Below are 63,131 nucleotides of genomic sequence, written 5' to 3'. Positions count from 1 at the left end.
GTCCCACTGACATTACAACTTTAAGATCTAAATAGCCCATTTAAACAGGGCTAAATGAAAGTAATGACAATTTGATAGGCTGCTGTAGGATAGCCTGCCTGTCTAGGCTATAAGATCAAAAACATATACGCCAAATTGCATAATCGTACACTTACTCGACCACCAGTGGTCGTCGAAATTGTCACGTTTTTCCACAATAACCCATATCAACATTCAAAAACGTGTTAAAATTGCTGTAGTCTTCTAGCTTCTTTACCAACATTTTCAGTTCCATTTGAGTCACGCTTCATGAATGCTCTCTAGGCGCGCGCGCACGACATCCTCACGCAATATTCACGCTAAACTCCACCTGACTCCACCCATGGAGACCCAGAATCTCAGAAACCGTATATCTGGTAACACCGGTAGTCATTGAAACAAACAGACACTTTCAGAGTCATTGCAACCGATTACGTTTATTAAAATGCAATGCATTCACTCACATTTTAATGCTTCTTACACACGCCAGAGTATAGAAGTAGGCTACTTCAATACTCTTTGCCTACATACTGAATATTTATTAAGTTGAATATACCATTCATCATCACGTTACCTGTTGTTGTGGGGCCCCACCCCCACCTCCACAATAGTGGATGAACTGGTCACAGAAAAATAGGTGTGGCACAGTGACATATGGAAAGAGTGAGCAATTTTCCCTGATGTTATGGTTATGGGATTTGGCAGACACCTTTGTCCAAAGCCACACATAAATACAAAAACAACATAGGCCTAATATTTAAAATTTAACAGGGAACAGATTAGAATGTTGGTCAAACTATAATAAAGAGAATAGCAATAATAAACAACAAAGTCAATTAAATCAATAGCCTAAAAAAATAAGCAATGAAAATGAGGGAGAAAAGCAATAATAAACAATAATGTCCATTCAATCAATAATATAAAAACAATGACATGGTAATACTACATTAAGGAGAATATCAATAATAAACAATAATGTCAAATTAATCAACAGCCTAATGGAAATAAAACAATATTATTCAATAACGCATAAGAAGCGCTTAAAGAACTAATTGCACGTTGAACAGGAATGTCTTTAGACCCCTCTTAAACGACCCAAAACTACCACAGGAATGGAGAGCACTGGGCAACTCATTCCACCAACATGGAACCACTGAGGAAGAGTCTTGAATTAGACCTAGTGTTTATGACTGGTCGACATAACAGACGCTCAGCAGAAGAGCGCAGTGGGCGGTTGGGGATGCTAATAGTGAATTACAATAGTCCAGCTTGGAGATGACCATGGTCTGAACAAGAATATTGTGTCAGATAAGGTCTGATCTTCCTAATATTGTAAAGCATAAACCAACATGATTTTGCAATAGAAGCTACATGCTCAGAGAAGTTAAGTCGGTCATCAATTACAACGCCCAAGTTACGTGCCAATCTAGTTGGGGTCAGTGAGGTTGAGTCAAGCTGGATGTTAATATGTTGGGGAATAGCCGTTTTAGCTGGTGACACCAAAAACTCAGTTTGAGAGATTAAGCTGAAGGTGCCGATCTTTCATCCAGGCTGAAATATCCTTAAGGCATGCAGAAATCCGGTGGGAAACGCTAGAGTCATCAGGTGGGAAAGACAGGTAAAGTTGAGTATCGTCTGCATAACAGTGATAAGTATATATACTCTTTTGATCCCGTGAGGGAAATTTGGTCTCTGCATTTATCCCAATCTGTGAATTAGTGAAACACACTCAGCACACAGTGAACACACAGTGAGGTGAAGCACACACTAATCCCAGAGCAGTGAGCTGCCTGCAACAACAGCGGCGGGGAGCAGTGAGGGGTTAGGGGCCTTGCTCAAGGGCACTTCAGCCATGCCTACTGGTCGGGGTTCGAACTGGCAACCCTTCGGTTACAAGACCGAAGCGCTAACCAGTGGGCCACGGCTGCCCACGTGTGACAATAAACTTCCTTGTATCCCATCCTTGTATATCCCTTACAACATTCCCAAAAGCTCAGGGTAATCTTTATTAATCTCCCCAGAGGGTTTCCAATGCAATGTGAAATAATGTATGGAAAAGATAAACTGCTATTGTAAATATAGTTGAATATAGTTAAATTAATCTGATGCCAGTGGTGTCATGATGGATATATAGTCAAGAGACTTGTTGAAATTAACTTGAAAACTAATGCATAGAAGCAGAGCAAGTTTGGCAACCAGGCATGAGGTTTTGGTTGCCAAAGCCAACCAAATCTGGTTGCCACTTGTAACAATTTGGAAGCCAAGGGCAACCAGGCAACCATTAATATGGAGCCCTGCATAGAAGGTTATACCAATAGGCTATTTTCCATCCCAAACTTCTGCCTGTCTGTGCATGTTTAACTTCCACCTCCTCCGTTTGGACATTTCAAATGCTGTTAAGGCTGTGACAAATATGGTCACATTCCCATGGTTATCTCCAACCATAGGCCTACAGCATTGTGTATATGTGTCTTCTCAGTATTATGTTGTAGCCAGGTGCAAACAGACAAACATTATTGCCTATGGTAGCAAACAGTTCACTGCCAATGCAGTGGATAGATATCAAGTTTTGATCTAGTAGTGATTTGCCTGAGAAAAGTTCCCCCCACTAGAGGGAGTATTCAGTAGGTAAGGAGGCTATTCTGTTGGCAGCACAGTGTGCAGTCAGTCGAGCATCGGGGTCATGGTCCCAGCAGTCCTCCAGTATTTCTTGCAAGGAAAAGTTCTTGGTCTGCAACAGATCAGAATGTGTCTGTTTTCCATCTCTCATTAGGAGACAGTATGTTTGCAACTAAATAAAGATGCCAATACAGTTAGACTTTAGACCATGGGTGTAATGAGTGGAATACCTGAGGAACTTTAGACCATGTTGATGGTATGGCAGGTCTCCCTCTCTTTTCAAACACAAAGACAAACAGTTGCTCCAGAGTGGGTCTGGGTCCTAGCTCTGCTTCATAAGGCAGGTGGTGCTCTGGAACAGCTTGGTCTGGAAAGTTGTGTCAAGTAAATAATGGAACTATTTTTTCACTTTTCACTTTTTTTTTAGGTCTATATAGATACTAATTGAAAGCCTGTCTAAAATCATTCCACTTCCTCTATGTTTTAACTGAAATAGAAAGTAAGTATTTTTTTTATTAGCCTTCAAAATGTTAATCTAATAAATGTAGGGAACAGTACCAAAATAAAACCATAGTTAATAAAATAAGCAAAGCTCTTGAAGAAAATCTATAAGAAAGAGACGTGGTGGCAAAATATATACTCCACACACACTCCATATGCTCATGGTGCGTGTGCGTGTGAGTGTACTATGCCTTTGCATACCAAAAAACAGGTCCGAGCAGCGCATCCACATCTCCCATAGCAACAGTCCCAGGGCATACACATCTCCCTGCAGCAAGCAGCGGCCACTGCTCAGATCCACAGATCGGTCCAGGATCTCTGGGCACATGTAGCACAGAGTCCCCAATTGAACAGGGTCCTACAGTGGAGACATGGAGGGAGAGAGAGTAGATATATAGCCAAGGGACACATTCAATGGTCATGAGTAACCTTTACACTGTAAATTAAAATTTAAATACAGATTATGATAATATATTTTTGCCACGTGTGTGTGTATGTGTGTGTATGTGTGTGTGTGTGTGTGTGTGTGTGTGTGTGTGTGCGCGCACGCGTGTGTCTGAGAGAATGTGAGTTAGAGAAAGAATAAGAAAGAGTATTATAAAACATACAGTATGCATTTAAATACTGTGTGGTTTCTGTATGCATGGTTAGTAAGAAACAAATCATCGCTTATAAGTCAGCAGCAATCATCCATCACCTGAGAGGTGCTTGACTGGCACTGCCACTGTTCAGGGCTGCCACAGGAGTGCAGGACTGTGGCACAGCCGAAGTCACACAGGGCACAGGTGGCATCAGCGTGCACCAGCACATTGTTACTGCTGAGGTCTCTGTGAGCCACCGGTGGTTTGTGCATCCCTACCACAGGCACAGGGAGATCACAAACAGCTGCATTTGTTACTCCCCCTCTGAAGTTCTACCTTTCCTCTAACAGAAGACTTAAAGGTGCAGTCAGGGATTTTTCCTGCCCATAATTGCCTTTCCTGCCCCTGCAATTTCAAGGCCATAACATTTTTTTTTGTCACATTCAGCAATCATCTCCTCATAACTGCTAAAAAAACTGGAAAACTGGAAACAAACAAAGTGGGGGCAGCCTGTCCCCAGACAAAAAACGAAACCCTGCGTGGAATTTCCCTGGGAATACTGAAGGTAGGGGTGAGCTACCTCTCTGGCGTGTTTCGTTTGGTACTTAATCAAAATATAATGTACGTAGTGTCTACTAATAAATTTAAACATGAACACAAACAAACGTGACATCCTGTGAAATCCCTGACAGCAGCTTTAATACTACCTTTAATGGGGCAGCCGTGGCCTACTGGTTAGAGCTTCGGACTTGTAACCGAAGGGTTGCCAGTTCGAACCCCGACCAGTAGGCACGGCTGAAGTGCCCTTGAGCAAGGCACCTAACCCCTCACTGCTCCCCGAGCACCACTGTTGTTGCAGGCAGCTCACTGCGCCGGGATTAGTGTGTGCTTCACCTCACTGTGTGTTCACTGTGTGCTGAGTGTGTTTTACTAATTCACGGATTGGGAGAAATGCAGAGACCAAATTTCCCTCACGGGATCAAGAGTATATATACTTATATATACTTATACTTAATGCTGTGCCAATGCAGTATTCAGTAAATTCAAATGAAACGACTTCTGTTAATTTGACCTAGTATCTATTATTATTTGTGTATATTAATGACAATGTACACAGGCATTAGCACATACCATTAGAATACAAGTCAGAATGAAGATAGACAAGTCCTTCCACCAAAGACTTTGAGAGTGTCACAGCATCCCTCCAGGTAATCACAGTTTTGGAAAGGTAAGAATTTAGTGAACCCTGAGAACATAGTAAGATGAGATTAATAGTTTTCACATACATCATAAGCATTGCAAAACTCTTTATTCATATAAAACTCTTCCTCAAATGTTATTTCAACAACTGAACATCAGTTAAAATGTAGTAGTAGATTCATATCTGAATCTACTGATCAATGTAATCAATACACTGCTTATCATCCAATAAATATGTGACACAAACCTGTCAAAAACACATAAATAACTCACATGTGAAGCCAGCTTCAACACTAGCACAGGTTCCCCACTCACTGCTCTGCCTGCACCAAGGAAGTGTGCAATTCCAGCATGCAGCATGAGAGGAAGAGCATATATTGCTCTCTCTCTGGTGAACTCATGATGGTTTTTCACAGGAAAGAGTTTTAAGGCAACCACATTTCCCTGGTAACTACCTTGCCACACGATGCCGTAACGCCCACAAGCTACAATCTGAAAAGTAAAGAAAAAAAATACATCAATTAAAAGAAGTATAGGTTCAATGCATCTCATTACAGTACATTATATATAACGATACTATTATTCACCCTGCATGAAATTCTTCCTCTGCATTAGACCCATCTGTAGTTACTGAACACACAATCAGACACACTAGGAGCAGTGAACACACCTTGGCCCATACTCACAAAGAATTTTAAGGCTAAAAGTAGCTCCTAACTGTCGAATTTAGGAGAAACTCCTAAAAATAATGGGAGTGTCAATCGTAACACTAGGACTTTACTAAGAGTAATTCACAAAGCATTTTAGCCCTACAAGTAGTTCTGGGACAGCTTATAAGTCGAGAGGACTCCTAACTCACTAACACCTATTTACAAACCGCTTTTTGTGGCATTTCATGTCGCAATGTTTTGAAATGCACATGCGGCTATACAGGAGCTCTCACTTTTAGCCTTTTCACTACTTTTAGCCTCACAATTCTTTGTGAATACGGGCCCAGGAGAGTAAGGAGAACAGACTAACACCCGGAGCAGAGGGCAGCTGCGCCTGTTAGGCATCTCAGCCGTGGATGTGGATGTCGACATGGAGAGATGTCTCAATTGTGTGGCTAGACATCAGAGAGGCATATCATTGAAAATGCACAAAAATGGTAATCCATAAATGAAATTCAACAGGTAATGAAAATCACTCCCCCCACCCACATTTTCCTACCAGCAGAGGCCTAACCGGCCACTCTACGGTAACTGGTCTGATTCCCCAACCGGTAGGCAACGGTTGCCCCTATTGTAAATAGCAAATTCTAAATAATCTGTATCCTGTAAACCCAATCTTTACTGTATACATTATCTAATGACCAACTATTCTGTCCCTACCTACGTACCTTTTGTAACTTTATGTTTTCCATATCAATGTCTGACATTGTTGAGATATAACAGGAACAGTGAGAGGTCCATCCTTTATTTGAAGAAGCTGCCTTCTCTCCTTTAACACAAAGTAAAGAATCATGTGGGTATCTGCAGGTCGGATTTCTTTGTTCAGTTAATGAGGTTTGATAGTTTGCATCATTGTCTGCAGCTGAGAGATCTGGTTTGGTGAATGAGTGAAGTCAGTGCACCAGCTACTGTACATGCATTTCATCTGTTCAGAACAAGTCTAAATATGCAGGCAAGTGTGTCAATTGTGTGGCATATCCATTCATTGAAAATGCACAAAAAGGGTAATCCATAAATGAGGTAATGGAAATATTTTAGCTAAAAATCTAGCATCTTAACATCATCTCTGAAATCAGTCCCCACCTCTGAATCAGCTGAATAGCTACTAAAGCATAATGAACTTTTAAGAATGACCGATGATCCTGCCTCTTTGAGAGCAGAGAGATTTGGCACTGATTTGGAGTTTTTACATGAATGACTAACACAGTTGCAAAGAACAGACATGCATGGGAGTGAAGAGGAAAGATGTGTGGGGAGGAGGAGGAGGAGTGGGAGTGACAGCATTCCACGCCATGCCAAGGTCACTCCATAAAGGAGGAGGACAGAACACAAACACACCTGGCTTCGCATCAGCAAAATAAAGGGTGGGAATGAAGAAAGGACACTAATGTTACTTTAAGATCTTACCACAGTGCCTGAGATGAGGTATCAGTTTGTGTCCCATAACAATAAAGACCAAAATCATCAAGATGCCAATGACGAGTATGATCGCACTGTCACTTAACCCAACTGCAGATAGGGGGAAAAAGGATCAGAAAGAATGACAATACCAACAAAACATGTTGAGGACATTCTCATTTCCACATCTTCTATCATTCAAGTTAACAAGAAAACGAGAATGTGTTCTTCTGAATTGAAGCCAAAGCTGATACTCTGTATTTGTTTATGTATCCAAGGTTGAAGGGCTGAGTGAAAAGAGAGACTGAGATATAGAGAGGGAACCGTGGAAGTGCTGGATTAGATAGACAAAGTCATCTCGAAAGATGAAAGGCAAATAATCTTTGTGCTTTTCACTGCTCTTGAAACCAAACGGTAATTCCTATTAAACCATTTGATAGTTTGTATAACTGTTGATGAGTTAACCAAGTGTTTCTGAAATATGACAACAGATGTTAGGAAATCTCTAGATATCAAAATAATAATATAATTTTATGATGAGATGATTTATGAAGTAGTAAGGACCTTTCCCACTACCCTGCGGGTTGAGCGCTTGTGTCTGTTTCGTCTCTGGGCTCCACGTAATGTTAGTGTTGCAGAAGTCCGAGCTGCACAAACATTTCGTGTAGTTATCAACATTTGTAGATGCAGAGCACGTGGTGTCAGGACAGGGCGTCTCACCCAGGCTGCATCCTGCAACTCAGAAAAACACAATCTAACACAACTGTTGCGCAACATTAGTAAACAATGATTTCTTATTTTATGAATTTTTTTTTTTTTTGTTGTTTTTATTTCTTAGACAAAGTTTCTTAAGACAAAAGACAGTCCCTTACCAAGCAGATCAGGTCTGAAGTGACCATCAATTAGCTCAAAGAAGCCTATACAGCATTGTGTTTTTGCACAGAATTGTACGGTCCCATTCACATCTCCAGACTGCATGGCCTTGTCTATATTTCGGGAACTGGCAAAAAACGTACATCTCCTCAGCTGCATCTTATTTGGTCCCAGGGAACCAGCAATGACTGAACCTATTTCCAACACACATTACAGTATATACAACATCAGTGCCCTATATGTAATTCTGTAATTCAGCAGATAGGGTCCATTGTAGGACTGATGCTATATATATATATATATATATATATATATATATATATATATATATATATATATATATATATATATATATATATATATATATATATATATATATATATATATATATATAAGGTTATATGACTTAGCAGACGCTTTTGTCCAACAGAGAAAAGTTTCAAAATGTTGGTAATTATTTAAACAATTAAACAATAATGTCAATGCAATATCGATGATTAATAGCCTAATGAAAATAAACAAATACCAATGATTTTCTTTTCTTTTGATTTTTAAATTCGAAACGAAAATTTAAAATCGACCTTATTTCTGTATTTTTTAAAAACGAAATAGGAAATGTCCTCTTGTTTTTGTATTGAATATTAAACTTTGTATCCCCACGACCGAAATCCAAAATCCGCACAACAATAATGTCAAATCGGCTTTCACTTTTTCATTTAGCCTATTCCCGCTAGGCTGTCCTACATTGAAACCTATGACATTTTAATTAGAGACATGTTTGTAAACAAGCTAACTTAGTCAGACATCTGTTGCCTCAACTAGGAGCAAGAGGAGGGGAGGCTTAGAACGCAGAGTTCACTGGCCTAGCATGAGGCACGAACATAATGTAGCCTACCCTAGGCCTATTTGGGCTCCTCTGTTCTGTATGCGCGACTATAGCCTACCGTTGCCTGTATTATGTTGGTAAAAGAGAATTGTAATGGAGAAAGAATCGAGAATGAGCTGTCCTTGCATTGGGGGGGGGGGGGGGCTTAGTAGCCAGCTCTATGACCAAGTAGGCTACTTATTTGCTTATGGTTATGGTAATAGTATTTCGCAGACGCTTCTGTTCAAAGTGACATACGACTAATTTATATTTATATTCATATTGTAGGCCTAACAACTGAGGCGACAAGGTTCAAATCAGTAGGCCTACATTTATTGGGTCAGGAGCGGGGAACACAGACAGGTCGAAAAATCATTATAGAACACACAAGGCTATAGTCACTAACACATGCACAAGTGTTAAGCTAAGCCTGTCTACAAAACATAGCCTAATAAATGCATGATGTCGATTGTCCTTTCAGTGACATTTACCCTCTTTCTTCGAAGGGTGCACGCAACCTTAATCCCACTCCCTACTATGCAGCACACCTGGGACATAAATTACTTATCGATCAAAACGAGAAGCTTGGAATGTTCTGGCGATTTTTTTCTATGTGCAGATCACTCTCCTTCAACATCACAATCTTGCTCCCTTTGGTGAACATAGGCTAGCAATTATCCATTCGGACAGTGGCAAAAAATTGCTGTCAGCATGCAGTAGGCCTAGTGAATGTGGCGTGCGTGGTGCGGTAGCCTCGCGTGCCTGGGTTTTCATTTTTAACATGAATAATGACTAATTGAAATTACAATATTGAAATTCAAACCCTCATTGTATATTGGATTATTTTTTCAACAAAATGCTTCAATATTTGTATTTTATTTTTCTCTGGGAAGTACTGTTTTAGGTAAAGGTCTTCAAATCCGTTTTTTGATCACTGTTTCAACCTTGAAAATTAAATGAATAGAAGGTACACGGACCTTAGTAGCCAACATAAACATTCAAATAGTATTAAAACACAGTTTCAATGCAGATAGTCTCTCATGTTTTCATTCTCACTGGTTTAATTAGTGCGATCACTGGCACCAACACCAAATCTTAAATGTAGGTCTACCTATACCTATAAAATAACCTACTGATGAAATTGGGACACGCACACTCACCAGCAAAGAGGGCTGCGCAAATCAAAAAACGCATAGCCGTGAAAATCCAAGTCCTCTCTGTTGCTGCAGATACGATTTTGATCGCAACACTGAACAAGTGAAGTGATTCAAAAAGACAAACAATTCAACCACCCGCGTTCAAAGAGATGGGAATGACCTCGGAGTTTCCCACCCATAACTCCTCCAGCCACGCACCTGCAGTCTGAAACCACACATGCTCGCGGGCCGGACCATAGCCTACTGATAAAATGGACACAACTGTTCAAAGGCACAGACTGCTTGCAGATGTATTTACCGTAAATGGGAACGGTTCAATTGCCAATTCCAATACGCGTACGCTCTCTTTGATAGGCCAAGGCGCTGATCCAATTAAAGGGCTTCATAAGCATGTGCGCCGAGTTGGCGGATACTCACTTTCGCTGAGCAGTGGTAAAGCCACATACCTGGAGCGGCAGTATGGAAAATGTAAACCTCATATTTCGTAGGCCATTTGACTGCCGTTTGTTATTAGGTTTGCACTGTCTGTTATCTCACATTTGTTTGTTCCTTTGCAGAATGAACCTCTGGGAATGTCCTCCCTCTCTAAAGGGATTGCCGATATCTTTGCTGAAGAATCCGAAAACGACAAAACATTTCATGGCTTTTCAGACAGTGAAATTGGTGAATTTTGTGATGTTAAGGTTGGTAGTTGATGTTTTTGCAGTCTTTGTTGCTGTTGCAAAGTGAATGATTGATTTGTAAGCAATATCAGATGCGTAGGCTATCAAATTATCAAATTGCCAGTAGGCCTATACTCTGCTTTATGGTGTGGTAGCCAAATGAGGACGTTGTAGAATGAAGACCAGTTAATTCATTGGTAGCCTAGGTGCCATTCCGACTACGTCAGGCTAATTAATTGGTATTTTAACAATTTGTTTAGTTTTTTTTCTAGCTCCATGATCTCACCTCTTAGTGTAAATTGTATTCTGGCTTATATGTCTTTGACTTTGCAACATTTTTCATTGAAAAAGTTGCTAAAATAAGTGTTCAGTTTGGTGAACCTATAGGAGGGCTTTACCTTGTGTTGGCATGATGGCATTGTTGGACTCTTTCTCTCCACTGTCCCATCTACTACAGTCTATCGCACCTGCTGTTCAACACTTCTCTCGGTTCTAGTTCTTTCTTTTAAACAGGCAAGGGTTACACACCTTTGCTAAAAAAAGTAGGCCTATACCTAATCCAACTGATGTGAAGAACTACAGACCTGTCTCCCTTCCTCCTTTCTTGTCAAAGGTTTTGGAGAAGGTGGTCTTCAAGCAAGTATGTGACTTCCTTTATCAGAATAACCTACTAGACCCTATGCAGTCTGGTTTCAAGAGTGGTCAGACAGGGGCAGCCGTGGCCTACTGGTTAACACTTCGGACCTGAAACCGGAGGGTTGCCAGTTTGAACCCCGACCAGTAGGCACGGCTGAAGTGCCCTTGAGCAAGGCACCTAACCCCTCACTGCTCCCCGAGCGCCGCTGTTGATGCAGGCAGCTCACTGCACCGGGATTAGTGTGTGCTTCACCTCACTGTGTGTACACTGTGTGCTGTGTGTGTTTCACTAATTCACAGATTGGGATAAATGCAGACACCAAATTTCCCTCATGGGATCAAAAGAGTATATACTTATACTTCTACTGAAACTGCTTATCTGTCTGTGACTGAAGCATTTAGAGTAGCTAAGTCCTCTGCTCAGTCATCAGTATTAATTCTACTAGATGTATCTGCCTTTGATAGTGTTAACCATGACATTCTCCTTTCTACACTATCTGAACTGGGAATTTCTGGGAAAGCTCTTGACTGGTTTGAATTTTACCTTAAAGGCCGTTCTTGGCAAGGACTGATATCAAAGTCTTATGACCTCACCACAGGTGTGCCCCAGGGATCAGTATTAGGGCCCCTGCTTTTCTCTATTTACATCATTTCCTTAGGTCAGACCATTCACTCCATTAGATTTGACTATCATTGTGGATGACACTCAACTTTACTTATCTTTCCCACCTGAGGACTCAAGAGTTTCACATCGGATTTCTGCATGCCTTAAAGATATTTCAGTCCGGATGAAATATGGTCACCTTCAGCTTAATCTCTCAAAAACTGAGCTTTTGGAAACAGTCATGTGATCCATTGCTAGCACTCTGATTAGATGATCTCAAAACGTTGCCCATAAGTGTCCAAATCATTCAGATAGAAATTCTGTTGCCCAACCTCAATGGGAGAGTGTCGCTCAGCAACATTGGCCAAGATGCATCACCTTACGGTAGAAAAATGTGTGCGTGTTTGCACAGGCTTTTGGGGTGGGGGAGGTGCTCAGTGTTTGTCTCAGCCAAGGGGTCCTTGGGCTGAAAAAGGTTAAAGACCCCTGGCCTAATCTAAAGCAGTGACCCATGCACACTAAATGTGTTAATATTGGGCAAACAAATTCACTACTAGGCTAGCAGCAAGTGACTGCAGTCAGGTTAGGTGCTAGTCATACTTAGATTAGCTTAGCCTACAAAGTCATCTAAAGTCTAAATGATGCTGGAGGTGTCACTCAATTTAATAACAATATACAACATTGTTCAAATTTATTCACAATTTATATAAATATAATGTGTTATTTATTACACATTATATTTAAAATGTTTCCTATTACCTGATGTGGAATATATCTAAGGAACATTTATGGCATTTACATCGACTTTACCGTTACATGTCTGTGCTGGCCTGGTGTTGCCAGACTTATGCCTCAGCTTTGACTGGATCAACATTACATTAAATAATTCATGATTAAAGGAACATGGATGGAAGAAAAAAAATATTGTGTTGCCAATGTATTACTACAACATTTAAGTTGTTGGTTCATGCTGTTGCCAGTTGATTAGGTAATTATATTGCTTTTCCGTGCTCTGACCTTGGAGAGGCTGAAACTATATAGCAGTTAGGTTCCCATTTTCATTTGTCTTGAAGAATGAATGTATATCAGACAAGACCTAGTCACAAAATTGCATTGTGGGTAGAGCTCGAACAGTTAGTTATTGCATCAATTATTGCCGTTTTCGTGTACCTGTCTCCTGGCAGATGCATTATGGGTAGGTTAAAGTTACTGTTGTAACATGGTTCCATTTGCTGCTTGTGGCTGATGCTCTTGTAAAACAGTTTATTTATTTATTTATTTATTTATTTATTATTATTATTATTATTATTATTATTATTATTATTATTATGTGTGATGGAGAGCCATTGTACTGCCATTGCAGTGTAATAATTTATCTCTTCTACAGGGCTCTGACAGTGATGAGCCAGACTCCGAGAGGTTCTCTCCCAAGAAACCCCCCGGTCAGCGTTTCACCCTGAGGGTGGCCTTGCGCCCACGTGGACCCTCTCCTCCCAATCGTGAAGTGGAGGAGGAAGAGGAGTGGGAGGAGAAGGAAGAAGATAGGGAGGCCAAGAAAAGAGGAAGGCGTAGGATCAAGCCTTTGAAGCCTGTGAAGACTGAAAAAAGTGTCACATTTGAGGTGAAGGAGGAGAAACCTGTTGTCCAGCAGCCGAAATCTCCCCATTCATCTGAATCTGAATCAGAGGGCACCTCTTTCCTCGAGAAAAGAGCTAAGAACATAAAAGCAAACAAAGCAATGGTAATCACACAAGTTACACAGGCCAAATGCAGAATAAAATAAGAATATCTTGTACATATTTCAGTGTGATGTCGCTACATTTTGAAACGGTTAAGTTGTGCGCAAAGTGTGATGGAAGTGTTTTTTTTCCCCCTCCCCTCTCTAGTTGGCCCAGCTGTTTGCAGATTTACAAAAGATGCCTGGAGAGCTTCTGAAAGCTAAACCGAGCCGCAAGAAGGAACCCCGTTCTGTAAGTAGGGTGTGCATAGGTTGAGATATGAGCTTGCATGCAGTAGCCTGAAAAGTTGTTGGTTCAATTCCTGGCTTCCACCGTTGAGCAAGGCACTTCACCCCAAGTTGCTTTGGGGAGAATGGCCCTTGTTATTTAATTGACATATGAAAGTCACTTTGGATAAAAGCATCTGCAAAAAGAATAAATGCAAATGTATGATACTGTAAACATAATATAGGAGCCATTATGCACTGCTGCTGATACTAGTTTTCTCTTGGGAGGATGTGAACCCTAGCCTAACCTTGAGCTTGGCTGTGCAGCGGGCTCCTCGCTCCTCCACGGCTGGGACCCTGGAGCGGCGGAACCCAGAACGCACCTCCCGCCGGCAGACCCGCTCTATGGGTGGACCCACGGAAGTCACAGAGTCTGAGGAAGGCCTGGAGCGGAGTCTAGAAGAGGAGCTAATCAAGGTTATTAGCATTTCCCCAACACTTTAAACTAGGAGCTAATCAAGGTTATTAGCATTTCCCCAACACTTTAAACATGTTGCATGTAAGACAGTGCTGAATAGTTTTTCTGTGTAGAATTATGTAAAGAAGCTATGACCTTGCAGTTAATATGTTAATAAGGTACTTCCAAGATATGCCATACTGTGCGTGTTGGGGGCTAAAAACTGGTGTGTGTGATGTGAGAACTTTTGAGACTGTTTGAGGGCTGCAGGTGTTTAGTCCATGGTGGTCATGTGTTAGGTGCGGGGCACCCCACGCGCTAGAGGTACCCCACGACCCAGCCAGGGCAAACCTCATGTCATTCGCAGAGTGGAAGAGATCACCGAAGATGAGCTTGAGCTTGTGGCAACCAGCTTGACCGAGAAGATCTATAACCGCGAGACGGTGAGTTGCGACTGATGAATAAATGGTCTTGGGTTTGGTTGGACAAATCCTGTTTCAAGCTCTCCTTTCCTCTGCTTCTATAGGGTAGCACGTGTCATCAGTGCCGACAGAAAACTGTGGACACAAAAACGTGCTGTCGCAGCGAGGACTGCCGTGGAATCCAGGGACAGTTCTGCGGCCCATGTCTTCGTAACCGCTATGGAGAGGATATCCGCACTGCTCTGCTTGACCCGGTGTGGACCACTTTATTTATTTATATATTTATTTATTTATGTATGTATTTATTTATTTATTTAATTTTATTTACACCCCCCCCCACACACACACACAACTCATTGATAAAGTGGTTGACCTTAAGTAAAATGTCAAAGCCACTTGATGCACTGAGCTGATAGACCCAGCCATCATGACACTTTGGCAAAGTGTTGTAGTAGATTCCACTAGTGTCCTCAAAGCCTCAGTTTACACAATTGGCTGATTCTATATAAATGGCATCACAGGCTCACCCTAATGGCATTTTATGCAGACCTCATCCATAGTTCATTTTTATCATTTTATCAATCTGGTATTCCTTCAAGTATTCAGCGTTCATGGCCACAGGCCCTTTGCCATTCTGAGAACTTTGGCATTGAATGACCACAGATACTATCACTTAAGGCTCAATTAAAAATCCTAGTTGCTGGTGACATAATAAACTAATGGTTTTCTTTTTGTTACAAAGATTCTAGGCACGTTTGAACTTGCAGTTAAAGTGGCCATTTGATGGCTGATGGATCTTGTGTCTTTGTTTACACAGGAATGGAAGTGTCCACCGTGTCGTGGCATTTGTAACTGCAGCTTCTGTCGTCAGCGAGATGGGCGCTGCCCCACTGGCATTCTGTTTCCACTGGCACAGTACCACGGCTTCTCCGATGTGCACTCGTATCTCACCAGGTGGGACTCCAATCGATTACTTCCATTTGTTGGCTTGTTTTCTACATGCATTGCGTATAGTTTAAAGCAGGCTTAGATTCTATTGACCTAACAGTTACTTTCTATTCCATTGCAGCCTTCGTAACAAAATAAAGGCTGGAGAAGACTCTGCTGATGATGTGTAGGGAGTCACTGACCACCAGAGGGTACCCTTATTCAGTGCACATTTTACAGTAGGAAACTGTTCCACAAGTAACCTTAAACCAGTCACTTCATGTTCATGTTGGCAGGTTGTTGAAGCGTTTTAACCAGTAATGGTATTTTTGTTTTTGTGTTTTGAAATAAACTATTTGAATTCTCAACTCGGCCTGATTAATTTGAATAATTAATGTAAGAAATAATGAAAATTCTATAATTATCTTATTATTTTAGTATTTCTCATTGTGGCTTCTCACTAAGACATTGGCGTGGGGATGTTAAAGCTTGGGCCAATGCTAATTGCTTCCAATGAAGCTTCCCTGGTGTCCCACTGATTTTGGCACTCCTTGCAGCTTCTTGGTGCGCTGTACTGTTCCAAACAAAATCCACCTCCCACTCAACTATGGGACCTAGCTACTTGTGTCGGTAGTTTATATCAGGAATGTTCGTTTTTAAATTATGGACATGAGCCAGAAGGTGATTTTTCTTATACAATACTTCAAATGACCCTAACAAAAGCCTAAAGTGTCATCACAGGGAAACATCAGTGCCTTCTAGGCGTGAGACTGACTACTTCTGATGTTGTAATATTTATTATTGCAGATGTTTTGCATTACTGTTTTAAGCTCCATTTCCTGTGAACATAATGTAGCATTGATCATTTCAGGACAAACCCCATAGCAATGATTGCAACATCACACTAAGAATGCTGCAATTGCACCATAAGCCCCAAGAAACTTGTGCGTGTGGATGTATCAAATCATTGGATGTAGCTTAAATGTTATTCTGTTGCTTTAAGTGGCTTTGGATAAATGCATCTCTCAAGTGAGTAAATGTATCAGTTATGGTTACATCAGATAGTTAGATTATAATACATGTCAGGGATATGTGTGTGTATTCAAAACAAATCCTGAAGTTTTGCAGTTAGCCTCCATATACTGTGTAGAGATGAATGCAGTAACAGCATCAGGGCACTGGACAAGACCATAATAAGGATGTTAACAAAAACAAATAAAGCCCTTGGAATTCATTATTTTAATCCAGACATTGGCATTTGTAGCAGTAATATTCACAAGGTACAAAAACCAAATCCCTTGCATAAAAAAAGTTCATACATGTGGTTGTCCTTTGGGGAGGGGGAGGGAAACTGCCCTTGTAGCAAAAACACTGATTTTACTGTTTTACAAACTATCCAAGAACAGTGTATTCCAGCTGCAAACAGACCAACCCAATACAAAAATACAAAGAAATGAAGAGATAAGATGGAAAACCGAAAAACACATCTCCTTACAGTGAACCTTAGTCAGAGCTTGAGAAACACTTCAAGGGCTACTGACTAATGTGATGCTGACAGGCACCTCCTTACTACTTAGGGATGAATCGCCATGACGATAGAAAAACGTGCATGGTCTTCCTTCACTGCTAGTGTTGAAAAGTTTGATTTAGTAGAGACACAGTGTAAGACAGCATTTTAGGCTGGACAAAAAAGGCCCATCCTTGTCTGTAGCAAATATAAAAGCAAAAAAATATATAAAATACGGGCACAGACAAGGGTGATGTAACATTGCTGACACTTAGCACCGATATAGAATGAGGTCTCAGCAAATTATTGCTATTGTTCTACTCCATGATGGTACATTCTATATCAGGGTGAGCATGTCGGACACGGTGAAGCAGCTGTTTGAAATACGAACTAAAGATGACTCACTAGAAGCAGGAAGCCACTTCGTCCCCTCTATAGAGGTCCGGGTGATTTCGGTTGCGACAAAACTCTGGACAACAGACACGGATGTGGGTTTCTTTGAAAATTAAGGAAAGTCATGGTGTTCAAATTCTTGCCCCTGAGAATCCATCTACCACCTGATAGAAAACGGACCTTTGGTTTGTATATGTCACAAAAATCTGAACAGACTTCTTAAGAAAAACAAATGTTTGTCTTTGTGCTCTTTTGATTCTTGTGATTTGAGTGAAGATGATGTTAGGAAAACACACATAGTAATACATTTTACCACAGAAATGGAAACTCTTCATGAGGTTCTACATTATTACAAAGTAAAAGTGGGTTAGGCAGATCTGGACTGTACTGAATGCAATACATAGTTCTATTTAGAACACTCTGTTTAGTTTACAAATGTATTCTCAGAAAGAAGAAAAAAAAAAAACTACATTTATATAAAAATGATAATAATTAAGGTTAAGATCTGATTGTATGAGACAGACAACACACAACAAAAGGCAATTTCAGGTGATCATACAAGTTGATCCTTCCTATGGTAATTTGTAGTCTTCAGAGTTTAGAAAAAATATAATTTATGTACAAAAACACTATCAAAAGTATTTTTTGCTATGATAAGTTATCAAAGCATGATGGCTTGTGAGTGTACCTATCATTCATGTAAAAAAAAAAAACATACATATAATCCCCACAAGGATTTTAGTGTCCTTCCACCCTGCGTAGATAGATTAGTTCTCCTGAAAATGGGGCTTCTGAAGTCACTAGTGACCTAATTCTCCTTCTGTCTGGTGCATAAACTGGCCTTCCAGTGAGAGTGGTCAGACTGGACGCTCAGAAACAGGCCCTCGCAGTGCTGCACTGGGGTCAAGAGATATACTGGACATGGGGCTGGCGGCCCGGTCCAAGCGGGACACATCGCGCCCAGACAGTCGGCAGCCGTAACCTGAGAGAGAAAGGGAGAGCACTGCCAACTCTGGAGGCTGGCGTAGTGTGTGCATATGTACACGTGTGTGTGTGTGTATGTCTGTCTGTCTCTGTGTTTGTGTGTGTGTGTGTGTGTGTTTAAGGGCACCACACCTTCCCACAAACACCAGTTACAAAGTGTTCGGAGTTCTGGCGAGTCAGAACATTGTGCTACGGAGAAGCATTTTCTTCCCTTGACGCAAAAAAGTGTGTTGCAGTCTCTTCCCGAGCCCAATCACTTCCACTGTGACCCTCTGTCCCTTGCTGACCTCATCCATATCATTGCATGGTTCTACAAGAACACCTGTGCCTATTGCTATTCCAAGACATCGTTCCTTACTGAAAAATCCCTCCTACCTACCCACCCACCCCGCCCACCTCCATGCCCAGCTCAGTCTCCTTTGCCCTCTTGATTCAGTCCGTTGCCCCGTCCCCCTGTGGCTCAGTAGCCGTTACTGTTCATGTTCAGCGAGTGGATGTCCGTCACCTGCATGACGTTAATGCCGCTGCTCGCTAGCCTGGCGATGCCCTCAGGCGACAGAGTCTCCATGGTGATGAGTGTGGGTTGGTCGGCTTGCGCGCCGTTGTCCGAGGCGACAGGGGCGGGAGAGGCGGAGTCGGACGTGGGCTGGCCGCCTGCTGGGGCGCCCTTCTTATTCAAGTGGGTCTTGATGTGCTTGGAGAGGTGGTCACTGCGCATGAAGCGCTTGGGACATTCTGGACAGGAGAACTTCTTCTCACCTGCCAAGGAAATGCACAGGTACTGAGGTTAACAACAGAGACGAAGGGGTCTAGACATCACACATGTCAGAAGCGTATTTTACATATACATCGAGATGAGCTATGAGACAAAAGTTCACACTCGGTATCATGTTTCAACACACTTTAGGTCAAGATCACACCGAAATTCTCCTTTAAGTAAGAAATTGTACCCGCGTAGTTTGGTGTGAAAATGCGTAGTTGCTACGCAAAATGCGTACAGGTTGGCAGGTCTGTGTGTGTATAGAACACTCCAATGAAAATATGGCCCATTTGAATATGTTCCACTGCTCTAGTATACAAGTGTAGCTGCTGCACATCTAGAGACACTCACCAGTGTGGGTGCGCTTGTGTCGTTGCAGCTCATCCGAGCGGGTGAAGCGCTTGCCACAGAAGGACCAGGAGCAGACAAACGGCCTCTCGCCCGTGTGCCAGCGCAGATGGGCGCGCAGGTGTGACGTCTTGCCGTACACCTTGTTGCAGCCAGGGATGTGGCAGATGTGCTGCTTCTTCTTGGTGGGGTCGCTACTGCTGGACCACGACAGATGGAGAAAGATCAGAAGAAGTGAGTCTGACAGACAGAATGTGCAGACTTGCAGAAAGAAAACTTGCAGGCCTTAGCTAGAGTTAAGCCCATTGTTATTTATAACCATGCCAATTTTGATGTACTAGAAAACACTTTTTTTATTCTTTCCTTTTTATCTCAAACACAATGAATCACCATTTATTTTGTATTTTACTTGTCATTTCCATACAGAAGACATTTATTTGTTAAATAAAAATCACTATAAATCAATATTTGGCATGAGTATGAATCATTCAGAGCTTATCTACACATGATATGGAGTACATGGAGTCTTTTCCGTATGTTCATGACGTACCGGCCCTCCCCATCCTTGCAGTAGGGACAAGTGCAGGCTTCTCGGCGTGTGCGTCTGTTGGGGGTGGGGCTGGTCTCCAGGCTCTCTTCCAGAGCCGCGTCATCCATGCTGTCGTTGCCAGTTGCAGTCTGCATAATCTGCTCTCCTGCACAACAGAAGGGAACATCAGATCCATGCTTTTCAGGAGGGTTTGAGCGCTGACTCTTAAAGGTACACTATGCAAGTTTAGGTATTTTTGGCTTCCTCTAGAGTCACATTATATTTATATTTTACTCTGCTGTTGTAAATAGCAAACTTCTCGTGATTGTCCCCCAAGTACACAATAAAAATATGCTTTTGTTGTGGAGGTGAAGGATTAACAACAGGGACAAACTATCTCCAAAGAGCTATATCTACTGACAAGGTAATGTTTCACGATTCTCGTGAGATTTGTCAGGCCTCCATTCTTGTAGTTGCATGGCTGGTTTTCTCGGTAGCTACTCGCTACGTCTATTCTGTATACGTCTATGCTGCATAACAAGTTCATTTACTATCAAATTGGCTTCGTAAAGGTTATATTAAGATGAAAATCTTGCATAGTGTACCTTTAAGTTTAGATTTAACACAACAACAAAGTTTCAAATATCGAGAATGCAGTGAGGCAAGTGGACTTCCACTTTCTTAACTGTTACTTTTTTAATAGCATAAAACAAGATAAAAATCACCAGAACACAATATGGTAAGCAAGGAAGTTGAGAAATGACTCACAGCTTACCCTGGCTTTGAGTGCAACATACCTCGCTAACCCACTAATCGAGATTCGTAGTATACCCCACAGATCACAAAAAAAGTGAAACCAAACTTGTCAATCTACCTTGGGATTTGGATTAGCTCCAACATTTTAATAGACTCTTGGCCAATAGTAGACCGCTCTACCACACTTCATGCAAATTAAGCTGACAGCATGGTACTTTCTAACTGCAATTTCACTACCACGGGGAAAAAAAAAAAAAAAAAAAGTCATCTGAAATGTAAAAACCAACTGGTTCAAAGACTCAAAGTAAACCACAAACGAGTAATACACTGGAGCTTTCAGTTTCCATCATAGAAACTATTAATAGTCCATTATCTACTATATTCCTTTTCAGTAGCATTTCTGTCACTCGCAGGAAGTGGCCTCCTTTCCCCTGGACCGTGCAGGAAGGAACTCTGTGACGCAGCGTCACACATGAATAAGCACCACTAATCAGGCTAACAACTCGGCTGTCCTTTATATGTGCTTGCTTGTTTGGCTTCTCAAGGAGGAAATAACCAAACAACAGATAAACATGGGTGGCATAGCACAGGCGTGGTCACACCCATCAGCCCGCGTCCAGTACGCAGCCGTGGAGACGGTTGTGGACAGGCCTTGCCTGATAAGCCCTGTTCTGGGTGGGTGGGGTGGAGTTGCATTTTCCTTACAGAATAAACGAGTCAAAACACAGACATATGACCAAAAAAGCCAACACACAATTGGTGCTTGAGACACAGATACACCCTCTCTCCCCCTTTTCCTCGTATGAAAAACACAAAGGTCATGCTGACACTTGCACAAGCAAACCTCCGCTTCAACTAGCCAAACCAGTATGGTAAGCAACACCAAACAGGAAGTAGGTTCCTTTCTTTTCAACAGATTGCAATTTTAGAAGGTTCAGCTCAACTCCCTGTCATTGCCAAACTAACCACATCTAACGTATTAAATGCTGTGTAGTATGAGGAATGTTAGGAGGGTAGTACAGCCACACATGAACATTACCTTCATATTATCCATCAGATTAGCCAGTTTTACAACTTCCAGTGCAAGTAGCACAACTATGTTCCAATGATTAATATGATTAACACATGGTATCCATTACGTAAGAAGGGCATCTTACAGGCTAAAACATTTAAAAAAGTTAAAACCTATTGATCATTGAATTTACAAGCAGCAGAAAAAAACTCTTTTACCTCGACAAATAAAACAAACACTTTTCTAGATAGAATTTGCTTGGATATAAATATAGGCCAGCAAACAAAAGTGACCTAACTGTCCAGTAACTAATGACTAACTGAAAAACACACGGCAAGCATTTATTAACCACTCTCCCAGGACTGACCTGCTGTGTTGGCGATGGCGATAGGAACCCCTTGCAACTGGTGCATCTGCAGCCCTGTGTTGCCCAGTGGGTTCAGGTTAATGGTCTGCAGGCCCTGCAAGCCCTGCAGGCTCTGCAGCTGCACCGTGTTGCCCGTCTGCGTCTGTGCCAGCTGCGGGATGGACTGCACGGGCGCCAGTGTGATCTGAGCCCCTCCCGGGTTCTGGAGCTGGATGGTCTGCCAGCTGACTTGGCCGTTGGGCCCCACCGTGCGCAACAGGATGGGCCCACTGTTGGGGATGGCCTGGATCTGCAGGTTCTGGAGGCCGTCCTGAGTGATGGTCGGTGTGGCAAACATCTGGCCCCCTGCTGTTGTCATCGTGCCTGGATGGATGGCCTGGAGCGTCTGGGCTCCCTGGAGGATCTGCTGGGGCTGGATGAGGATCTGCTGCTGCTGGGGCTGTTGTTGTTGTTGTTGCTGCTGTTGTTGTTGCTGTTGTTGCTGCTGCTGCTGCTGTTGTTGACCATCTCTGTTATCAGGCTGGATGGGTACACCTCCTGTTGCATTCTGGAAGGTTCCAGTGACTACTGTGTTAGTGCTCTGAGCCTGCGTTGCTATCCCATACGAGATGGTAGGCTGGGCAGAGGTGGTGGTGCTGGAGGTGGTATAGTATGTTGACCCGACGGACGACACTGTGGGTTGCTGCTGCATCAACTGTTGGTTGCTGCCTCCGGCTCCACCTCCCCCATCTCCCCCGCCTGTAGAGGACATTCCAGTACTCACTGGCAGGAGGGTAATGTTGCCGTTGAGCGACAATGGCATGTTGGCCAGAAACTGTGTCTGATTGGGCAGTACCGAGTTGCCCAGGCCCAGGTTCTGGAGGGGTATAGCTTGCTGAATGAGCCCTGGCATAGTGAGGATGTTACCTGCAGCCCCAGGTCTGTTGGTGGCGGCAATGAGCTGCTGACCACCATTGGGAGAGGACACCAGCTGAAACTGGCCAGCCCCCAACGCCGAAGGGTCCTGCTGGGTCTGAGCAAGCTGCAGCTGCTGGCCATCCACAGTCTGAAACTGGGGTATGACTTGGTACTGGATGTTGGGCATCATACCAGAGAGGGTGGTAAGCACCTGTTGGCCCTGCACAGACGGGGCCATGACATACTGATGCTGAGGCTGCTGCTGCTGTACTGTGGCTCCTGAGGACACCACCAGTCTATTCTTCTGATCCTCGGACATGACGCCAGAGACGACTTGCCAGCCGTTGGCAGTGTGTGTGATCTGAGACTGGCTGAGGTCTAACTGCTGGCTTTGCTGCTGGTTTTGCTGGTCAGATGTGGCATCATTCTCATCCATGCGACTGCAGGTAGCTGCTAACAGAGCAAGGGGAGATGGCTGCTGGGAGTCCTGTTAAATGAGAAAAGAAAGAAAAAACGTGGTTGTTGTTTGTTACACTAAGATTAAATGTTTCTTGGAAGAAGAAACACAAAAAGAAGTCACTTAGTAATTTGCAGCATTCAAATTCTACAGGAGATTATTCAGTCACACAGCTCTGATACCGTTGACATTTCTGTTGAATACTTGTGGTAATGGGAGGAGGGACAGAGAAGGAAAGGAGGGAACAAGGCTATTTGGAAATGGGTGGGATCGCAGATTCTTTCTGTCCTCCCAAGCTCCTGCGCCTAACCACACATCCCCTCCCCCACCCCACCCATCTCCCTCCCACCCTTTATTCTACCCTATAAACTCGCTCAGGCGCATGTAGCCACCCCTCCGTGGGCAGCTAGAATGGGCCGCGCAACCCGCATTCAAAGTGCGGGGCTTGACAGGAACACCCCGCATTGCCTCTTTTACCTCCATCGCCGTCCTAACTCCCACCCAAAGACATGTGCGCTAGCAAAACCGACAACAAATGTCATCCGTCACACACCACTTCCAAAAGCTTTCAATTCTAGCTGGAAGCTACCTAGCCGACTCAGTTCTGTTCATTTGAGTATGATTGGCCGCCACCACATCGATCAAACCATTTGAATCACTGATAACGTTAGCTAAAGCACTTTAAGATGATCTAAAAAGTTTGTTTAAAGTGCTACCGAACTCACCTGTCCGGTATTTCTGTTTCGTTTTTGAAGGAAGTCTCCGTCACTTTCCACCAGCGCGGCCATTTCATCTTGCTGTTGCTCTGCGTGAAAACGTAACTTAGCTAGCTAGTAGTAAAAAGGGTCCCTTCGTAAAGACTTTTGTCAAACTTCAACGTGACTAACAAGCATTGGCAGACATTAACACACAGTTGGCTCATTTTTACACAAGGCGTACATGAAAACAGTTTCCTTTAACTCCACTAACTACGAACCAAGTTCAATAAAGTAGTTAGCCCGCTAATTTGGCTGGCAAAATAGTCCATCAATCTGCCTAGATGGCTCCGAACAGCTTGCTAAGGCTAACCGAATATCCTAGCATTGCTAGCTACCAAAGCTGACACGAGCCAAGAATGTCACTCAATCTTGTTGCTTGTAGTTTACCATGGCTTTTCAAACAACTTACCGGGTTCAACCCAGCAAATACTTTATATCAGACTTACTTTCCCAATGTCACGACATTTTTAGTCGACCATAAAATATTTAAATCAAGAAATGAACCATCTTAAAGTGTCTGTCTAACGTTGGCTAACTTAACTTACCTGGTCATTGAACAGTTTGCTAACCAGACCTAACGTTAGCTGTTAAACCAGCACTCCATGTCATCTGTTGCTATTTCAACAACTAACGTTACTTCTGATCCTAGAGCTTAACACAGAGAGGAGTTGTTTGTCATTATATCGCAATCTAAAGTTAAGGTTACAGTAGCATTATCCCACAAGCCATTCCGTAGTAAGGGAAACATTGTAACGTCACTAGTTAAATTAGCCATGTAGCTGCTACAAGCTAAAGGAAATAGCTAACATTACTCATCTCGTTGCAAAACCATTTACTTCACTAAATTAGCGTTATAGCTTAAAAGCTAGCTATTTGGGATTAAGTCCACATCTATACTCACGTACGGTTCATGTATGTATAATCCACAAACACATCAATGGCAAATCTGTAATGTGACAAATGCAGTTCCACAGAAGCTACTAAACTTTTCCAAAATTCACTCACCACCACTCATAGCTTTGAGATGTGGAGTTTCTCGGGCTTCTTCTAGACTGACATCAACTTGCAAACCGCGCAACCGAACTTGACGGCGGCGCGGCGAAGTAGATAGAAGGAAAAGTAAATTCTCCAATAGAAATGCCAATAGTTTAGTTTAGAGCCAATGGAAATCTCTTGTAAGAGATTGTTTTGCTTAAGTACGCTCCGTTGAAGTAGAAGTTCACCTAGAAGTTATATAGAATGTTGGGCGTGAACAAACTACGTGAGGCACAGTAAGCATTTGTACATTCATGCCAAGGCGAACGAAACACCCAATGGTAGCCAAATTCAGAGGCGGATATTTGGGTGGGGTCATCTAAAAGTAGGTTGTGCCATCGTACGTTTGACTAATGTGACGTCGGCGGGAGGGATTTTTGGCGCAAAAGGCGCCATTGATGAATTCATCTCAATTTGAATGTAACATAATATGCCTATAACTAGGTTCTAAAAATAATCTGCTGTTTTTTGTTCCACAGACATAGGTAACAATGTTTCATAGAGCACATTCTATGGTGCATTGCAAGCAAATAGACTAAGGAACATTAACTAGGCAATACTTTGTTTATCTTAAATTGTAGATTGGTAAACCTTATACAAAACTGTAAATTATTCTTTGGGATACTTTATGTTTCATTTGATTGACTGAACCTCAAAATGTTATAGACAACATGATCTCACCAAAATATTCCACCTGTTTGAATGCCTGTTTCTGGGTAGTAGTTAGGACCTATTATTTGAAAACTGGCTTTGGCCAAAAGCATCTGCTAAATACAATAACCATAACTACAACTACAACAATGGATAAAAGAAGAAATATTTAATATTTTAAATGCTCATACTGCATAGTGCTGAATAGTGCTATTATACTAGCAGTGTTTATAGTTTATTCATTCTAATCACATTAAATTATATATCATCCTTTTAGTTAATTGAAAGAAAAAACTTATCCACAACCTTTATTTTTCACAGAAGGCTGACAGGATTGACAGAAGTAACCCTTCTCGGTTAGCTTAATTCTCAAAGAGTGCAGTGTCTGGTGTCTGCAACGTTTACCTGACCCACTTGGGAGTCTCTCATTTTTCTTTTCCTCTCAGTTAAATGTGAAGAACTAGCAGCTGTGAGAAGGGGAGGATGACAGAGCAGTCACATTCATACCAGGGCTGAGACTGTGGACTGGCCACTCCCTATGGTCTGGGGGGCTGGTAGAGGGCTTGACAAACACGGAGGTGGGAGGACTACAGGGCCGTAACTGCCCGGTAAAGGGGTGGGGGGCTGGGTGGGGACAGAATTTTTCGTGTGTGTGTGAGAGAACAGAGAAGGGGGTGCCCGAGGAGCACATGCCGTTTGCATGTAAACACTGAGAGCCACGGCCCAGTTAGGGTGGAGTTCTAGAGCCTCATGCACACCCACCTCTCCCACAGCCCTCCTCTTGGCCACACGCTGCTTGGCTCACAAGAAGACCATAATACTGCTTTTGCAGTGCAAAGAACCCGGGACTGAGAGTGCAGAGATAAAAGCATGACATCTAGCTGCAAAGCAGATAAAATAAAAGTTCTATTAAGGTGCATTCTGCACAGGACAGTATTCACATGGTTATCTGATGAATGTAAAGAGGAACTTGACGTTTTGGGCCAGAATATTTATTTTGTCTAATCTTTCAAGTCTTCATAAAACTACAGGTCAAACATAAAAAATAGGCCTAAGTGAAACAAAGAGTACTAAACTCATTAATAACAAAAAAAGTATACAAAAATATACTTACAACCATTAGCATAACTGAATGACTAAAAATAAAACTTTTGTTTTGATTGAATTAAAAGTTATTAATTCAAATTATTTTTAACTATACTATACTATACTTAATTTTACTATAAATTAGTAAATTACTTCAGTTATTATTTGATCTGATGATATGCTACTCTTGTTTGAAGGAAACAAATAGGTCAAATGTAACAAGAAAATTGAAAGCTTGTCTCCAAGAATTACATTATTTATAACAGGAACATAATACACAGGCCTATATGAGAAGAACATTCACTATGTGTTATGTACCGCTGTTATGTAAGGTTTCTAACATACTATATGATGGAAGTTATAATATACGCAGAGACGGTTGATCTTTGGTATAAGTATAAGTATACTCCTTTGATCCCGTGAGGGAAATTTGGTCACTGCATTTACAATCCGTGAATTAGTGAAACACACTCAGCACCCACACAGTGAACACACAGTGAGGTGAAGCACACACTAATCCCGGCGCAGTGAGATGCCTGCAACAACAGCGACGCTCGGGGAGCAGTGAGGGGTTAGGTGCCTTGCTCAAGGGCACTTTACTTGGACTAGGCCACGGCTAACCAGTAGGTCTTCAGCTGTGTTCGCATCGGCAGTCCAGACATAAAACACTTAAAAGATTCGGTTTAGGGAGGTCAGTGGCCCCAGTGTACCATCCTCAAGGTTTTGGGACCATAAAGGTTGTGAATTATATTATGGAAAGTCTGACACCTAGTGGTGACTAAAGAGCATTTAAAATAATTACTTGAGAAAAATGTATTAGGCTAATAAGCACCATAATAATAGGCCTACATTATTGACTTGTTTCATTTTCATAGGATACCAGAATACAAGGAAGTTTACTGTCACATGCATATAGTTACTGGATGTAAGAAATGCAGTGAAATTATGTCTGGTGTCAGCCTATTTGTGCATAGTTGAACAAACTAACTTTAATCACCCATCAAGACTCATCCACTCTATTCACTGTCAGCGCAAAAGGCTATTTGAAACTGTATGGACAAAATATAGGCTACGTTCACGTCCACATAACACTTGACTATCACCTCCTCCGAATGCTCATGATGACTGTTTGCAAGCGAATATCAACCACGTAGGCTATTACTTTTTTCTTCCGACAACAGGTGTAATTTTTCCTAAGTGAACTATAGGCAGGGCCAGCCATTGCGCTGCTAATACTGAGGAGGCGTCACATCTCTCCAACAAGACCTAAAATGATAACCGACACTGGAACATCACTACGCCATGGGCTGCACAGGTTCAGGATATTACACGCTAGGTGCTAGTGCTGTTTCAGTTCTGTCTTCTGATCGCAGCATCATTTCCTCCTTGGTTCTTCATGTAGCCTAACGACAATAGCACGCAGTCTGTCAAAAGCGCGGACACGAAACTTTGCGTTGGCGGCGAACAATGCTCTAAAATGGGGATCCTCGGGAGCGTACATGTAAAGATAGAGGGAAAACTCAAGGATGCCTCGTTGCATAATCAATATCGGATACCTGAGCGGTGAATAGAGTGCTTAATTTGAATGATAGGCAAACCGGCATAGTGAAGGTATGTTATGGACGTGAATCTCGCATCAGTTCGTGACTGGTTAGGCTTATAAATAAGTTGGTCTTTTCGTATGTCTCAACAGTGTTTGGCTTTTCATATGTATGATTATCGATCATAAAAAACGGATTTTCACTGTTTGAAGTTAATAGCCTTCGACTGTGAAGTCGATGTAAATTGCTGCTGAACACCAGCCTAACATTCTTCCTGAACTTAAAAATTTTTTAGCATATGGGTCGAGGTTATTTATTCATTTATTTCAAATATATCATTCCATTCATACGAGCAGTGAGGTTCTTAAAGGTTGGCCAGAACGTGTAAAGGTATCAACTTTTTCTTCAGTTCGCTATTATCTGGACCCAATGGAGACGCCGTCCCCAAATGTCAGGCGTCATGCCTGGGTGCACAGCAGCTGGCTTACCCTGGAGGAGACGGAACATCAGGCCCCGTACCCAGCAACCACAGACCTGCACCTGTCCACCCAGGAGGATGATGTTTTTCTGGGAGGTCAGTGACATTTTCGAACCAAATCTCCAGTGTGGCCGTGCCGACCACAGAGAGGTAGCAGGAACTACAATAAACGGATTATTATGTCGTTTTGAGGAAGGGAATATGAGCTTATCTTCTTACACACCTGCGGAATGCTTTGCTTTGATAAAATGAATTTCCTCATTCATTTTCTTTGGGAAATCTTTGAGTGAGAGCGAGAAGTCTAAAGTTAGACAACAGCAATAGGCTACAGGCCAATAAACCAAGAAATGAAACATAAATAGCCTAGACCACGCAGCCTCAAAGACAGCACAAATGTTATGTAACTAGTGCAGATTGACGCTGCAGCATAGCAGAAACCACCTTAGGGAAAAAGCTGACAATAATAAGTGTTTAGTATGTAAGCAGAGGTACACATCTTGCACGTTCACTCTCTTTGTCTCTGCATGGTGTGTCTTTTGAGTTTCCACAGGATGTGCTACAGGAAAGATTGAAAACTGGCTTCAAGGTTGTGGGTAAGTATAATTGTGTATTGTATTGTGTATATTTGTGTGTGTGTGTGTATGTGTGTGTTTGTGTGTGTGTGTGTTTGTGTGTAGAGACATCTGCTCTGTCTGTGTAGACTTGAGGAGTGGCATAATGTGTTTGTTGGCGGCAGAGCATTAAAAACAGATGAATGGAAAACAACAAGACTAGAGATTTGAATCTAGCATTACATTATTACACAGGATTAGATGTTAAAATCCCTTGTGCCAAAATCCAAGGTAAAAACACATTCAGAAGCCCCTGCTCAAGTTTAACTTTAAAAAGCACACTACCCACAAATCCGCCAACAAATGGTCACATGGATGGATTCAGTTACAGTTAAATAATACAATGTTTTCTCTACTCAGGACATTTCTTTTGTATTGCCTGAAGATATATTATGATATAATAAGCTTGGGAAAGCCATGTAAAAATAGCATGTTACTTTCTTGCTGTAATATTTATGTAGTCCAAATATGAGTGCACTCACATAATGACCATTTGATAGAGTGGCTATAAGGATATTCTTATTCTAAGTGAGTCTTGCAATTATCCATTAGAAGATTTAACATTGTACAAATACAATTTCTGTCATATTGCTGTGTCTAATGGAGGGCCATGGTATGGTATGATGTCACTGACTAAAATGCTATTGCCCCTGCTATAACAATATGTCAACCCCAAGACAGCAGGCAAACGGCAGCAAATATGTTTATTTTTCGCCTTCAGAAATCAAAGTCATTCAAAACTATTTTGTGATGATACCCAGAGTTGTCATGTGCTGAGATAGGATAGCAGTATTTATGTAAAGATGGGAGGCTGGAGCAGAACACTGCAGTGTCTGACATGTGGTGCTTTGTGGGTATTTTTATCCCAGTGACTGGCCCTATGCCCACTGTCTACCCACAGGCACACGCAACAATTCAGAGCTGATAATGTGTACTTAGTGGTTGATGACTTAATGGTAGCTAATTTTTATCACAAACACATTAACCCTTCACAGGCCAGCCACTGGACTAGAGGAGGCGAGAGCTGACCCTGCTCACTTAACTTTGGGTAAGTCCTCCTAAAGCAAACAGAAAACCGTTGCAACCCCGTTGCTTTGTTAGGCTTGAGAGCAAGGGTGTAAGGTTTTGGCTGAATGCATCTCTGATCATGGAAAGTGCTGACCTTTGCTACATTTGCCTTTGTTATCTCACCCTTGTTGTCAAGTTAGTCTAGATTCTCACCCATGTTTAGTGATAATGCTCCTCTTACCTCCCCCAGAGTCTTTACTGAAAACATGTAACAGTTTTGAAGATGACCTGAGTCTAGGAGCTGAGGGTAAGTGAAGGAAAGTAAACTTAGACAGAGGAAACAAAACAGGAAAGACTGTCATGGGAAGAGGTGGGACTGTGTGTGACCAGCACACTTATTTCTCTGTTTACGTGTGGGAATTTGTCCAGGTTCCAGTCAACAAAATGTCATTTTTTTTAATACAAAATTATTCAGAAATATGAGTGCTTAAGAGAATAACCACATAAAGGATGCAATGATAAAGCCTTTCAACAATTGTCACTTCATATTGCCAGGGCATGAAGCCAAAGCAGGAGACTGTACATGGTGGCTACAGCCCTTCTCCCAGCCTATTTCCATTGCAGCACACAGTTCTATTGCATTAAAAACAATGGCCTCTTTGTAGCATCAAAAGCCTACACCTCTTCCTTGAGTGACATCCTTGTGGATTTAAATCAGATAAAACTTATCTGTAAAACCATGTGTCTGAAAAGATGGATCCGTTGCCACTGACAGCATATGTTTGACATGAGTATTAGAAGGGCGGAATGAATTGTAATGGAAATGCAAATGATTGTTAAGCTGGGTGAAGGTGTGTCTCAGACTAGTCTTTCTTTCTGCCTAGCCACTGTGTTGCATGATGTGGCCAGACCATCAGTGGGGTGAGAGGAAATGTTGCTTGTCTTATACAAAATTCAGATGTTTTGCATGTGCACACTGTCCCTCACTCACATGGCTTTGTTGTTGGCTGTGTGTTGCATCACCAGGTGCCGTCCTGTGCTCCTGCCCCCTCCAAAATCACGTCAGAAAAAATTTACCACAAGGTTATTATCAGTGTCCTTTGGCGTCCTTTCAATATCTGCTTCAAATGCATTTTGCAAATCCACACTAATGATTAAATGCTGTAATTGTTGTGCAATAGCATGTAACTTTGCTGTGGCAACCTAGGAGACAACCTAGTTTTGAGAATGTGAATGTGTTCACAGCACACCGCAGCAGAGGCTTAGTCTTCCACTCTTTAATATGGGCCAGAGCATGGCCTCCAGCTGCCTGTCCTCCACCACCAGTAAAACGGCCTCAAGGTAAACACATACCTAACATACCTGACTCCTCCTGCCTGTGTCTGTCCTAATAATGTCACTGTTGACATAAATCTCTCCATCTTCTCCACTCCCTCCACCCCCACCTCTCACACACACATTCTCTCTCTCTCTCTCTCACACACACACACACACACACACATTAGTATCTCGGAGGTTCTTCAGATGTGCACAGAGGATGCGGAGGAAACGCTGTACCAGCTGGGCTTTGGCTGTGATGAGCCCCAGGTCACGGCGCGGATCCCTTCCCGTTTCTTCAACTTCCCCTCCCAACTGCGCGGCATCAATTTCCGCCTCTTCTTGGAGTCACAGCTCCGTCGGGTCAGTCAAGAGGACCCAAACCTGTCACTTGCTAGTGAGTGGAATATCATACAATGTCTTTTGTATTCTGCCCTTATATCGTGTCTGGCAAGCCTTATGGTTTGTGCCTTTATGTTCTGGCTATTGGTATGTATTTTAGTTATGAAACACTGAGCGGTCTTTCTTCCTCTCTCTCTCTCTCTCTCTCCGGTGCAGGTCGTTTCAGGCAAGTGGAGGTGCTGACAGCGATGGCCAATGCCTTTTACTCCCTTTATTCCCATGTGTCCAGGACTCCCCTCCAGAAACTCGCGCCCCCCGAATTCAGCTTTTCCCCTGCGGCTGAAAAGCGGATCGGGGTGCGCTTCTTCGGCAGTGTCCGCAGCGAGCCTCGCTCACCCGTGGAGAGGCTCAAGGACACCGTTTCGAAAATGTGCCTCTTTGCTGGCTCTCGTACCTCCGACTCCACATCACCACACAACTCACCCAGGAAGCGGGGCAGTATCCCCGAAATACCGACCCAGTTGATAAACACAGACACAAAGGCTTCAGGACATTCAGAACTTGAAGGGGGAAACTGTGCAGGGCTTGCAGAAAACAATATGGGACATGTCACTAAAGTAAACCCTAATATAGAAAGAGCAGGCAAGGGATCAGAAAGGAGGACTTCTGAGGATATGACTCATCAAACAGGTCTTGACAGCACTGAGCACTCAAGCACATTGTTATCAGGTTCAAGGAAGATCTCTCAAGACTCGGTTAATAACTGCAGGGTGAGGCTCACATTTTCTGATCCTGGCCAAATCCAGAGTGCTGTTGATGACGCAAACATTCCAGAAAATTCCAAAAGGCCAGTAACCCTCAACCTCCAGTCGCATGCCTTGTTTCAGGCTCCCATGGCCCTTGTGCCTAAGGTGACTCATGACTTTATCTGCCCTCCGATTGTAGAGGAGGTGCACCAAGCACCTTACTGCAGTCCACTGGACTTCAAAACCTCAGTGCCCCATAAGTGCTTTGGAGGACAGCCAATTTCAGACATCTCCATCACAACTTCACCCTCAGAACTGAACGAACAGACAGTTCATTGTAACTTACAAGAAGGTGAACCCACAAATATCCCTAAAACCTGTTCTGAACGTCATTCGGTGGATGGCGAGCCGTCTGCACCATCATCTCATCCCAGCAGGAGCAGCCGTGTGTCCCCATGTCAGATACTGGTGACAGGCTGGGAAGGTGAAGCCATGCACGGGGACACAGCAGAAGATCCTCCCTTCAGTGCCGTCTCTGCTCAATCTCAGACACCGCTCTCAAACCGGAGGTACCTAAGCCCCCTCAAGGGTGCAGAGCAGGCCCGACTCATCCACGAACCCAAGCACGCCAATTCCTTTGAACTAGAAGAGGTATGTACCATGCTCCTTCATCTACAGTTGAGTCATCCAGCTCAACAACTGCACGCCTCCACAGAGGCAACGAATGCCCACTCACGTCACCCTATTAGCTCCTGTGCTGTTGCCTTGTTCTGATGGAAGTGATAACTGTGAAGACAAGCGCTAGTTTTGCTATCCGCCCCCTCTCAGTGTTCTCAATAGTTCCCATCCATGACTCATGATGAATAAATGGATTGAAGTATAAGTAGAAAGTTGTTGTTTTTGAACAGGTTCACAGTGCTGGGGAAGATGATGTTGGACAATCCGACCTCGGGACACGTGCCTCGTTATCCCTCTCGGCTATTGGTCAGCACAATAGTGAGTTGATTTGATTCCAAAAGTGAGTTGATTTTAGCTAGAGCTTGCTTTTATCTGAAGCCAAGTATGGAACCATTCTTTTAAAAAAGAAATGAAACAATTATAATAGTTCAGGCTGTGTTAAGAGGCCACAACACCTCGTCAGAAGAACTTTGCTCTTAAACTTTCTCAGCATTACCACAGCGTAGCATAAGCAGTGGCTTCCCAGAAGTTTCAAAGCAACAGTAAAAGATGAAGTGAATGTTGGGTGGTGCTGTGCTGTGCGATCATCACTTTTTGAGCTGCTAAGGCGTTGGTGTGAACAGGCTTCTCATCTTTATTATCTCTCTGTCAGTGGTGGGAAACCTCACGACAGGAAGGGAGATAAGCTGGCGCAGCATTTGGCCTATCTGCAAACGGCACAGGCAGTCACAACGACAAAGTGCTAGAAATGCATTTGCTATGCTGTACACTCATGTAACCACCACTGTGTCTTGACTTTCCTGTGTCTGTACTCTAGGCTTGCCGAGGGGGGAGAGTTTCCAGTCAGACAGCAGTGGCTACGCCGAGGATGACTTGCACCTTCTGGCTTAGGAATCCTCTCAACCAGATTGTCACTCTGTTTCATGATTGGGCCTATGTGTACTGTAACACGTTGTGCAAAACAGTTTTACTAGCTTTTAAGTGTACTTCAAACCTTGACCTCTGCAGAGAATTTACATGTAAGCGTAATTTATTTGTAAAGTATACAAATTAGGCCACAATGGGCATTGTTTATGCACTGTTTATCAAGCAGAGGACTAGGATACTGTAATATTTGCATTGCCATTGTCTTGACCTTTACAAGTAAAAGAGGATCAGGATGATGAATTTTTTGATTGCTTAAACACAAAAATGTGAAGAAACCCAGCTTGTGAATTTTTAAACTCAAACCACTACACAGTTGTTTGTGAAACATTAAACACACGTCCCTACTTTAGATACAGAAATCTAACAAAATGCAACGTCTTTGCCATTTCAAGATACTGCCTTTCAGAACTCACCTTTCAGAGCTAAGCACTGTCTTAAACAGAAATGGAAAGTAGCCAACATTGCAGTGAGAGGAAGAATTGGGATGACAGGGGGCGTCCATAGCAGTAGATGGGTAGGGAGTAATCGGAGTACCCAGAAGCCCATAGCAGTAGATGGGTAGGGAGTAATTGGAGTACCCAGAAGTCCATAGCAGTATGGGTAGTTAGTAATCTGGGTACCCAGAAGCTCGCATGCTGAACCAACAGGTAGGGAGAGGAAAATGATTGTGGAGGTAGACCTGCTGGAAGCACTTTCACTGTAGTACGTTCTCTTTAGAATGTTCTGCTACGGTTTCATTTGGCAAAGCATCTGCAGCATTCTGATACTCTTGTCTAGGGTTGTGTTAATGGTGTGTAGTGTTTTGAAACAAGTGGGCCTGGTTTTCAAAATTGTGCTGAAACAATCAAAACAAAAACCTGAAGACTTGCAAAGAGGCTGCTTTGTTTTCGCATGGCCTTACAGTGTTGCGTATGTGTATGGCCGCTACTCAATGGCCCATACATGGGACATGGGTGTAGTTACCTGCGGCATCATTTGAGAGAGTTCCAGTGTGCTGGTTTCCTGGCTAAGCTCTCATTAACAAATACAGGGTCCATGGAAACCGGCACGTTGCACTAAATTATGTGTATATAGTTTCCCATTTGAGTGTGTGGTATGTTTAATAACGCAATGGCTAGCCACAGTCCTGTGCTTGTGACGATACTGTAGTGCACGCTATCTGAACTCGAGAAACAGGAACAGTGACACTGCAGATCCTCTGTGATGTGAGCTGAGCCAGCTGAATGCATTTCCTCGACTGCAAATTACCGTCATCTTTCCTGCCTTTCAAAAATGCTACTGAAAGTCCTTTGTGTTGTGTATGATGTGTTGATTTAAAAATAAATTGCATTAATTTATATTACAGAGAACTTACTTGCATCAAGCACACATTAAATCAAGAGAAGTGTATTTAAAAGACTTTATTAAATGTATTTTTTGAAAATGTTGTAAAGCAGACAGGTGTTTGACTGCTATAATGTATTACAGTAAATAAAGTCCAACAAAACATTATTTGTACAATTGAGAATGCATTCATTTCTCCATTTCCCAGTTTCTCTCTATGTATTGCCCATTTCCAGAAATTGTGACTAATAAAAATTCTGAAAATATCTCAGTCACAACAGGGAGCCTTCTCTTTTTAATCCCATGGATTCTACTGTACTGGATCTGCCAGTAATGACACTAATTTGTTACATAACACATACTTTGTAGTTGAGTTGATGTCTAGTGATTTTTTGGCAGCTGAAAATGCACATTATGTGCATCTTCCTGAGGTGATCATAAAAGCATAGTTTCAGCACATCATGTTTGGAGCATCATTTTAAATTTGGGTACAGGACAGAAATATTAAGTCTAACAATTATTAAAACTGGGCTTGTTCTTAAAAGGTAATTAGTTCTGTCAGTCACCAACTCTGATTATAACTAAAACAAAAATGAACACTAGCAGTTTGTCCAATTACCCTTGTAATCTAGAGAGTGGATACGTCAAATTTCTAAAAATGCCAGTGATCAGATTGGCTAATTATTTCATGTCATGGTTAAAAAGGCCACTGCAGTTTAAGAGCACAATTTAGAAACATGTTAATGGCTAAAAGCTAAACACACTAGACATATATAGACAATTTAAACATCAATTGTTAAAATAAGTGGGGAATTGCAAGATAAACAATAAGAACATGGGACTCTCAATAGTAATAACATTTGCTAGTGCAGCACATAGTTCAATAGGAAAAGTGCAACTAGACTTTAAAATGAATATAATGCACTGCCACATTATATCAAAGTTTAACTACACTATATGCTAAATCTAGATGGAGGAGAATTGTTCAATTTTGTAATCCATAGGGTGGCTCTACAGCTCTCAAATGAGATCTTGCATCAGGGGGAAAAGTTGGAGTAACATCACTGGGAGTCACAGAATCCCACACAAACCCTCACTTCACAGAACTGAGGAAATAAACAAGATTTGGAGAAGGTCACCTTAACCATTTCTAACAACAGCCCCTTAAAATAGAGGGGGTAGAGAAAAAGGGAAAGAAAAAAAGAGTGAGGTCTTGTCAGCAGAACAGGGTCATTTCCCACCTGCCATGATTTTGAGGTACTGAAGTGCATTGTGGGCAGCGTTTGCCCGGGCGGCATCCAGGCTGGGGGCGAAGCCGTGGCACACGGTTATGGGCTGGGTGGAGAGCTCCACCAGACACTGGCACAGGCCACTCAGACTGCGCTCCTCTGAGTGAGTGAGAGAGAGTGAGAGAGAAAGAGAGAAAAAAAGAAAGAGAGAAAGAAAGAAAGAAAGAAAGAAAGAAAGAAAGAATCAAATGATTTTAAAAGTCACAGAAAATCTTCTGCTGAGACTAGAATTAAACCATGAATTAATTTAGACCCATTCCATACTGGTTATTGATGTACAAAGCTTAAAGCTTTTTGCTACAATAATGCCACCTAGTGTTGAAATTGGTTATATTGCTGCAATGTCTTAGCCTGGCGGGGCCATCCTATATCATTGACATGTATAGTCTGGCATCGAATCATTCACCTCGCTTAATCCAAGGGGCGGGCAGAGAATTGTCTTTCAAACTGCCTAGGCATGCAATAGGCCAGCTCTACGACCATATCCGTATCCGGTCGGCAAAACGGCAAATACATCCTTCTTCGAAAGGAATGACTTAAGTGCATTGTGTTGATCTACTTTCAAAGAAAAGCACAAGTCCAACTCCTCCAAAGTTGACGCCAACGCCGATTCAAACAACCGCTCTTCGTTTGCCATAGCCACCTTCCTTGTTGTTCACCGTCGCAGGATGTCGTTATCCTGTTAAGCCCGCCTTAAGACTCTCTAACGAAATAGAGCGCTGTGATTGGCCGTCATCCACGGTGTTAAGCCAATAGAAATTCCTATGGTTCGATACTAGACGTACAAGCTGAGCAAATTAATTTGCCGCCGCTAGGGTGCGTCTAGATTTCTAGGCTAGCAATGTCTGACATCAAGCACATAAATCATAGCCTACATTTACTGACTTTGATTAGGTTAGACAGACATTCAACCTACATCTTTATCGAACATTGTCAAAGCAGGAAGACAAAACCTACAGTGAAGTAGACCAGTGGTTCTCAACCTTTTTTCAGTGATGTACCCCATGCAGCCAAGTACCCCCTATCCAGCGCAAAGCATTTTTAGTTGAGAAAAAAAGACTTAAAACAGAGCACTGTGACATCAGTGTCTAATTTATTAAACTTTGGAACCACGACTCCATCCATAAACTTCAACCACGACTCCATCGTTTGAGTTTGGGTTGGGGTTGGGTCGAACCATCCTGGTATGGGGGGGGGGGGGGGGACTCTGGGTTACAGGATAATTATTTTGAATAGCTTACTGAAATATAAAATTAATTTTATGAACTTATATTTTCCTGAAATATTTATAAAATAATTGTTTTTTAAAAAAGTATTTTTGCATGGATTCTACTTTTTAAATCTATGTATATTTTAACCATAAGTTGTTTTTAGGGCATTTTCACTACCTTTATTCATAAGGATTTATTCTGGTCATTGTAAGTGCCAAACACACATGTTATATATTGTTTTTTCAGCAGAGTCTAGGCTATCCAGATCTGCCATCATTCCATGTATTAGTACTAGCATTGATTTTATTTTGATTTTTAGAATTAAAATTAGAATTAAAATATAGAAAGCGTATTATAAAAATTCTTATATTTTGACATTTATCTCACCACAGCAAGCTCATAGCTCTACATGCATTTCATGTGTGTGTAGGGCAGACTGTCCTGAATCGGGCAATATCATTGCCATGGTGGAGGGATAATCGGGGGCTGAGCAATTTACAAACATATTTGGTGTGTGCCTTACAGAAATAAATGCCATTTTTTTATTTAGTGATTAAAAATGACCTTTCTGCGCTCCATATCTGTGACACGAACTGATCTGACCTGACTTGACCCGAGTTTACGTGTGTGTGCCTATGGTGTCTGCACTCATGATTCATTACAACTTTTTACTGCATTGGCATGAACAAAGTAAAGGCAAAAAAGGTGTTTCTTTGCGAACAAATTGGGATGCAATGTGAGCCTTGAATTGGATGCCATGCAGGAATTTGGTAGGATCTCAAAACCGGATTATGAACATTCTTTGCCATAGAGAAACACACAATAGCGTTGGATTATAAACATGCTTATTTGCTACAAAAACAGACAAAAACGTGAGGTAAGTCGAGTTATATGAAGTTATTATTTTGCTGTCACTTCGTCTGTTTTATAATCCAGAAGGATGTATTTGTTATCAAATGATAGCTCCGTCTCCTCTTTCATCTGACATGCGTGGCATATCTATCTGATCACAGGTCAGCGAGTAATTCAAACGAGAGTAATGGGTGTGCAGCATTGGTTTTTGTACATGACGTTATTATTTTGCAGTCACTTCGTCTGTTTTCATAAGCCAGAAGGATCAACATACTTTCAATGGATAGCCCCGTGTCTCCTCTTTCATCGGATATGCTTGCCATATCTATATGTTCACGGGTTCGCGAGTAATTCAAACGAGAGTAATGGGTGCGCAGGTGAACGCAGAGAAGTATAGACTTTGCAATTTGATTTAATTTCATGTTTTTTTTTCTTTTCATACTTTAACGTACAGACAATACAGTACAGTGCGTGGTTTCGTTGGAAAGCCCCACTTCTGCTTTGTCACGTAATAAAGGTTTCATCTCGCTGCGATAAACAGTTGCGGAGCAATATAACAGAGAAGAAAGGGTGTGTTTTTTGACGCACTTTGCGTCAATCGGGTTCTAAGGGTTAAAATCTCACGTACCCCCATTTGAGAACCACTGAAGTAGACCACAATATATGAAAGAATAAAAAGCGCACTAGCATAGACATTGCTTGGGACTTCACTTCATCTACATTACTCAGAAAAGAGTCAAATCATCAAATACATATCTGAATGGGAGGCATCTGATATCTTAAGTACCTAAACCACTAAGCCAGCTGATCTGGGATAACTCTTTTTGTATAGCCTACATTTGATCTTTCCTGCTGAAAGATGACCAGACTGCTAAGACTTGAGAAAGGCCATGGGCAGAAACTTCTCTCTTATTAAATCACTGTGGCATCTGAGCATCCAGAGTGTGCAGTCTTCCTCTGGTTTTCATATCACGTATCCTGTGACCAGCACCTCGCAAAGTTCCAAGATTCGGTGTGCATTCACTTTTTCAACACACAGACTGCTTTTATCGCCACAGATATTTAGTTAACTCGGCAAGATCTAGGCAGGCAGTTAAGTAGCCAAGTGAATGTGAACTACTCGTTAACTACAAACTCCCCGGAGAATACAGGCCTATATCACACAAGGCATATTTTTCACACCCTTTCCATGAGTACAAATACTGAAGTTTGAGAATTACCTTAATTTAATTTAAGATGTTTGAGAAAACATGAATGAATATAAAGAGTTTAATTTAAATGCTTTCAGAACCTCTCTGAGAATGTTGCTACTAAATATTAATAGTAATTTTACACAGAAAGACAAAAAAAAGTTGCCTTAAAATAGGCCTACATCTTGAACAAACCAACCCAAGCCAGACTGGCTCCATTTTATCCCCGGAGATAGGGTGGGAAAATATGACTAATCGCAGACTTTAAAGTTTGCGGCTGGGTCTTAGCCCTGGATCCTACCCCCGAAATAGCCTCTGGCATCCCACTTAAGGATGGCATTGGGCACATAATTTGGTGGTTGATTTACAGACTGCGCTTGAGATTCATGGGGCCGACCACAGCCACTCCACTTACATATTTGCAATAAGTATGGCGAAATTAGATAGGCAGCCACCAACCGCATATTTCCGACAGAGGTGATTAATTAGTGATGCGAAACTACAGTGTAGAGTTTCAACAAAGCCTTTCCAGAGCTGAAATGATAAAATATGTTTACTTGCCATACTAAATCTGAACTTTATATTGATTTTAAATCTGACCCTCCTGAGATGAGATTAATCAGTACAGTGACACAGAAGGACCACCTTTTCCACAGCTAGGTAAGACTAGAGCTAGGAGGTGGTAAGGACTTTAGTATACCATGCTTTTGGACTTGACTAGGGGTGGATAAGGATGTATTTTTGTGTCCATTACAAAGTTTTTGCACACATCATCCAAAATATCCAATTAGAACAACTTTCAAATACCTTTTCCAGACGCAATTGTGGATTAGTAGGGGTCAATAAAGGTGTTTGTTTGTCCATTACAAAGTGTTTGCACACATCATTCAAAAACACTCAAAAGTCTCAAAACTTTTTTGGTGCGGTTACAAGCAGCTGCTGTCAGGCGATGTTTCATGGTATTGGCAATAAAGCACTGACTTGACTTGACTTGACCTAGAGCGTGATAGAGGAGCAGCTTGCGGGCGAGGCGAGGCTTACCCAGGTCCAGGTAGCTGACGTCGAATCGTTGCTCCTCCGACAGGTCGTGCAGCAGGGAGCAAAAGTTGGCGGTGGAGCTGGCCGTGGCCAGTGGGTGGCTGCGCAGCTGCAGGATCTTCTCGCCGGCCGAGTTGCGGAGCGAGTCCCAGGTGCAGCCAAAGCCCTTGCACTTCCCACCCTCCAGACGGTGCTGCTGGAGCACGAGCACAAAGACACAGTGAGAAGAGATGCAGCAGCAGTGGCAATGTCAGTTTAATGCCATATCAGCATCAAAGACTAGGTCATGGCAAAAAAGGTCTAATAAAACAATATAAATTAGAGATTAAAAACAAACAAACAAATATAATTACATAAACAACACAAACAATATAGTATAAGTATATATACTCTTTTGATCCCGTGAGGGAAATTTGGTCTCTGCATTCATCCCAATCTTTAAATCTACATTTGATATACCGGTACATTCCAGAATTGCAGTGCTGTCCTACCCAGAGGTTATGATTATTACCTCTAAGCTCACGGCCCTCAGCTAGTCTATATTCATTTATACAGCGCCTTTCAGTCAAAGCCACAATACAAGTGGCTTCACAACAACACCAATACTGAGTATAAGAGACAGGGCAGAACTAGAAAGGCCAGTAAGGCACAACAGAGTGGCTTTATGAGTTTGTGTTTCTGTAGATAGTATCAAGAATCATGACATGGCATTTTTCACTGTACTGAATGACTTGCATCTAACATGTTCGTTGTACTGTTTCCTCTACAAACAGGAAGATGTATCAACCATCCTGCAAAAACAGTAAGACAGCTGAATTTATGTGTGTGTACACATGGACCAGTACCAAACAGTCGCCATAGGCCCACATTCTCAACTTCATTAACATAATGTAGTTGCACTGATGTGCTAAATAGCATAAAAGAAAGCAAGCAGTAGCTACAACATGACCATGAGGTAAACATTCCCACCATAGTGAAGGTATCGTCCTCCGCCTCAGCTTCATGGCTGCTGCGCAGATCCACTGGCACGTCATGGATCCTGGAGAGCATCTTTGCTGCTGCGTTGCGCTTGGCAAGCTTCTTGGATGTACCACTGCCTATTAGTTTTTAAACAAATGTTTCACAAGAATAAATTACTTTCCGTTTTTAAAGAAAATGTGTCTCTGTGCTTTAAAATACCATTATGGGCCCTAATTTATATCGTGGGCAAGTACAAAGTAAACCAACAAGCAGGTTCTTGCGTGTGAACTACAGCCACCATTGTGGCATGTGGGAGGATTGAAGTGACTCATCAATGTTGCGGTTAAGGTCCTGCCTATGGTGTTAAATTAAGAAATTGATTTTACTTAGTTATTAAATTAGCTTTAGTTAGACTTAAGATTTTGGACTTGCCCATCATTCAAATTAGCACCCTGTATCCATCAGCTATTCATTATAACACTGCTGGGCATCAATTCTGCAACCAATACAGACATTACAATATCAACAAAACCCGTTTATAGACTTGACTGTTATACAAAGTGATATGGATGACTTGGGCATTGGTCTTATTGTGCCTTAAGGGGGAAGTCTTTGAAGCGTGATTGCAACAGGTGATTCTGCACCCACTCAACATTACCGATTTCAACAAATCTCTCCACGCGGCAGGTCATGGTGAACTCTTTACGATGGGCAGGCCCGGACTCCTGTGTCACCGTGTACTCAGGCAAACGCCAGCCTTTCTGCACCACAAGCTCCTACCAGGAGAATGGGGGAACAGATAGAGGGACAAAAACTAGACAGTGAAGAGTGTGAAAGGAAAACTCAGGCAATTTTTCACATAGATCTCTGTTCCTCGAAGTCACCTGTACCTGTATCGGTACGGGGGGAAAAAACAAAACAAATCGGTGCTACCTAGCTCGAGCTGCTGCAGCCAACAGCCAGAGCAGCCAGGCAGCTAGTGTCACACTCTGGGAGGGGCATCTTCAAAATCATGCCCCCATAATGTTGCACTGTAGCTGCCTGGCTGCTCTGGCTGTTAGCTGCAGCAACGAGCTGGGTAGCACCAATTTGTTTCGTTTTGTTTTTCGTACTGACAGTACTCTGTGACCTCTATGTGAAGTCTTCTTTAAGAAGAGTGGGGAGCTGAAATGGGTTCTCCATCTTCAACAGAAATAATATGAAGAACAGCCATGTGATGTAGGGGAGAGTAAATGTAGGGGTCACATAGCATAATAGGGGTTTAGTCACTTGTTGCCGATATTGAAAACATAGGCACTCAAGGATTAAAATTAAATAACAAACACCAGAGAAAGAGAGAGTAACTCCTATGTTTGATTCTAATGTCTAATGTCAGAATGAACTAATGTCAGACATATTTGATCACCTGTAGCGCTCCTACTGGATTGCACTCGACTTGCTGAGTAGAGCTGGTTGACTTCATTTCTGCTGGGATGCTACAAGAAAATACATAAAGTAAGAGACAGATAATCTTTTTCTTTCTTTTCTTATGAACACACTGGCCTCTCAGGGCCACCATAGGACACTATATTGAAACCAGATTTTACCATTCTCCATCTAAAGACATGTCGACTCCAGCAAAACTCTCTACTCCAGCGACTCCCCCTATTCCCCCTTTAAGCATTTTGAGGGCTGCCTCGGCGGCTTTGTGCTTTGCGGCCTTCTTGCTGGGCCCTTGGCCGGTGCAGCTGATGTCGCCCACGGAGACGCGGAAGGTGAAGTTAGGCTGATGGGCCTGGCCCTCGGCCTTCAGCAGGTCATACACCGGGGTCTTGCCTATCCGCGTTCCATACTCCTGCAGCAGACTGATCGGCGTCTTCCCGGGGTTCACAGCCAGCATTTGCTCAATACTAACAGCAGAAAAGGTAAGTCAGCTGTCAAACATAAAAGCACGTGGCTCTCAATACAAAATTCAGGCGCGCTAATCTTTTCAGTATTGCTGAGGACTCGGTCAAACTGTGGGCAGCTGCTAAGACATTGTTACATAGCTGATGTTCACTTCAACAATTAAATTGGAGCTAAAGATGTAGCTGGGCCAGAGCACTGACGTTAACATGCTAGTTATATCTCGTTTTACTGAGCTCCAGGCAATGGTAGCTGTTACAATAGCTAGCGTTACCAAAACCACAGTGGCAGTAATGCTATGAATTGACAACACTGTCGGCATCACCCTCTCATTCAGTTAAGGAACACAAAAGCTAGGCCGAAATAATCGTTGACTAATACCTGTCAACATGTACGTTATTCTAAGGGTTGCGAGGGATAGACCATGTTACCTGGAACACCCAGAGTTTCTCTTGCAGTTGCCCGGGCTTTTCTCGTCGCTCATTCCCCACTAACAGAGACAAAGCCAGTCGGTTTCGGATTGCAAACTCCCCCCCAAAAATAAAATTAAAATCCCTAGATGTCATTAATGGCCCCTCAAGCCGAGGAGGCAGCGACATAAGGAGACTGCGACCTCCTTTCGCAGTCCCTCTGCAATGGCAGTGTATTGGAAATATTTCTCTATGGGAAACATTTCCTAGTTTCGAGCAACTTCCGTCGCTGGTTCTGACGTCATAATTCTTGAGGTCGGCAGATCCCAGAGCCATAAAGGTTACCTTATGGCTCTGGCTGATCCTACCTATGGATCCTACTAATTATTGTGTTTTCATAGATATTGTCAGTGCAGTAATGAAATAACAAATGAGTAAATGTAAATGTACATTTATTTATAAAGCACTTTATCATACAGAATGGTCATTCAATGTGCTTTACATGTTATGATACAAGATTAATCAATATTATACAATATATGTAAAAAAGCAACATGAACAGCAATTTAAAGACAAATTCATATTATTTATGACATTAAATAAAAAAAATAGAAAATAAAAAAAAACTCACTTTACAACTCTCAAACCAAAAATCAACAGATTAATCAAAGGCAGTAGAAAATAATAGAGATTTGCATTTCTTTTTAAAACAAACAACTGTTGGAGCAGATCTGATCTCCATAGGGAGTTAATTCCTGCAGTACGAAAATGTAATTTCACCCTGTTTAGATTTGACCCTGCGCTACCAGCAGACCAGCGTCAGTAGATCTACAATATATTTTAGGCCCAGGCCATTTAGTGCCTTATAGACAATAAGTAGCACTTTAAATTCAATTCTAGACCTATAACTGGGAGCCAGTGTAAAGACCTGATGATTGGGGTGATGTGAACTCTTTTCTTTCTTGCTGGTGCATTTTGAATTAGTTGGAGTTGTGGACTTTTGGGGGAGGCCAGTGAGGAGAGCGTTGCAATAATCAAGTAAGTAGGGATATTGGCTCTCTGATCATAGAAATGATTTCCCCCCTAAATTGTTCATAGCAGGCTATCATTTCAGATAAGCATATTAGTCTAATTTACTTTAGACAATATTGCTATTGTTTTTTTTATATATCTTTCTTTCGTTGTTTTTTTTTATATTGTTTAGGCTACATAACAATTAAAACATTAGTGAGGCTAGCCTATAATGTGAGTGAGGGAGGCCTATTATTTTGTTTATTCAATTGGGCTAAATAATACACTTGGAGAAAGTACATAGGAATTACAAGTCAGTGGCTTGTTTAAATGTAATGGCCCAACCATTTTTTTCCATGTCAGTGTAATTCTTTTTTGAGGATTTCCATTGGTCTATCCATTGGGCTACTCAACTGAATACTTCCTACAAATCTGATGCCTAAATTCATGGGCAAGTGTTGACAAATCCATGAAATGCTATGATCTAGTTTACCTGAAGGGGGCAGAATTTAGTTATACTTGCTGTAGGTTTTGGTGCCTTACATTCACTTCTGTCAGTGGTTTTCAAACTGAGGTGTGGGATTCCCTGGGGGTTCGTTATCAGAGAGATCATGGAATGATAATCTGTCAGAATTAAAGAGAACTTAAATAAAAATTCTAGACTTTGGTTTTAAACCTGTGCTTTACAGTAGCTCTAGATGAAGGCCTCCAATTCACAGTGTTTCCATAATGTTCCTCCAAAATTGATGCTCTGTTTACACAAACACAAATCTCTACTTGAGCCTCTAATGACGTAGCCTACCGTTTGAGCTTGAAGATGCAGTTCACAAGCTTACTAGTAACAGAACTCTAGGCAGCCTTATTTTGCCACAGCAGTAACAGCTAGACATTGGATGAGTGCTAGTTGTCAACTGGAAAATAAGAAGTTGAATTCTCAAAGGCAGCCAAGGACAGGGTTTATTAGTACCTCAGATAGAAAGAAAAATACAGGACAGCCATCAGGAGCACTCTGCAATGTTTGTTTTAAAATATTGCATGTCCCACTACATTTTAGCCATTCTCCTTAGATATAGGATGGCCCCGCCAGGCTATAGATAAACCAATATCAATATTGGTTTGTCACAGAGGAATGTCTTAAATGTAATTGAAAAAGCAGTATTTTCTAACAAATATTCTACTTCCTTTTTAAGAATGGAATTTTACATTCACCTTACAGCTGAAAACCAATCAATGGGTATAGTAGTTAAATAACTATAACCATGCATAATGATTGTCAGACATCATGTAGTCTAGTCGTTTGGTGCAGTGATACAAGCAGGCATCAAGGAAGAACAAACTTGGATATCATAATTATGCTATTACTGCGGTTGGCGTTTTACAGCTTCTGATGTCTGTCCTGTATTATTCTTTCTATGTGAGGTACTAATAAGCCTTGTTTTCTAACCTATCATTTTCTGGTGTGGGTTTACATTTGCTGCTATTTAACTTGTTAATCTAACTGCCGTTACAGAGTTGGAGCTTAATGGCAGCACGCTTAACATGACTTCTTCAGGCAATAATTTTTCACGCAAAATGTATGATCCATGTGCACACGCACGCACGCACGCACACACACACACGCACACACACACTCACACGCGCAGGCACGCACGCACGCACGCACACACACACACACACACACACACACACACACACACACACACACACACACACACACACACACACACACACAAACTCATTCACATAAGCACACCTATACTCACACACACACAGAGACATACGTGCAGGCACCAGCACACACACATGCATGCACGCACGCACGCGCGCACACACACACACACACACACACACACACACACACACACACACACACACACACACACACACACACACACACACACACACACACACACAAACACTTCCCCCTCTTCTCTTGGCCCTGTATCCAGGCATTTGATCCCCCCATTTCGCTCAAGCCAAAATCATCAGCAGATTCAAGATATCTTTTAAAGAAATGACTTGAGTTATATGAACAATTTTTTCCTCTCTCAATATGCTCTGTTTCCTTTTTTGTGTGTGTTTTGATCCCTGCTCTTGTGGCCGGACCGTTCTGTGGTGAGGCGCGGGTTCGAGTGGCGCTCCAGTGTTATTTTTGGCTGGAGCAGTGGTTGGTGGCTCTGAGAGAGAGAGAGACAGAGAGAAAGAGGGAGAGAGAGAGAGAGGAGGTGGAGGGGGGATCACTCTCAGTCCAAAACCGAGGCTGTTTAAGGGATTTCTTGCCTGAAAGAATCCCTCTGTAATGATCAGAGTCATTATGGGCGCACACAAAGTCTGAGACGTGCCTTTGCGCTTTTAGCTAATTTCAACACACCCATGCTTACAGTATACTCCCCATGCATAAAGAATCACTCAACCAGACAGTCTGCACCGGACGACCCTAGATATGACTCCATTCATGACAATGAAACAATGAAAACAATAGGCGGTGTACCTCATATGATGTTTCATTGTTTTGAAGTATTTTCAGACTCTATTTATCTGAAACTGTTATATAACATTTCACAGTTAGCTTTCTAATAAGCACACAAATTCTGATGGAATGGCATAAAGTGTAACGTATATGTCAGACACTCTCTCTATGTTTCTCTCTCTCTCTCTCTCTCCATAGTCAGGATGCTTTGTGCCGCGTCAGGCATTTTTGCTCTTCCCACTACACTCTAAGACATTATGTAAAAAAGATGTTTTCTTTCTATTTCTGGCAGCAGATCAAGTGAATTAGATTTTTTTCCATTTTGAGTGGTGAGTATATATGTGTGTCTGGCACGTCTGTGTGTGTATGTTTATTTGCATGTGTGGAAGTGTTTGTGCATGAGCATGCGCATGCTTGTCTCTATACTTGTGTGTGTGTGTGTGTATGTTAGTGTGTGTGTGTGTGTGTCTCTCTCTGTGTGTGTGTGTGTGTGTGTGTGTGTGTGTGTGTGTGTTTGTCCATGTATGTGTGTGTGTGTGTGTGTGTGTGTGTGCGTGTGTGTGTGCGTGTGTGTGTGTGTGTGTGTAAGTGTGTGAGCTAACCCACAAAGATATTTCAATTTCTCGGGGATATTAAATAAACATGCAGCGGCAGCAGCAGCCCCAGCAACACGCTTGCTGCCTGCCAGTCGCTCTGGAGGGAGGGGGGGGGGGGGGTTGTGGCCATGACTCTGGGGGGGTGCAGCGTCTCATGGTCAGGGCCCCCGCCGGACACGCTGGCGCCTCGCTCTGGAGGACTTCTGAACCACCACACTCCTCCGCCAAAACCCTGCCAACCCTTCCTCTCTCATCCAACCCAAATCACTCACTTCTTGCCTGCCTCTCTCTCTCTCTTTCTCCCTCTTTCTCTCTTATTCTGTCTCTTCTCTTCCTTTTCTTCTTCTCGTTTTCCTCTCTTTCTGTCTCTCGCATCCACTCACCCTTGTTCTCCCTCTCTCTCATTCATTGTCAGTCTCCTTTCTAATTATAATCCGTTGCTTTCGTATTGTTCTCCTTCGACTCGCAGAACTTCTTGTTGTGACATCTGGAACCTTCACCTTTTTCGCATTTCCTTTTCTCACATTCATTTACCTCTTCTCTCTCTTCTCTCTCTTCTAAAACAGTTCCCCTCTTCAAATATTCCCAGGAGGTATTTAGTGGCCAACACTGAAGGAACAAGGATGGTTTGTGTAGTGTGTCAGAATAAAAATACCATGGCAACGTCAGATTCTTTAATATAGTAAGTGTTTAGTGAAAGCCAATGGTCCATATAGCACGGTGGGCCTCATGCATATATTTGCCGTTGCCAGTTCAGTCACTAATCCTGATCTAGTTTGTGCATACTATATGATTAGGTCTGTTTAACCTGTTTAAGTATAACAACTCCAATATTTTGGAAGAGTTCCGAAGTATTTAGAAATTTGGCATAATGGCGATAATGTATAGAATATTTCACGATGGCTATCCTTTAATTTCAAGCTATGTCAATTTGAAAGTAACTTCATCATAGGGTCATGTGGTCATAATATAAAATTCATATGTTGAGTAAAGACTCTTGGCAGCTTCTGTAATTTCGGTTTCAAAACCTGATCAGTCTGAGGCGTCTTTTCTGTGCAGCCCTACAGTTTATTTTTACTGCTACAACCAGGGGACACAAAGTCCCAATAGCCTGTAAAACTGTAAAAGCCCAACATCTGGCAAACACAGATTTAACGGGTTTCCCCTGGGCCATATTTGCCAGATATCCTAAACCCAGTGCTCTGAAAAGATGCATATCAAAAAGACGTAAAAAAAATATAAAGCATGCTCAATTTTCAAATAAGAGTTAATAAAAATAGAAGAGGACATTGGGAAGTTGTGACTGAAGTCCCATTAGCATCTAACAGCATTATGAATTTGGAGGAATTAAGGAGAGAGGTTGTCTATTTTGGAGTGTCACATCTCATTTCCTCAGCTTCCATTTTTTTCTGGAAGCAATTTGTCATCCGGAGGACATTAAATGGGGAACATATTATCTTTTTACAGGGGCATGGAGTCGCCCACAGCCTGCCCACAGTCCCTATAAACAGAATTGGTTCGTTTAGTGGTGCGTTTGCCTGCATCTCAGAAGTTACACTGGGCCCAGTCAAAGGGCAGAGGCCTGTAAAGAAATTCAGCTTTGCCATGAAAGGGCGGCAGATAAGTACAGCTAAGCATCGGCCTGATGGAGGCACAAAAGATTTAATTGGGGGCAATGATGATCAATCTTTCTCACCTTTGTGAAAACTTAATGTTCTCTTTCCTCCTCTTGCACTATCAGGGATTAATCTGACCCTAATGCTGACCCCTTGCATCTTGTTTTGGTTCACAGAGGTCAGCCCTGTTCTTGTCCAGTAGTCTTAAGGCCTTATCTTGTTTTTTTTTAGCTATTGTTGTAGTTGGTTGGCCCTCAGGGTTGATCAGTCACCCCCACCCGAACCCCTTCCTCTTCCCTGAAAGAGGGTTCAGGGACACCTGTGGACACCTGTGCCTTTGTCCTTCTTTAAATGATGCCCCCTACTTCACCCAAGGGCTTGGGGGAGTGTGAGATTGAGAGAAAACCACGGCAAGCCTTTGTCAGAACAGACACTGGCTTCCCCACATTGTCAGGGGCGCATGTAGATCCAAAGACCTATGTCACATTCCACAGTTTGCTTATTTTTACATTTGTGTTATTTACAATTACCCAAAGGGTACCCAGAGGGAAAGGAAATGAGTAGGTTGGGGGTTTCAACACAATATGATAGAGTGTTTTTTTTTTGCAACGTACCTACATTTTTTTTAAACGTACTTACAGACAGTCTCAAACAGTGAGAAGTAAAATGCCATGTCCAGCAGCCACTTTTTTCCCCTTCGGATTCAGGGAATGTTCTCGGAATGGCCAGTGTGAAAGGGAGGAGGACACATGTGGAACTCTTTGTCCAAAGTCTCTCTTCTCTCCTTTTTTCAGTGTGCTACTAAATATATTTATCTTTTTTTTCACTGCCTTACTAGAAGTGACTCTCAAATCCTGCCAGTTTCTTTTATTTCTGTCCTAAACGGAGGGGAAGAAATGTAATAAGGCAAGGTTACCACTGCTACTGGTGTGTATAAAAAGTAAAGAAAGAAAAAAACAGCAGCTGTCCGAGCCACTGACCATCCCCTACTCCCCGCTCTCCCCTCCTCGGCCCCTCTTCCTTGACACACCCCGCTCCGTTTCCCCATCTCGCTCTTTTATGTTGTGGACTTGGACCGCGTGCCCACTTCAGACCACCATAAACATGTCAGAGCCTGATGACAGAGTCCGCCCTGAGATGTTTTATATAAATTGAGCTCAACTACAGCTCATTAGATCCACTAAATTGGAACCATGCAGCGGCAGGGAAGTGCGGAGCGTTGAGCAAGACGGGGGGCAAGGGGGGGGGGGGGGTCTGTAACTGAGGGGCTCGAGTGGTGGGTTGGGAGGTGGAGGCAAGGGGTGGGAGGGTGGTGGTAGCAGTGGTGGTGGTGGTGGCCATGGGGGTGGGGGGTGGGGGTTTAGGAGGACAGGTCTCGCTCCCGGGGACCCCACCCTTTCCTCTTTGGGTGTCACCCTACAACCATAACTAACTTTTATTGTGCCAATTAAAATGGAAATAGCATCGGTCCCAGGCCACGCCTGCTCGTGGGGCTCTAAAGTGCAAGGCGTGAGGTGGGTCCTGTGGTGTGAAGGGACCTGTGGAACATCTGACCGGATTTATAAGAACACACCAAACATCACACGCAGAAACAGGACAGAACACCCGGTCAGCACAACGTGGAGACAAATCCGGAGGTTTCCGCACAGAAATCTCAATATCGTGTTGCATTACAAACATAACATGGCCTAAATGAAATCAATGCAAACTAAGAGAAAAGCCTCACCAGACATTTTCTTATGCTCTTAAAAAAGACACCAAGGGGACAGGTTTATCGCTGAGCTGGAACATTTCTCAAAATCTCCAATTGCTGAGGATAGACCAGATAGATCACCATATACTTTAAGTAAATATACGATACAATGAAGAGGTCATGATTTTATGTAAGCAATTTAGCTTCAGTCCTTTTCATGCTTGGAGCTGATTTTGTAACTCTTACTCAAGCGAGCCCACTGACCAAAACCTGCAGATTGTCCCATTCACCTCCCTATTTAGTTTTAATTGAAATCTTTTGTCAGGCCATAGCCCCAGGTACAATCCAATAAACAATGCAATTACCTCCCCCCACCCCTCCTCCACCTCCTCCTCCTCCACCACCACCACCACCACCCCCCAACCCCAAACTTTGCAGGAGCTTCGGTAGGAGTAAATGACCCTCTCAGACAGTGGAGAGGCGTAATTGCCTCAAGCGTAACTACAGTGGTGCACTGAAAGGGATCATTGTGTCCAGGAGAGTTCATCTGAGTGAACTGCTTTGTTTGTGCCGCAAAAACTAATTAAGGTATTTGGTCAGCCATGGGGCAGGCAGACAGAATGTAGGAGATACAGCAACAAAAAGGAAGAAGAGGAGGAGGAAGAGGAAGAGGAGGAGGGGGTACTACAGAAGGAAATAGACAGCATGGGGGTCTTACAGTTCTCAGGCACTGTGCCGGAATTCAAGCATGGGTCGGGCTATTTGAGACTGGAAAATAAGCAATTAAAATAAAATAATGGCTTCAAAAACTTTTAGTTTATGCACAGAAATGTTCCTTGCTTTAAGCCTAGGGACCATGAGGGGAGGGCAAGGAAAAGAGAGAGGCAGAGACAGAGACAGAGAGAGACTGAGAGAGACAGAGAGAAGCCGGAAAGACAGAGGGTGTTTGGGTGCACACCCGCGGCCCTGTGTTTGTTTGTGTCAGGCGGCCGGATTGATGTGGAGTGTTAATATTTGTGCTGGGCTGCAGTTTGCTCCTGACGGAAGTGTGCTTGGTGTGCCGTGGGCATCACTCCCCCGGAGCTGTGCTGACATTACTGGGGGCAACGGAAAAATGAATTAACCAACATGTTTACTTTATTCAACGCCACTTTTGACATGATAGGACACTTAGCAATCATCTCATTACTGCACACAGCACAGGCCACACAGCATGGGGGAAACCTGGTGGAGTTCAGTGGCACACTGAAACTGTACAATATAAATGAATTTCATGTTCAGAATGTTCCTTTCACATACTCCAGTGCACAGTGGACTTCTCAAACCAGGAAAAAAGAAGTCACAGTAACCCATATTTTCTCCCCGCTGTTAGAGTTACCCAACTAACCAAGTTACCTTGGTACTCTCAGGACTGGAGCAAAATAATTGTCTTTATTTAGTTTTCTGGCCTTTTGTGTTATAGTGTGCTACTGTTATGCTACCTACAATATCCTGAATGTATTATTTTGATAACATTATTTTGATAAAACAAGTTTTTCATGTGCATTTGATTGAGTAATTTGCTCTGAGAGACAGACTATTAAATAATATCCTTACTGGTAGAGTATGTACAACTTTGGATAGATAACTCTGCCTACCTACCATCATTTCTGTTAATACCTTTCCCATTATATGCTCATCAAAAACTAGTCACAGATACGTCAAAAATAAATATGACGAAAATTTATTGGCAAAAACAAGTCATCATTGTCACTGTATTTACAGTCCTGAAGGCAAGGCACTTTCTACTTCAACAAAAAAAACACAGGCAAGTTAACAGGTTAAGGTGGGGTGCATGTAAAATTAACTTTAAAAGCAGACTGAAAAGACAGGAGAGAATCAAAAATGGACACCACCACCACTTAGCAATCAATATTTTAAACAATCAATAAATAGAAAGATAAAAATAAAAGAAAACCATTAATTTATTTTCCTAACTGGCCAGCTGCAGACCTTCAGCCACTGAGCAATGCTTTTGAAATGCAATACTATCCTCTCATAATTTAAGACATAATTTATATTTCTTAAAAAAGTTAAAAGGAAATTAAATTAAACTGAGAATAAGAGAAAAAATAAAACATTTGTAAAGAACAATAACTGCACATTATCAGCAACTGTTCAGTCACTCAGATGAGCATGATCAATTATGCTAATCTGTTAACAGCTTGGTCCTTCATAATGAAAATATGCTGAATATATTACACAAAAACATACTATTGTAAATCTGTATTTTCACAAAAGACTATTTCAGTGAAAATGCCAAAATACCTGCGTGATATGTTATTATTCAATATCACCAAATTTGCCATTTTTAATGTCTTTATAAGAGGCACTCCCAGTGATTTAGTGGTACATGCTAGTGTGTGTATGTTTGTGTGTGTATACATTTGTGTGTGTCTGTGTACGTGTGTGGTGTTTTCTTAACATCCAGCAGCTTTGCAATGTTAAAGTCTCTTGGCTTTTTTACAAGTTGCTGGCTTCCATCTGTCCCATTTCTTGTTGCTGGCTCACAGCACCAGAGAGAGAGAGAGAGAGAGGGAGAGAGAGAGAGAGAGAGAGAGAGAGAGGGAGTGAAAGAAATAAAATGTATTTCTGAACATATAAATGTCTTTTCTGGTCTCTCCCGTCCTTCACAGAGAAAAAAAAATAAACCCACACCTCAGCACCACCGCTTAGCACCAATAGAAGCACCAGCAGACCTAACTGAGAGTCAGTCAGGTCAAGCGGAATCAGATCTCCAGCAGACCACTGCTCGTCTCTACGCCATTGGCCGCGTTGCTTTTCTCCTCGCCGTTGGTGGCGGCGTCTGGGACTGTTCCCCCGGGCCCGGGGGCGGGGGCGTTGCTGTTGGGGTCAGCGGTTTCCTCCATCCTGGGGTCTGCCTCCCCCCCTTCTCCGCCGGCGCCCTTGCCCTGCAGACTGGCCTCGGCGTGGGTCTTCTGGTGCTTGCTGAGGTGGTCGCTGCGCGTGAAGCGCTTGTTGCACAGCAGGCACGTGAACTTCTTCTCGCGCGTGTGCGTGCGCACGTGCCGCTCCAGCTCGTCGGAGCGCGTGAAGCGCTTGCCGCAGAAGAGCCAGTTGCAGACGAACGGGCGCTCGCCCGTGTGCCAGCGCAGGTGCGCCTTCAGGTGCGAGGCCTTGCCGTACACCTTGCCGCAGCCCGGGATGTGGCAGCTGTGCACGGGCTTCTTGCGCAGCGAGGCGGCCGACGCACCCAGGCGCTCCAGCTCCTGGCAGTTGGGGCAGTCGCACGACGACCGGCCCGTGGTGCTGCCGCCTCCGCCACCGTACCCTCCAGAGCCCCGGCTGGGCTTGAGGCCCATGGGGTTCTCCATGATCCCCGCGCTGGCCACGGGCTTGGGCTTGTACATGTCCTGGGGCAGCATGTGCTGAGAGGAGGGCAGCAGGTGTGTGGAGGAGCTGAGGCCCACCGAGGAGTACTGCGCCGGGTTGAGGGAGGTGAAATCGGAGCTGTAGCTGGGCAGCTGCCCCGGGCTCAGCGAGGTCTGCGGGGGCACGGGCTGCAGAGAGGCCTGCAGGCCGTCCTGCTGCGCCTGCGCTGGACTCAGCCAGTTGGAGTTGGGGTGCACGTCCCACCAGGACGAGGTGGCGTTGGACGGCGCCGTGGTGATGCCCGGGTGGATGCCTGCCTTGTACCACGAGCCGTACGGGTGGGTCATGTCCAGAGAGGTGTAGACACTGGTCAGGCAGTCCGCAGTGGCGTGGGCTTTGGTCACCAGCAGCGAGGGGTCCTGCGACCCGGACGACGTCTGGAAGGAGTGGGAGAAGGGGTTGTACTCGGAGCCGTAGCCCCCCGTCGGGGGTGGCGGGCTGCCCGTGGGGGTCAGGAGTCCCCCTCCAGCGCCGAAGGAGGCGGTGTAGGAGTCCGGCAGGCCATCGTTGCTGCGGCCATTCTTGGGCGCTTGGAGGTCCGTGGTCATGGTGTAGGGCTTCTTTCCTGGCACTGTGTTTCCTGCTTTGCCGGGCGTGGCGGAGTCTCTCACTGGGCTTGTGCTTCCAAATTTATTGCAGGTGGCAGTTAGCATAGCCAGAGGGCTGGAGCCATAACGTGCTTCCTCCTGAGGGGCGAGACAAGCTCACTTAAACCAACAGCAGCATATATTACAACTCACACATACATTCTCAGATTCAGATTAGGTTTTTACTTTAAAACATTGAACAGTGCAAAGCCTTGGGGTTGTGAGCCCTTAGTTTTGACTAAGTGGTTTCTCTAAGTCAACAGTTGACACTAATTAAGGTTGCTTGTTTTTGTTCCCCTTCCTAAAGGGGCTCCGTCCCTGATAAACAATCAGAGTCTGATCTGTGGTTGTTGGTTTGTTGGAAGAAGAACGTTGAGACACTGATGGGTAATGTTTGCCCATGTGTGGTTTGATGAAAATACCCATGAAAACAACGGAGAACTTTCATCCTCTGGGCAAAAGCTGAAACAAATGAGACAAATCATGCTTTTCTTCTTGGTAATTAGGTTTTACAGGTTTCTGATTTATTTACTAAACCCACTTTCATACTGGGACAACCCAACAATCCAACAACACAACATAGCCCTCAAGCACTCAGTATCTTTCCACAGTTGTCAGGCTCCATGCATATTTCTTCACAAGTACATGCAATGCATTTCAAAATGACACAGATCCTGTTGGACATGTTTAGCTCTGTCAGTCACCATGGTGTTTTTATTGCACTAGCATATGTTAAACAATGGAGTATTGTTGATGTTCAGTCATAGTTTTTCCACTAATGCTCACCTTATTGCATCTACAACTATTTTTTCATTATTGTGCTGTCAGCCATCAAGGGCTTTGACCCCCATTGTACAAAGAAGTGGCCAGTACTGTGTGCTGTATGTTCTGTAACATTCTACAAACTATGTGTACATGTATATGATGTCATGGTTTCACCTGTACACATTAAGGCCTACAACCTTTGGCTATGATGTGCATCCATGGATCACCTTTCTTTAAATTGGATGAATAGTCCAACATGAGCAAAAGTGAAACTTCTAAAGTCTTGAAACCCTTCTACTTATCCAACACGTGCACAACTGAGGTCTTAGCACCTAAAGTGATCAAGAAAACGTCCCCCTCTAAACACTTTACGCATGGGAATACTGTGAGTAGTCTACAGTTTAATATAATCTTGATCTTTCTGGCCAGAGATTGACTGTCAGGCAACGTGATTCCGGAGACCCCGGGATTTAACGCAGATCATTCCTGCTAAGCGCCTGCGGTTAACTTGGCGTAGGCTATCCTATTGCTTTAGCTCCTGTTTCCAGGTTAATTGCGCTCCATTACAGGGATAACCGTTGGTCTTTAGCTTATCCTTAATGCCTGCGTTCGGAAGCTTTCCCGCAAGTGTTTTATTTCCTATGGTTCGTTTTTGATGATGTATGGAAATTTCATGCTGCAGGCTAATTGCAGGGTCGGCATTACGTAGTCCATGTCCATCAGTGCATATATGTTTTCATACGCCAGCAACTTATGGCCAAAGCAGATTTTAAAATACACCTTCTGATCAACTCTGTCTTTAATCACTCATTAACCCAATAACCCAGACTGCACTGTAGTGACCTCCAGGTTCGTAAAATACAAAAAAGCCTAAACTGGATGCATTGGTTACAGGTTTGGCATGGTATAACAATAAATAATCTCTTCGCGGCGCATTCTTATGGTCCAAAAGTCCAAACGCGTTCCGGTGGTCGCATAGAGCACGGCGATTTACATGACGTTATACAGAGCTCTAATATTGCCTCACCTCACGTCCCCCAAGTCATTCTCTTATGCGGTGCGTGAAGAGCTACACTAACGCTTACTACTCAACATGGTTGTCGCATCAAAATCTGCCAGTAAATAAGTTAATCAAACTTTCATTACACTCACTTGGAAACTCTACCTCATTCAGGCGATCCGCGTAGTTTGACGGTCTCGGGGAGACTTGCCCATATTTGCTTCTTATGAATGAGTTGCATAATTACAAAACAGTAGCCTGTACCAGTGAGGCAGCGTGTTACCCTTAATATGGACACGCGTTGTCAAACAGCTGGATACATATAAAGATGGTTTCCATACCTCCAGAATCGATGCGGCCATCCCTGAGAAACAAATCCCAAGAGTCTTGACTCTACAAGGAGGGGGTCTCGGCTCGCGCAGTCCCGGGACAGTGTGGAGTAACTTCGGCACGAGCGCAGAGTCTTCTACAGGGAGACAGAGGTCCCGCCTCCTAATTACAGGGTCCGGACCCTTTGAAGAGCCGCCAAGAGGCAATAAAGGGGAAAAGAGGAGAAAATATACAGAAAGGGTAACACGGTGGGCAAAGGGGCAAATCGGGGAGACATCGCTTAAACATTAAGGTTGCCACGCTTTGTAGCGTTAAATGAATATGGTTCGGCATTGACATTAGATGAAAGTTTGTGGGCCCATACGGATGAATAGCAGCTGAACAGTAGTCATTTACATGTTGTCACTAGTGAATGGCCTATTATTTTCTGGTGGCGAACATGCACCGGAGATAGCTACTTGACCTCGCTGTATATTTCATCTTATTGCATTGCATTCTGCTCTGTGTTGATATCTACTTCCACAGGGCACCGCAACGCACTTACCGTTTTTGCCCTGGGTGTGACTGAGGTATATGAGGCATGCATTGTCATTTTGTGTCTTATACAGGTGAGCGATGGTAAATGCTGTGCCTCAATGAAAAACGCAGCAGTGGAATTATTCCTTGTTTTTCACTCACTATTAGCCTACGTCAAGGACAACAAAGTAGGCTAATAGCAATAATAACGCTACAAGTTCATTATTTCCGTTTCAAATGAGCCAGTGTCACAAAACCAGATGTAACAGCCAGATCATTTGGGTCTTGTTGCTCGTACAGTTACCGTGAATTGTTTTAACTGAGAGAGGAAGAGGGGAAAATAAATCCACATGTATAAATCAAGAAATTAAGCTGGTCGAGTCTGTGGTTACTGTTTTAGATTTTATTGTTTGGTTTTCAAACCTCATTCTGTTTTCAATATTTTAAAACGCATTTACTGCTTTTGTAGGAATACGATGAGGGTTAAATGATTCAGCGTCCCGGAGAAAGGATGCAACAAAAGGGCACCGTGAAATAAAAATAAAGAAATGATTATCATGACAAATAAAATAAATTCCGACCGCGGCTTTTAAAACGAATGGTTTAAAAATCACTGCGTGGAGTCTTCATTAGTTTCCCCTCTGTAAAATCCCACGAATTAAAGCAAACAGCAGTTTCGAATCAAGGACGGTGCATTTGGGAATATTTACTTTTTTTGTTAAAGCACTAAGTAGTTCCTTAGAAGTTCATCTAGAACTTTCACACTGGGAATGTGCGGTTAATCGCGGGCTGCAAATGTTTGCTTTTGTATTAGAATTTTTAAAATACAAAATGTTTTCTGTTATTCCGAAATATCTTTGAAAGGCATTAGCATTTGAAAGTAGGAGCAGCACATTATATTTCTGCTCACGTGTTTGTCTTTTGATAAAACCGATAGACAAAAGACCATATTTTAGGTTTTAATATCGCAACAATAATAGTTTGAGTCTGTACAAAATAATTCTAAAGCAGCTACTTCCTAAAATAATGGATGAAACAGAACATTTCGTGTGGTTTCAACGTTACATCCGCTGGCATAACTGCCCTATAAATTTAATCACATGAGTTGAGCTGTTTTGACTGATACGGTTAACCTTCCTGTATGAAAAACACATCGCATTTAGGCTATGCAATGCATAGAGTAATACTTATTGAGAGTGGGGAGTATATTATGGCACTAAACTGCCTAGGCTACTGTTGCTGGTCATGCTTTTGTAAAACTTTCATGAAAGTTGCATTTACAAATCAGCTTTTCTACAATACTGAAAAACCTAGATTTTTAACTAAAATTATTTAATACATGATACATATTCATCAGCCTTTAACTGAACAGTTAAACATTATAGATTTCATTATAGATTTCAACACAAGGTGATGTGACACAGTATGGCTGTATCAGGATTAAAGGAGTTTTAATCCAGTCTCCTCCTAGTCAATATGGACAAAAAGAGAGAGATCAATTTCAAAATAGATAGATTCCAAATAGTTTTAGAAGCATCAGACAAAGTTAAAGCAATAATACAGACAGGATTAAGAGTATGAAGTCTGAGGGATGGTAAAAGAAAGTGCATCTAAAGTCTGTATAACGTATGAAGTCTGAGGGATGTTAAAAGAAAGTGCATATAAATAGGCTACACGTGAAGTGCATGTAAGTGACGGAGAAGAGAAGGTTTGGGAACTCTGGTATGTGGAGTTATAAGCATGCTCTGTACTAGGGTTTGACTTTAAAAAAGCTATTCTATTTTGAGGAAATGTATGGAATAATCGATAAGACAAGATGGAGAAGTGCTGAAAATATGTTTTAAATCCTCATGATATGATAAATGTATCTAGTTGCCCTTCAATAACACGTTCTCCAGCACAAACAATAACTTATATAGCTTACACACTACTAAGCAGAGGATGGGTGTTGTGAAAAAGAGTGTCCTTTGCCATGGTGAGTAAAGCACATGCCATTTAGAAGTCAGTTTCTAGCTTTCGTTACATCAACATGGAGCCTAAGGTTTTTTTCTCTCTCTCCTTTCTGGGTCGTGCATATCCTGCATAGTTTATGGCAGGTCCAGTGTTAACCTTAAGACGTCAGAGTGGCGGAGTCAAGAACATCCATCAAATAAATAAACAGCCAGCCTAAAGAACCTTCCGGCAGCCCATCTTGGTTTTGTGTGTCTTTGTGGGCGTCTTCTTCTTTTCTTTTTTTTTCAAAATGAGTGGAGAGAAGATTAAAATTGTTTTCAAAAATAAACATGTAATTTCATTCTTTATTTTTTTCCCCAATTACAAGGCACGGTCAGAGCAGGCTTGTCGTTTGGCCCTCACATGAGCACACAGACTATATTTAGCAGCCTGCTCCCAGACTGACCCTGCTCTTTGCATTTCTCCATCCTGAGAGAGGGAACCAGCTCGACATCCTGGTCGGAATGAAGATTCTCATTGAATCCAAATGCTGAACCCCATGTGCGTGTTCTTTTCAGAGACGTTTTGTGGAGGAGGAGAAGAAGGAGGAGAAGGACTGGGACAGTGACTAGATATTTGGGTTTGTGTACAGGGGAGTTGTTTTGGCCTTGCACCTGTTGCTCTACTATAATGTTTTCTTAGGCCCAATTCACACCAAAGATTTGTGACGAGACGAAACTGTTGCAGAAGGAGTTGCATCGGTGTGAATTAAATGTTGCACGTCGTTGCCAGCTGTTGCAAGCCGTCGCAACCATGTCTAGTCGCAGTTGCAAGGTTTTAGAACGTCGCAAAATCTTTGGTTTGAACCCCCCTTTAGCCATATTCTTGCATCATTTGGATATAAAGTAACAGTCAAACTGACCGATACATCTATCTCTCAAGAAAGTCAGATTAATTTGCAAGATACAAGAAGGACTTTAATCAAATGTTAATAGTGCACTCAGCGATCGTACACAATTTCAAACCCATACATTTCTTTGCCCATTTAGCGAGTACAATGTAACAAAAGCAGGTCTCTGTAGGCAGCCTATACGCTCCAAAAAACTGGAAACAAACAAAGTAGGAGCAGCCTGTCCCCCAAACAAATTCTCTGAGAATACTGAAGGTAGGGGTGAGCCACCTCTCTGGTGTGTTTCGTTTGGTCCTTGGTTAAAATATAATGTATGTTGTTTTGGACAAAAGCGTCTGCTAATAAATTTAAATATAAACCTAAACCTAAACACAAACAAATGTGACTTGCTGCACAATCGCTGACTGTACTTTGTCATAACCATAGATCTGTATTATTAAGATACATTCACAGCCATTTCCATGTTGTCTTTGTTAACTGATCCTCTCAGGACCAGTAAAAGAATAACAGACTCATGCACTAGGGGTGTGACCATTCAAAATGCTCTTGTCACTTGTATGTTGCTATGTCACAACTAGTAACTAGTAATATGAAACATTACCTGCATTGGCCTGTCATGTTAGGGGCAGCTGTGGCCTACTGGTTAGCGCTTCAGACTTGTAACCGGAGGGTTGCCGGTTCGAACCCCGACCAGTAGGCACGGCTGAAGTGCCCTTGAGCAAGGCACCGAACCCCTCACTGCTTCCCGAGCGCCGCTCACCACACCGGGATTAGTGTGTGCTTCACCTCACTGTGTGTTCACTGTGTGCTGAGTGTGTTTCACCAATTCACAGATTGGGATAAATGCAGAGACCAAATTTCCCTCAAAGGATCAAAAGAGTATATATTCTTATACTTATAGATAATATGTTGTTTCTATGGCAGGTGGGCCAAGGAGCGGCTGCCTGCTCAGAGCATAGGCCTACTCCAAGTGCTGTTTGTGCGATTTGGTGAGACTTGAGAGTCACATATGGGTTCCTTTTACGAAGTGAAAAGATTTCCTTCTGCACTTTGATTATCAGTAATTCAGATTCTGAGTTCCTCACTTTATTAGGGTGTGTTTCCTTTATTCAAATTTCTCTGGCATTTGCCCAGTAACAGTTCCCTTCAAAGCGTTGGAGGGTAATGTGTAATTAGAGATTGTGTTAAGCCCTTAACAGTTCCTTGAAAATACAGGGGGAAACATTTAATGCTTTCCCTGATCTATTTTAAAACGTCAACTTTGGAGGCAGTGCTTTGGCTGGGTAGGGTAATTCCCCAATAAAAAACAGAGATTATTGGCTGTTAAGGTAGGGAGTGTGTGTGTGGTAACAG

At 42.7% G+C, this 63,131-nt stretch overlaps 6 protein-coding genes across 15 annotated transcripts; 2 read left to right on the top strand and 4 right to left on the bottom strand.

Moving 5' to 3' along the window:
- Nucleotides 1-2,626: 2,626 nt before the first annotated feature.
- LOC143104533 (anti-Muellerian hormone type-2 receptor-like) lies at nucleotides 2,627-8,059 on the bottom strand. Its single transcript, XM_076268631.1, has 9 exons — nucleotides 7,900-8,059; nucleotides 7,604-7,759; nucleotides 6,298-6,398; nucleotides 5,193-5,411; nucleotides 4,851-4,965; nucleotides 3,836-3,993; nucleotides 3,340-3,496; nucleotides 2,868-3,004; nucleotides 2,627-2,743 (listed from the first exon to the last, which is right to left on the bottom strand). The coding sequence occupies exons 1-9, from the start codon at nucleotides 8,057-8,059 to the stop codon at nucleotides 2,627-2,629; spliced, it is 1,320 nt and encodes a 439-aa protein (XP_076124746.1).
- Nucleotides 8,060-10,381: 2,322 nt separating this feature from the next.
- On the top strand, nucleotides 10,382-15,766 carry LOC143104532 (cell division cycle-associated protein 7-like). Its single transcript, XM_076268630.1, has 9 exons — nucleotides 10,382-10,390; nucleotides 10,480-10,605; nucleotides 13,212-13,565; nucleotides 13,711-13,794; nucleotides 14,097-14,246; nucleotides 14,526-14,669; nucleotides 14,753-14,902; nucleotides 15,466-15,602; nucleotides 15,718-15,766. Exons 1-9 carry the CDS (start codon nucleotides 10,382-10,384, stop codon nucleotides 15,764-15,766), a joined length of 1,203 nt encoding a protein of 400 aa, XP_076124745.1.
- A 1,033-nt stretch (nucleotides 15,767-16,799) lies between these two features.
- Nucleotides 16,800-25,621, bottom strand: sp1 (sp1 transcription factor). 6 transcript variants are annotated; one of them, XM_076267439.1, is made up of 6 exons: nucleotides 25,349-25,621; nucleotides 24,311-24,390; nucleotides 22,232-23,615; nucleotides 20,118-20,262; nucleotides 19,571-19,767; nucleotides 16,800-19,218 (listed from the first exon to the last, which is right to left on the bottom strand). In XM_076267439.1, exons 1-6 carry the CDS (start codon nucleotides 25,356-25,358, stop codon nucleotides 18,920-18,922), a joined length of 2,115 nt encoding a protein of 704 aa, XP_076123554.1. In that variant the 5' UTR covers nucleotides 25,359-25,621; the 3' UTR covers nucleotides 16,800-18,919. The 6 variants fall into 6 exon arrangements, with proteins under 6 accessions (XP_076123554.1, XP_076123555.1, XP_076123558.1 ...); XM_076267440.1 differs by having other exon boundaries at nucleotides 19,571-19,764; XM_076267443.1 differs by lacking the exon at nucleotides 25,349-25,621 and adding an exon at nucleotides 24,889-25,339.
- Nucleotides 25,622-28,425: 2,804 nt separating this feature from the next.
- Nucleotides 28,426-36,254, top strand: tespa1 (thymocyte expressed, positive selection associated 1). 3 transcript variants are annotated; one of them, XM_076267449.1, is made up of 12 exons: nucleotides 28,426-28,726; nucleotides 29,066-29,230; nucleotides 29,685-29,727; nucleotides 30,741-30,793; nucleotides 31,004-31,060; nucleotides 31,638-31,674; nucleotides 31,780-31,836; nucleotides 31,999-32,094; nucleotides 32,259-32,467; nucleotides 32,629-33,809; nucleotides 34,067-34,154; nucleotides 34,654-36,254. In XM_076267449.1, the coding sequence occupies exons 2-12, from the start codon at nucleotides 29,086-29,088 to the stop codon at nucleotides 34,725-34,727; spliced, it is 2,040 nt and encodes a 679-aa protein (XP_076123564.1). In that variant the 5' UTR covers nucleotides 28,426-28,726; nucleotides 29,066-29,085; the 3' UTR covers nucleotides 34,728-36,254. The 3 variants fall into 3 exon arrangements, with proteins under 3 accessions (XP_076123564.1, XP_076123561.1, XP_076123565.1); XM_076267446.1 differs by having other exon boundaries at nucleotides 29,676-29,727; XM_076267450.1 differs by having other exon boundaries at nucleotides 29,676-29,727; nucleotides 34,067-34,176.
- On the bottom strand, nucleotides 36,149-45,180 carry tarbp2 (TAR (HIV) RNA binding protein 2). 3 transcript variants are annotated; one of them, XM_076267455.1, is made up of 8 exons: nucleotides 44,942-45,180; nucleotides 44,213-44,515; nucleotides 44,032-44,101; nucleotides 43,285-43,402; nucleotides 42,636-42,763; nucleotides 41,670-41,862; nucleotides 37,328-37,474; nucleotides 36,149-37,192 (listed from the first exon to the last, which is right to left on the bottom strand). In XM_076267455.1, the coding sequence occupies exons 1-8, from the start codon at nucleotides 44,992-44,994 to the stop codon at nucleotides 37,185-37,187; spliced, it is 1,020 nt and encodes a 339-aa protein (XP_076123570.1). In that variant the 5' UTR covers nucleotides 44,995-45,180; the 3' UTR covers nucleotides 36,149-37,184. The 3 variants fall into 3 exon arrangements, with proteins under 3 accessions (XP_076123570.1, XP_076123567.1, XP_076123569.1); XM_076267452.1 differs by having other exon boundaries at nucleotides 36,149-37,474; XM_076267454.1 differs by having other exon boundaries at nucleotides 36,149-37,474; nucleotides 41,670-41,859.
- Nucleotides 45,181-54,042: 8,862 nt separating this feature from the next.
- Nucleotides 54,043-58,511, bottom strand: sp7 (Sp7 transcription factor). Its single transcript, XM_076267451.1, has 2 exons — nucleotides 58,432-58,511; nucleotides 54,043-56,424 (listed from the first exon to the last, which is right to left on the bottom strand). Exons 1-2 carry the CDS (start codon nucleotides 58,450-58,452, stop codon nucleotides 55,075-55,077), a joined length of 1,371 nt encoding a protein of 456 aa, XP_076123566.1. The 5' UTR covers nucleotides 58,453-58,511; the 3' UTR covers nucleotides 54,043-55,074.
- Nucleotides 58,512-63,131: the final 4,620 nt, after the last annotated feature.

Source organism: Alosa pseudoharengus, unplaced genomic scaffold (assembly GCF_046254945.1).
Source record: "Alosa pseudoharengus isolate Yale_2024_CS ecotype anadromous, Long Island Sound unplaced genomic scaffold, YU_APseudo_1.1 YU_APseudo_1.1_scf_5, whole genome shotgun sequence".
In the NCBI taxonomy this organism is placed as follows: domain Eukaryota; kingdom Metazoa; phylum Chordata; class Actinopteri; order Clupeiformes; family Clupeidae; genus Alosa; species Alosa pseudoharengus.
This window is presented reverse-complemented; position numbering and strand designations above follow the sequence as displayed.

What these genes read in the sequence shown, in the direction of transcription:
- LOC143104533 (XM_076268631.1), bottom strand. Translation starts at nt 8,059, where the DNA reads ATGCAGCTGAGGAGATGTACGTTTTTTGCCAGTTCCCGAAATATAGAC. An exon ending in AAAACATAAAGTTACAAAAG is followed by an intron (nt 5,412 to 6,297) that starts GTACGTAGGTAG and finishes TTTACTTTTCAG; the next exon opens with ATTGTAGCTTGTGGGCGTTA. An exon ending in GCCAGTCAAGCACCTCTCAG is followed by an intron (nt 3,497 to 3,835) that starts GTGATGGATGAT and finishes TCTCCACTGTAG; the next exon opens with GACCCTGTTCAATTGGGGAC.
- LOC143104532 (XM_076268630.1), top strand. An exon ending in TAAAAGCAAACAAAGCAATG is followed by an intron (nt 13,566 to 13,710) that starts GTAATCACACAA and finishes TCCCCTCTCTAG; the next exon opens with TTGGCCCAGCTGTTTGCAGA. An exon ending in GCACTGCTCTGCTTGACCCG is followed by an intron (nt 14,903 to 15,465) that starts GTGTGGACCACT and finishes TTGTTTACACAG; the next exon opens with GAATGGAAGTGTCCACCGTG.
- sp1 (XM_076267439.1), bottom strand. An exon ending in GAAACAGAAATACCGGACAG is followed by an intron (nt 23,616 to 24,310) that starts GTGAGTTCGGTA and finishes CTCATTTAACAG; the next exon opens with GACTCCCAGCAGCCATCTCC. An exon ending in CGCCATCGCCAACACAGCAG is followed by an intron (nt 20,263 to 22,231) that starts GTCAGTCCTGGG and finishes TCTGTTGTGCAG; the next exon opens with GAGAGCAGATTATGCAGACT.
- tespa1 (XM_076267446.1), top strand. Translation starts at nt 29,086, where the DNA reads ATGGAGACGCCGTCCCCAAATGTCAGGCGTCATGCCTGGGTGCACAGC. An exon ending in CCTGAGTCTAGGAGCTGAGG is followed by an intron (nt 31,061 to 31,637) that starts GTAAGTGAAGGA and finishes CTTTCTGCCTAG; the next exon opens with CCACTGTGTTGCATGATGTG. An exon ending in GGCTATTGGTCAGCACAATA is followed by an intron (nt 34,155 to 34,653) that starts GTGAGTTGATTT and finishes TCTGTACTCTAG; the next exon opens with GCTTGCCGAGGGGGGAGAGT.
- tarbp2 (XM_076267452.1), bottom strand. Translation starts at nt 44,994, where the DNA reads ATGAGCGACGAGAAAAGCCCGGGCAACTGCAAGAGAAACTCTGGGTGT. An exon ending in ATCCAGTAGGAGCGCTACAG is followed by an intron (nt 43,403 to 44,031) that starts GTGATCAAATAT and finishes TTCTCCTGGTAG; the next exon opens with GAGCTTGTGGTGCAGAAAGG. An exon ending in CGTCAGCTACCTGGACCTGG is followed by an intron (nt 37,475 to 41,669) that starts GTAAGCCTCGCC and finishes TCACTCACTCAG; the next exon opens with AGGAGCGCAGTCTGAGTGGC.
- sp7 (XM_076267451.1), bottom strand. Translation starts at nt 58,452, where the DNA reads ATGGCCGCATCGATTCTGGAG. An exon ending in TGGCCGCATCGATTCTGGAG is followed by an intron (nt 56,425 to 58,431) that starts GTATGGAAACCA and finishes CTCGCCCCTCAG; the next exon opens with GAGGAAGCACGTTATGGCTC.